Genomic DNA, 71,919 nt, shown 5'->3' with positions numbered 1-71,919 from the left:
GTGACGTCACAATGGCGGGGGGGTGGGGGGAGGGGGGTGGGGGGGGGGCGGGGCCGACCCCCTGGTGATCCTTTCGCTTCCGTCCGCTTCCACTTCCGCTTCCAACCCGCAGATTTCGGCCCCGCCCAACAGCGGGAACACGCCGACAGCCAATCGCGGTGCCTAAGGGGCGGGGCTAAGGCGTGGCCACGCCCCCCCACCGAGTCGCTTCCCCCCCACCGCCGCCGCCACCCAAAACAGCTCCCTGTGCTTTTGGTTGTGGCCCCATTGTCCCCAATTGACCCCATTGTCCTCATTGTCCCCATTGTCCCCAATGTCCCCGATGTCCCCATTGTCCCCATTTCACCCCCATTGTCCCCAATTGACCCCATTGTCCCCGATGTCCCCATTGTGCCCATTCACACCCCATTGTCCCCAATTGACACCATTGTCCCCATCGTCCCCATTGTCCCAATTGTCCCCATTCACCCCCATTGTCCCCAATTGACACCATTGTCCCTGTTGTCCCCAATGTCCCTGATGTCCCCATTGTCCCCATTCACCCCCATTGTCCCCATTGTCCCCAATGTCCCCAATGTCCCCATTGTCCCCATTCACCCTCATTGTCCCCATTGTCCCCAATGTCCCCAATGTCCCCATTGTCCCCATTCACCCCCATTGTCCCCAATTGACACCATTGTCCCCAATTGACCCAATTGTCCCCATTGTTCTCACTGACCCCATTGTCCCCATTGATCCCAATTGACCCCATTCACCCCCATTGTCCCCAATTGACCCCATTGTCCCCATTGTCCCCGTTGTCCCCAATGACCACGTTGCCCGCCTATGTCCCCATTGATCCCAATGTCCCCAATGTCCCCACTATCCCCATTGTCCCCAATTGACCACATTGTCCCCATTGTTCTCTCTGACCCCATTGTCCCCATTGCCCCCCATTGTCCCCATTGTCCCCACTGACCCCATTGCCCCTCTATGTCCCCCTTGACCCCATTGACCCCACTGACCCCCATGTCCCCAATGTCCCCATTGACCCCCCTGACCCCACTGACCCCATTGCCCCCCTATGTCCCCATTGATCCCAATGTCCCCAATGTCCCCACTGACCCCATTCATTGTCCCCATTGTCCCCACTGACCCCATTGTCCCCATTGATCCCATTGACCCCAATGTCCCCAATGTTCCCAACGTCCCCATCGACCCCATTGCCCCCCATTGTCCCCATTGTCCCACACTGACCCCATTGCCCCTCTATGTCCCCCTTGACCCCATTGACCCCACTGACCCCATTGCCCCCCTATGTCCCCATTGATCCCAATGTCCCCAATGTCCCCACTGACCCCATTCATTGTCCCCATTGTCCCCACTGACCCCATTGTCCCATTGACCCCATTGACCCCAATGTCCTCAATGTTCCCAACGTCCCCATCGACCCCATTGCCCCCATTGTCCCCATTGTCCCCACTGACCCCATTGTCCCCATTGACCCATTGACCCCAATGTCCCCAATGTTCCCAACGCCCCCGCCCCCCCCATCCACCCCCCCATTCCCCCCATTCCCCCACTTCCCCAATTGCCCACAAGCCCCCATTGCCCCCCAATGCCCCCTATCCCCCCAATCCCCCCACTGCCCCCATTCCCCCATTCCAGCCCCCCCATCCCCCCCCCACTCCCCCCAATATCCCTCATGCTCCCACCCCCCCACACATATCCCACCCCCACCTTCATATCCCACCCCCCCAATGCCCCCAATCCCCCAAAGCCCCCCATCCCCCCCCACTCCCCCAATACCCCTCATTCCCCCCCACACATATCCCACCCCCACCCCCATATCCCACCCCCCCACTGCCTCCAAAGCCCCCCATCCCCCCCCACTCCCCCCACTCCCCCTCATGCTCCCACCCCCCCACTTATATCCCACCCCCACCCCTATATCCCACCCCCCAATGCCCCCAATCCCCCCAAAGCCCCCATTCCCCCCCATTCTCCCCCACTGCCCCAATGCCCCCCACTCCCCCCATCCCCCCAATCCCCCCACTGCCCCCACTCCCCCATTCCCCCCCATTCCCCCAAATGCCCCCCCCCTCACCGCATAGCTCTGCTCTCAGCCCCGATTCGTTGCACCCTCAGCCGAAATCTCCCCTCCTTGGGGGGCTCTTCCTGGATCAAAGCCCCCGCCCGGACCCCCGCCATGGCTGCAGCCACTGCCCCCAGAGCTTCAGGGCTGCTCACACGAACCTGGAGGGGTGGAGGGGGGCACGTTAGGCCACGCCCCTGTCTCTTAGGCCACGCCCCTTCCTCTTAGGCCACGCCTCCTTATCTTAGACCACGCTCGTTTCTGTTAGACCACGCCCCGTTCCCGTAGGCCACGCCCCGTTCTCTTAGGCCACGCCCCGTTCTCTAAGGCCACGCCTGTTTCACATCTCGCTCCCTTAGGCCACGCCTCATTAGCCTAGACCACGCCCCCTCTCTTAGACCACGCCCCTTTCTCTTATACCACGCCCCTTTCTCTTAGAGCACGCCTCTTTTCATATCTTGCACCCTTAGGCCACGCCCCGTCCTCTTAGGCCACGCCTCTTTTATGGTTCCCACCCTTGGGCCACGCCTCCTTCTCTTAGGCCACGCCCCTTTCTCTTAGGCCACGCCTCTTCCATGTATTGCACCCTTAGGTCACGCCCCTTTCTCTTAGACCACGCCCTGTTCCCTTAGGCCACGCCTCTTCATTATCTCGCACCCGTAGGCCACGCCCATTTCTCTTAGACCACGCCCGCTTCTCGCAGCCCCCTGTATTAGGCCACACCCTTCTCTCTAGCCACGCCTTCTTCGCCCCACCCCTCCAATCTCTTAGGCCACGCCCCCTTATACAACACCCCCATCTCAGGCCACGCCCTCCACCATTTGGTCACGCCCCTCCTCTTTGGCCACGCCCCTCAATTAGGCCACGCCCCCTTCCGGGGGCATCCCCTTACGTCGCTCCCCTTCTATTAGGCCACTCCCCTTCTCTATGGCCACACCCCTTTCTTCTTGACCACGCCCCCTCTCATAGACCACGCCCCTTATTTTAGCCCCTCGTTGTTTCTTTGGCCTCTTTCCCTTATGCCACGCCCCCTCCATTATGCCCCGCCCCTTCATTAGGCCACACCCGCTTAAGCCTCACCCTCCATTTTCTTAGGCCACGCCCCTTCCCCACCCGACCTCGCCCTTACGCCACCGCCCCTTCTCTTAGGCCACGCCCCCTTATTCCCCACTTCAATCATCAGGCCACGCCCTCCATCCTTAGGTCACGCCCACTCCTCTAAGGTAATGCCAATACCTCAGGCCACGCCCCCCCTGGGTGAAGCCACTCCCCCTCTCTTAGGCCACGCCTTCTTGAGGCCAACCGCCTTCCCTTGGGGTCAATGGGGACATTGGGGTCAATGGGGTCAATGGGGTCAATGGGGACATTGGGGTCAATGGAGTCAATGGGGCCAATAGGGCTAAAGCAGAAAATGGCGGACACCTCCAGGCCACGCCCCCTTGAGGCCACACCCTCTCCTATTGGTCCCTGCCAGGACACACCCCTCTCCCAGGCCACGTCCATAAAAGGGGCGGGGTCGCATGGGGGGCGTGGCTTGTAGGGGAAGTGGGCGGGGTGTGGGAAAGGGGGGCGGAGCCTCACCGTGTCCACGCCCCCGGGGGCGGGGCTTAGCGTCACCAGCATGGGGAAGGTGGGGGCCGTCAGCTGTGGACCAGTACAGACCAGTACAGACCAGTATGAACAAGTGCAGACCAGTATAGACCAGTACAGACCGATACAGACCAGTATGAACCAGTACAGACCAGTACAGACCAGTATAAACCAGTATAGAGCAGTCCTAGTATATCCCAGTACATCCCAGTATATCCCAGTGCCCTCCCAGTATATCCCAGTCCAACCCAGTGCCCTCCCAGTATATCCCAGTGCCTCCCAGTGCCCTCCCAGTATCTCCCAGTCCCTTCCCAGTCCCTTACAGAGCCTCCCAGTATATCCCGGTCCATCCCAGAATATCCCAGTCAATCCCAGTATATCCCAGTGCCCTCCCAGTATATCTCAGTCCATCCCAGTGCCTTCCCAGTCCCCTCCCAGTATATCCCAGTATATCCCAATACATCCCAGTCCCCCCCAGTCTCCTCCCAGTATATCCCAGTTCATCTCAGTCCATCCCAGTTCCCCCAGTGCCCTCCCAGTTCCCTTCCAGTATATCCCAGTCCCTCCCAGTGCCCTCCCAGTATATCCCAGTCCCCCTCCATGTCCTCCCAGTGCCCTTCCAGTATATCCCAGTGCTTCCCAGTATATCCCAGTCCCTCCCAGTCCCCCCGAGTCCCCTCCCAGTATATCCCAATCCCTCCCAGTCCCCCCCAGTGCCCTCCCAGTCAATCCCAGTCCCTCCAGTGCTCTCCCAGTCCCTCCCAGTGCCCTCCCAGTATATCCCAGTATATCCCAGTACAAACCAGTGCCCGTGGCCGGTGGCAGAAGCGCACTGGTGCCATGGGGAACCCTCAGATCCCAGTTCCTTCTCAGCTGCACCGCCTGCGCCAACTGGGAGGGGGGAGATGGCTCCCAGTATAAACCAGTATAACCCAGTATAACCCAGTACGGCCCGCTATGGCCCAATCACCCTCCCACTGCCCTCCCAGTACATCCCAGTCCCTCCCAGTCCCACCCAGTACATCCCAGTGCCAACCGTTCCCCTTCAACGACCCCCCCATCCCCTCCCAGTATATCCCAGTATATCCCAGTCCCCTCCAGTCCCATCCAGTCTCCCCCATTCCCTCTCATTCTCTCCCAGTCCATCCAGTATCCTCCCAGTCCCCTCTCAGTCCCTCCCAGTTCCTCCCAGTATATCCCACTCCCCTCTTATCCCCTCCCAGTCCTTCCCAGTATATCCCAGTCCCCTCCCAGTCCCCTCCCATCCCCTCCCAGTCCATCCCAGTCCCTCCCAGTCCCTCCCAGTATATCCCAGTCCCCTCCCAGTCCCCTCCCATCCCCTCCCATCCCCTCCCATTCCCTCCCAGTCCCCTCCCAGTCTCCACCCATCCCCTCCCATCCCCTCCCATTCCCTCCCAGTCCCCTCCCAGTCCCCTCCCATCCCCTCCCAGTATATCCCAGTCCCCTCCCAGTCCCCACCCATTCCCTCCAGTCCCTCCCAGTCCCCTCCCATCCCCTCCCAGTCCCCCCATCCCTCCCATCCCCTCCCATCCCCTCCCATTCCCTCCCAGTCCCCTCCCAGTCCCTCCCAGTATATCCCACTCCCTCCCAGTCCCCACCCACTCCCTCCCATCCCCTCCCAGTCCCTCCCATCCCCTCCCAGTCCCCTCCCAGTATATCCCAGTCCCTCCCTGTCCCCTCCCACTCCCTCCCATTCCCTCCCATTCCCTCCCAGTCCCCTCTCAGTCCCCACCCATCCCCTCCCATCCCCTCCCAGTCCCTCCCAGTATATCCCAGTCCCTCCCTGTCCCCTCCCACTCCCTCCCATTCCCTCCCATTCCCTCCCAGTCCCCTCCCAGTCCCCTCCCAGTATATCCCAGTCCCTCCCAGTCCCCACCCACTCCCTCCCATTCCCTCCCATTCCCTCCCACTCCCTCCCATCCCCTCCCAGTCCCCTCCCACTCCCTCCCAGTCCCCTCCCAGTATATCCCAGTCCCTCCCAGTCCCCCCCAATCACCATGGCGGGTGGATGCGCCGCCCGGACGGCCGCGTGGATGGGTGTCGATGCGGGGACCCCCCCCAAATGGAGCCCCATTAAAAACCTCCGAGCCGCTCCGCCCGGACCCCGCCGGGTTCCTCCCGAAGCAGAACGAAATCGGGACGGAGCCGCCTGTGACGTCACAATGGGCGCCCTTTGTGACGTCACAGCGAGCCCCGCCCCTTCGGTGACGTCACAACGCCCCATTCATTCACCCCATTCATTCCTTCCCCAACCCCATTCGTTGATCCCAAACCCCATTAATCCCCCCCCAAAACCCCATTCGTTGACCCAAACCCCATTCATTTCTTCCATTAACCCATTAATTGACCCCAAACCCATTAATTAACACCAAACCCCATTCATTTCCCCATTAACCCCATTAATTGCCCCATTAACCCCCAAACCCATTAATCCCCCCCAAAACCCCATTCATTGACCCCAAACCCCATTCATTTCCCCATTAACCCATTAATTGACCCCAAACCCCATTAATTTCCCCATTAACCCCATTAATTGCCCCATTAACCCCCAAACCCCATTAATCCCCCCCAAAACCCCATTCATTCACCCCAAACCCATTAATCCCCCCCAAAACCCCATTCGTTGACCCCAAACCCATTCATTTCCCCCATTAACCCCATTAATTGACCCCAAACCCATTAATTAACACCAAACCCCATTAATTTCTCCCATTAACCTCATTAATTGACCCCAAACCCCATTAATTATCCCCAAACCCATTAATTATCCCCAAACCCCATTCATTTCTCCCATTAACCCATTAATTGACCCCAAAACCCCATTCATTTCCCCATTAACCCCATTAATTTCCCATTAACCCCCAAACCCATTAATCCCCCCCAAAACCCATTCGTTGACCCCAAACCCATTCATTTCTCCCATTAACCCCATTAATTGACCCCAAACCCCATTAATTAACACCAAACCCCATTCATTTCTCCCATTAACCTCATTAATTGACCCCAAACCCCATTAATTAACACCAAACCCCATTAATTTCCCCATTAACCCCATTAATTGACCCCAAACCCCATTAATTAACACCAAACCCCATTCATTTCTTCCATTAACCCCATTAATTGACCCCAAACCCCATTAATTAACACCAAACCCCATTCATTTCTTCCATTAACCCATTAATTGACCCCAAACCCCATTAATTAACACCAAACCCCATTAATTTCTCCCATTAACCTCATTAATTGACCCAAACCCCATTAATTAACACCAAACCCCATTCATTTCTCCCATTAACCCCATTAATTGACCCAAACCCATTAACACCAAACCCCATTCATTTCCCCATTAACCCCATTAATTGCCCCATTAACCCCCAAACCCATTAATCCCCCCAAAACCCCATTCATTGACCCCAAACCCCATTCATTTCTCCCATTAACCCCATTAATTGACCCCAAACCCCATTAATTAACACCAAACCCCATTCATTTCTCCCATTAACCCCATTAATTGACCCCAAACCCCATTAATTAACACCAAACCCCATTCATTTCTCCCATTAACCTCATTAATTGACCCAAACCCATTAATTAACACCAAACCCATTAATTTCCCCCATTAACCTCATTAATTGACCACAAACCCCATTAATTTCCCCCATTAATCCCCCAAACCCCATTAATTTCCCCCATTAACCCATTAATTCCCCCATTAACCCCATTAATTGCCCCATTAACCCCCCAAAACCCCATTAATTGACTCCAAACCCCATTAATTTCCCCAACCCATTAATTGCCCCATTAACCCCCCCAAACCCCATTAATTGACCCCAAACCCCATTAATTTCCCTCATTAATCCCCAAACCCATTAATTGACCCAACCCATTAATTTCCTCATAATCCCCAAACCCCATTAATTTCCCCAACCCCATTAATTGCCCACATTAACCCCATTAATTTCCTCATTAATCCCCCAAACCCCATTAATTTCCCCATTACCCCCAAAACCCATTAATCCCAAAACCCCATTAATTTCCCCCCAAACCCATTAATTGCCCCATTAACCCCATTAATTTCCCTCATTAATCCCCCAAACCCCATTAATTTCCCCCAAAACCCCATTAATTGCCACATTAACCCCCAAACCCCATTAATTTCCCCATTAACCATTAATTGCCCCATTACCCCCAACCTAATTTCCCAACCCATTAATTGCCCCATTAACCCCCCCCAAACCCCATTAATTGACCCCAAACCCCATTAATTTCCCTCATTAATCCCCAACCCATTAATTTCCCCCAAACCCCATTAATTTCCCCATTAACCCCATTAATTGACCCCATTAACCCCATTAATTGCCCCCTTAACCCCCCAAAATCCCATTAATTGACCCCAAAACCCATTAATTTCCCTCATTAATCCCCCAAACCCCCTTAATTTCCCCCCAAACCCCATTAATTGCCCCCCCCAAACCCCATTAATTCCCCCCCAAAACCCCATTAATTTCCATCATTAATCCCCCAAACCCCATTAATTTCCCCCATTAACCCCATTAATTGTCCCCATTTACCCCCCAAACCCCATTAATCCCCCCCCCCAAACCCCATTAATTGCCCCATAACCCCCCCGATATAACCCGATTATTGCCCTAACCCCTCCTTCAATCGTCGCAAACCCCATAATCCCCACCCCAAACCCCTAGATCCAAATTATGCGCCCCAAACCCCCCAACACCCCATAAGGGATGGGAGACCATCCGCCCTCAAACCCAAATCTGGCCAATACGTTGACCCCAAAGTGGGACCCCAAAATGGTGGAAATATGGCGCCCCAAACTATGGCCGACCCCAAAATCTATGGGGACGACCCTAGATGGGGAGACCGCCAAATTCAGCCCCCATCCCAAAGACAAATACTTGGGGACCCCAAATCTATGGGGGGACCAAAACGATGGGGGGCCCAAATCTAGCGCCGACCCCAAATCTATGGGCGGCCAAAGGAGGGTGAGGACCCCAAATCGGTGACCCAATTCGACCCCAATAAATCTGGGCCTGGAGCTTGGGACCCAAATCTATGGGGCAGCCCTACAAATTATGGGGCCGACCCCAAAATCTATGGGGCGGCCCATAAGGGATGGGGAGACCCCAAAATCTCAGCCCTCAAATCCCAAATCTGGGGCCAAAATGAGGCGTTGGGCCCCAAAATGTTGGGGACCCCAAAATCTGTGGGGTGAGACTCACATCTATGGGGCAGCCCTACAAATCTATGGGGCCGACCCCAAAATCTATGGGGCGAACCCATAAGGGATGGGGAGACGCCAAAATCTCAGCCCCCAAATCCCAAATCTGGGGCCAAAATGGAGCCTTTGGGACCCCAAAATGTGGGGGACCCCAAAATCTATGGGGTGAGACTCACATCTATGGGGCAGCCCCACAAATCTATGGGGCAAACCCCAAAATCTATGGGGCGAACCCATAAGGGATGGGGAGACCCCAAAATCTCAGCCCCCAAATCCCAAATTTGGGGACAAAGTGGAGCCTTTGGGGACCCCAAAATCTATGGGGTGAGACTCACATCGATGGGGCGGCCCTACAAATCTATGGGGCCGACCCCAAAATCTATGGGGCGGCCCCATAAGGGATGGGGAGACCCCAAAATCTCAGCCCTCAAATCCCAAATCTGGGGCCAAAATGGAGCCTTTGGGGACCCCAAAATGTGGAGGACCCCAAAATCTATGGGGTGAGACTCACATCTATGGGCAGCCCTACAAATCTATGGGACAAACCCCAAAATCTATGGGCGGCCCCATAAGGGATGGGGAGACCCCAAAATCGCAGCCCCCAAATCTCAAATTTGGGGACAAAATGGAGCCTTTGGGGACCCCAAAATCTATGGGGTGAGACTCACATCGATGGGGCGGCCCTACAAATCTATGGGGTGAGACCCCAAAATCTATGAGGCGATCCCATAAGGGATGGGGAGACCCCAAAATCTCAGCCCCCAAATCCCAAATTTGGGGACAAAGTGGAGCCTTTGGGGACCCCAAAATCTATGGGGTGAGACTCACATCGATGGGAGGCCCCACAAATCTATGGGGCCGACCCCAAAATCTATGGGGCAGCCCCATAAGGGATGGGGAGACCCCAAAATCTCAGCCCCCAAATCCTAAATTTGGGGACAAAGTGGAGCCTTTGGGGACCCCAAAATCTATGGGGTGAGACTCACATCTATGGGGCGGCCCCACAAATCTATGGGGTGAGACCCCAAAATCTATGGGGCGGCCCCATAAGGGATGGGGAGACCCCAAAATCACTCGAGTTTGACCCCAAATTTCACCCCCAAATCCCAAATCTGGGGCCAAAATGGAGCCTTTGGGGACCTCAAAATGTGGGGGACCCCAAAATCGATGGGGTGAGACCCCAAAATCTATGGGGCGGCCCTACAAATCTATGGGGTGGCCCCAAATCTTTGGGGCAAACCCCAAAATCTATGGGGCGGCCCCATAAGGGATGGGGAGACCCCAAAATCTCAGCCCCCAAATCCCAAATCTGGGGCCAAAATGGAGCCTTTGGGGACCCCAAAATCTATGGGGTGAGACTCACATCGATGGGGCGGCCCCACAAATCTATGGAGTGAGACCCCAAAATCTATGGGGCGGCCCAAAAGGGATGGGGAGACCCCAAAATCACTCGAGTTTGGCCCCAAATTTCACCCCCAAATCCCAAATCTGGGGCCAAAATGGAGCCTTTGGGGACCCCAAAATCTATGGGGTGAGACTCACATCGATGGGGCGGCCCCACAAATCTATGGAGTGAGACCCCAAAATCTATGGGGCGGCCCAAAAGGGATGGGGAGACCCCAAAATCACTCGAGTTTGGCCCCAAATTTCACCCCCAAATCCCAAATCTGGGGCCAAAATGGAGCCTTTGGGGACCCCAAAATCTATGGGTGAGACTCACATCGATGGGGCGGCCCCACAAATCTATGGAGTGAGACCCCAAAATCTATGGGCGCCCAAAAGGATGGGAGAGACCCCAAAATCACTCGAGTTTGGCCCCAAAATTTCACCCCCAAATCCCAAATTCTGGGGCCAAAATGGAGCCTTTGGGGACCCCAAATTCTGTGGGACCCCAAAATCGATGGGGCGGCCCCACAAATCTATGGGGTGGCCCCAAATCTATGGGGCAGACCCCAAAATCTATGAGGCGATCCCATAAGGGATGGGGAGACCCCAAAATCTCAGCCCCCAAATCCCAAATTTGGGGACAAAGTGGAGCCTTTGGGGACCCCAAAATCTATGGGGTGAGACTCACATCTATGGGGCGGCCCTACAAATCTATGGGGCCGACCCCAAAATCTATGGGGCGGCCCCATAAGGGATGGGGAGACCCCAAAATCTCAGCCCCCAAATCCCAAATTTGGGGACAAAGTGGAGCCTTTGGGGACCCCAAAATCTATGGGGTGAGACTCACAACTATGGGGCGGCCCCACAAATCTATGGGGTGAGACCCCAAAATCTATGGGTCGGCCCCATAAGGGATGGGGAGACCCCAAAATCTCAGCCCCCAAATCCCAAATCTGGGGCCAAAATGGAGCCTTTGGGATCCCAAAATGTGGAGGACCCCAAAATCTATGGGGTGGCCCTACAAATCTATGGGGCAGGCCCACAAAATCTATGGGGCGAGACCCCAAAACCACCCCAAGAAATGTCCCCAAAATGGAGGCGTTTTCCCCCAAAAATGGGGCACGGAGGACCCCAAAACCCCGCATTTTCTGGGGTGGGGACCCCAAATATTTGTGGGGTGACCCCAAATGTTGAGGGGGGTCCCTAAATTTGGGGGGGGGTCCCGAATTCCCACCTGCTCCACACGCAGCTCCACGTCTCCGTGCACTGATTTACCCCGGAACAGCTTCACCCTATGGGGACACAGAGACCCCATAGCGACCCCATAGCGACCCATAGGACCCATAGGACCCCATAGCGACCCCATAGCGACCCCATAGAGACCCCATAGCAACCCCATAGAGATCCCATAGCGACCCCATAGGAACCCCATAGAGACCCCATAGCGACCCCATAGGGATCCCATAGCGACCCCATAGGGACCTCATAGAGACCCCATAGGGACCCATAGGGACCCCATAGAGACCCCATAGAGACCCATAGAGACCCTATAGAGACCCATAGGGACCCCATAGGGACCCCATAGAGACCCCATAGCGACCCCATAGAGACCCCATAGCGACCCCATAGAGACCCCATAGAGACCCATATGGACCCCATAGGGACCCCATAGAGACCCCATAGCGACCCCATAGGGATCCCACAGCGACCCCATAGCGACCCATAGGGACCCCATAGAGACCCCATAGGGACCCCATAGCGACCCCATAGCGACCCATAGGGACCCCATAGAGACCCCATAGGGACCCCATAGGGACCCATAGAGACCCCATAGAGACCCCATAGGGACCCCATAGGGACCCCATAGAGACCCCATAGAGACCCCATAGGGACCCCATAGGGACCCATAGAGACCCCATAGAGACCCCATAGAGACCCATAGGGACCCCATAGAGACCCCATAGGGACCCCATAGGGACCCCATAGAGACCCCATAGAGACCCATAGAGACCCTATAGAGACCCATAGGGACCCCATAGGGACCCCATAGAGACCCCATAGCGACCCCATAGAGACCCCATAGCGACCCCATAGAGACCCCATAGAGACCCATATGGACCCCATAGGGACCCCATAGAGACCCCATAGCGACCCCATAGGGATCCCACAGCGACCCCATAGCGACCCATAGGGACCCCATAGAGACCCCATAGGGACCCCATAGCGACCCCATAGGGACCCATAGGGACCCCATAGAGACCCATAGGGACCCCATAGAGACCCCATAGGGACCCCATAGGGACCCCATAGAGACCCCATAGAGACCCATAGAGACCCTATAGAGACCCATAGGGACCCCATAGGGACCCCATAGAGACCCCATAGCGACCCCATAGAGACCCCATAGCGACCCCATAGAGACCCCATAGAGACCCATAGGGACCCCATAGGGACCCCATAGAGACCCCATAGGGACCCCATAGGGACCCCATAGAGACCCATAGCGACCCCATAGAGACCCCATAGGGACCAACAGTGCCCCACAGCCAGCAGGGAGCGGCCCTGCAGGACCCATAGAGACCCATAGAGACCCCATAGAGACCCCATAGCGACCCCACAGCGACCCCATAGCAACCCCATAGAGACCCCATAGCGACCCCATAGGACCCCATAGGGACCCCACAGCGACCCCATAGCAACCCCATAGAGACCCCATAGGGACCCCATAGGGACCCCATAGAGACCCCATAGGGACCCCATAGGGACCCCATAGGGACCCCATAGAGACCCCATAGGGACCCCATAGGAACCCCATAGAGACCCCATAGCGACCCCATAGCGACCCCATAGCGACCCCATAGTGACCTCATAGAGACCCATAGGGACCCCATAGGAACCCCATAGAGACCCCATAGAGACCCCATAGGAACCCCATAGGAACCCCATAGCGACCCCATAGCGACCCATAGGGACCCCATAGAGACCCCATAGACCCCATAGCGACCCCATAGCGACCCCATAGAGACCCCATAGAGACCCCATAGGACCCATAGGACCCAATAGAGACCCCATAGCAGACCCCATAGGGACCCCATAGGACCCCATAGAGACCCCATAGAGACCCCATAGAGACCCATAGGACCCCATAGGGACCCCATAGGGACCCTACCATAGAGACCCCATAGAGACCCATAGAGACCCATAGGACCCCATAGGACCCCATAGTGGACCCATAGAGACCACCATAAAGACCCCATAAGACCCCATAAGACCCATAGAGACCCCATAGGACCCCATAGGGACCCCATAGAGACCCATAGAGACCCCATAGAGACCCCATAGCGACCCCATAGGACCCCATAGAGACCCCATAGGACCCCATAGAGACCCCATAGGGACCCCCATAGGGACCCCATAGAGACCCATAGCGACCCCATAGAGACCCATAGGGACCCCATAGAGACCCATAGAGACCCCATAGACCCCATAACGACCCCATAGCGACCCCATAGGACCCCATAGAGACCCCATAAAATCCATAGAGACCCCATAGAGACCCCATACGACCCCATAAGACCCATAGGGACCCCACATAGACCCCTAGCAGACCCCATAGCGACCCATAGGGACCCCATAGAGACCCTATAGGACCCACCCCATAGGACCCATAACGACCCCCATAGGACCCCATAAAGACCCACCACGACCCCATAAAAGATCCCATATAGACCCATAGAGACCCATAGGTAGCCCCCCCACCCCATAACCCAGCCCCCCCCCATAGACCCCATAGGTGCCCCCCCACCCCATAACCAACCCCTCCACCCCATAGCGCCCCCCATGCCCCATAGGATCCCTGCCCGTCCCACAGACCCCCCCATAGACCCTATAGGACCCCCCCACCCCATAGACCCTATAGGAGCCCCCCCTCACCCCATAGACCCTATAGGTCACCCCATACACCCTATAGGAGCCCCCCCTCACCCCATAGACCCTATAGGTGCCCCCCCCCACCCCATAGGCCCTATAGGAGCCCCTCCGACCCCATAGACCCTATAGGTGCCCCCCCCCACCCCATAGGCCCTATAGGAGCCCCTCTGACCCCATAGACCCTATAGGTGCCCCCCCCCACCCCATACACCCTATAGGAGCCCCCCTTCACCCCATAGACCCTATAGGTGCCCCCCCCCACCCCATACGCCCTATAGGAGCCCCCCCTCACCCCATAGACCCTATAGGTGCCCCCCCCCACCCCATACACCCTATAGGAGCCCCCCCCCACCCCATAGGCCCTATAGGAGCTCCTCCGACCCCATAGACCCTATAGGTGCCCCCCCCCACCCCATAGACCCTATAGGAGCCCCTCCGACCCCATAGACCCTATAGGTGCCCCCCCCCACCCCATAGGCCCTATAGGAGCCCCTCCGACCCCATAGACCCTATAGGTGCCCCCCCCACCCCATAGACCCTATAGGTGCCCCCCCCCCACCCCATACACCCTATAGGTGCCCCCCCTCACCCCATAGACCCTATAGGTGCCCCCCCCCCACCCCATAGACCCTATAGGAGCCCCTCTGACCCCATAGACCCTATAGGTGCCCCCCCCCACCCCATAGACCCTATAGGTGCCCCCTCCCACCCCATAGACCCTATAGGTGCCCCCCCCACCCCATAGGCCCTATAGGAGCCCCTCCGACCCCATAGAGCCCCCCCCCAATAGAAACCCCATAAACCCCCCCCCCATAGAAAGCCCCACCCCAATAGAAACCCTATAATCCCCCCCATAGGAATCCCCACCCCATAAGACCCCCGCCCCATAGGATCCCCCCATAGGACCCCCCCCAAATAGAAACCCTATAATTCCCCCCCTAGAAACCCCCCCCATAAAGTCCCCCATAAGACCCCCCCCCAAAATACAAACCCTATAAGCCCCCCCCATAGGATCCCCCCCATAACCCCCCCCATAAGACCCCCCCCAAATACAAACCCTATAAACCCCCCCATAGAAACCCCCCCCCATAAGACCCCCCTCCATAACCCCCCCCATAAGACCCCCCCCCAAATAGAAACCCTACAACCCCCCCATAGAAAACTCCCACCCCATAAGACCCCCCCCAAATACAAACCCTATAAACCCCCCCCATCGAACCCCCCCCATAAGACCCCCCCCCAAATACAAACCCTATAAGCCCCCCCCATAGGATTCCCCCCCTATAAGACCCCTCCCCATAAAGCCCCCCCATAAGACCCCCCCCAAATACAAACCTATAAACCCCCCATAGAACCTCCCCCATAAGACCCCCCCCCAAATACAAACCCTATAACCCCCCCATAAGACCCCCCCCAAATACAAACCCTATACCCCCATAGGATTTCCCCCCCCATAAGACCCCCCCCAAATACAAACCCTATAAGCCCCCCCATAGGATTCCCCCCCATAAAGCCCCCCCATAAGACCCCCCCCAAATACAAACCCTATAAGCCCCCCCCATAGGATCCCCCCCCATAAACCCCTCCCCATAAAGCCCCCCCCATAAGACCCCCCCCCAAATAGAAACCCTATAAGCCCCCCCATAGATTTCCCCCCCCATAAGACCCGCCATAAACCCCCCCCATAAGACCCCCCCCAATAGAAACCCTATAAACCCCCCCCTAGAAACCCCCCCAAAACCCCCCCAAAATACAAACCCTATAAACCCCCCCATAGGATCCCCCCCCATAAACCCCCCCCAAAGACCCCCCAATACAACCCTATAAACCCCCCCCATAGAAACCCCCCCCATAGAAACCCCCCATAAGACCCCTCCCCATAAAGCCCCCCCCATAAGACCCCCCCCAAATACAAACCCTATAAAGCCCCCCCTAGGATTCCCCCCCCCATAAGACCCCCCCCCAATACAAACCCTATAAACCCCCCCCATAGGATTTCCCCCCCCATAAGACCCCCCCCATAAACCCCCCCCATAAGACCCCCCCCAATAAGAACCCTATAAGCCCCCCCCATAGGATTCCCCCCCCATAAAGCCCCCCCAAATACAAACCCTATAACTCCCCCCATAGAAAACCCCCCCCATAAGACCCCCCCCATAAAGCCCCCCCATAAGACCCCCCCCCATAGAAACCCCATAAGCCCCCCCCCATATCCCCCATAGCTGCCCCCCCCCCAACCCCATAAAACCCCTATAAGTGCCCCCCCCCCCCCAGCCCTATAAACAACCCCGCCCGCCCCCCCGACCCCCCCCCCCCCCAAAAAAAAAAACCCCACCCCAATCCCTACCAGTCGGTTTGGGGCCGCCCCACAACCAGCAGCAGTGGGGCCGATGGTGGGGGGGTCCGGGGGGGTCCGCTTAAATCCCGCCCCCCCGCCAGGAAATTGCCGTCCGATAGGCAGCGCCGTAGGAACTCCATTGGGGGGCTAATGGGTGGGGGGGGGTTCTATGGGGGGTTATTGGGGGGGTTATTGGGGGGGGTCTTAATGGGGCCGGTCTTATGGGGGGGTTATTGGGGGGGTTTCTATGGGGGGGCGTTATTGGGGGGGGTTATTGGGGGGGGTTTCTATGGGGGGGGTTATTGGGGGGGGTCTTATGGGGGGGGGTCTTATGGGGGGGTTATTGGGGGGGGTTTCTATGGGGGGGGTTATTGGGGGGGTTATGGGGGGGGGTCTTATGGGGGGGTTATTGGGGGGGGTTTCTATGGGGGGGTATTGGGGGGGGTCTTATGGGGGGGGGTTATATGGGGGGGGTTATTGGGGGGGGTTTTATGGGGGGGGTTATTTGGGGGGGTCTTATGGGGGGGGGTCTTATGGGGGGGTCTTATGGGGGGGGTTTATGGGGGGGGTCTTATGGGGGGGGAAATCCTATGGGGGGGTCCTAAGGGGGGTCTTATGGGGGGGGATTTATGGGGGGGTTTCTATGGGGGGGTTTTAGGGTTTTATTGGGGGGGGTCTTATGGGGGGGTCTTATGGGGGGATTCTATGGGGGGGTCTTATGGGGGGGATTTATGGGGGGGATTTATGGGGGGGGATTTATGGGGGGTTTCTATGGGGGGGGTTCTAGGGTTTTATTGGGGGGGGTTATTGGGGGGGTCTTATGGGGGGGGGTCTTATGGGGGGGTTATTGGGGGGGGTTTCTATGGGGGGGGGTTATTGGGGGGAGGTCTTATGGGGGGGGGTCTTATGGGGGGGTCTTATGGGGGGGTCCTAAGGGGGGGTTTTATGGGGGGGGTCTTATGGGGGGGATTTATGGGGGGGGATTTATGGGGGGGGTTCTAGGGTTTTATTGGGGGGGGTCTTATGGGGGGGTCTTATGGGGGGGGTTATTGGGGGGGTCTTATGGGGGGGGATTTATGGGGGGGGTTTCTATGGGGGGGGTTTCTATGGGGGGGTCTTATGGGGGGGTTTATTGGGGGGTCTTATGGGGGGGTTTATTGGGGGGGTCTTATGGGGGGGGATTTATGGGGGGGGTTCTAGGGTTTTATTGGGGGGGGTCTTATGGGGGGGATTTATGGGGGGATTTATGGGGGGGATTTATGGGGGGGTTTCTATGGGGGGGTTCTAGGGTTTTATTGGGGGGGGTCTTATGGGGGGGTCTTATGGGGGGGTTCTATGGGGGGGGTCTTATGGGGGGGGATTTATGGGGGGGTCTTATGGGGGGGGCTTATGGGGGGGTTTCTATGGGGGGGGTCTTATGGGGGGGGTTTATTGGGGGGGTCTTATGGGGGGTTTATTGGGGGGGTCTTATGGGGGGGATTTATGGGGGAGGTTTATTGGGGGGTCTTATGGGGGGGGATTTATGGGGGAGGTTTATTGGGGGGGTCTTATGGGGGGGATCTTATGGGGGGGTTTATTGGGGGGGTCCTATGGGGGGGTCTTATGGGGGAGTTTATTGGGGGGGTCCTATGGGGGGGTCTTATGGGGGGGGTTTATATGGAGGGGGTCTTATGGGGGGGTTTATATGGGGGGGATTTATGGGAGGGTTATGGGGGGGTTTATATGGAGGGGGTCTTATGGGGGGTCTTTTTGGGGGGGATTTATGGGGGGGGTCTTATGGGGGGGTTTATTGGGGGGGTCCTATGGGGGGGGCTTATGGGGGGGATTTATGGGGGGAGATTTATGGGGGGGTCTTATGGGGAGAGTTTATTGGGGGGGGTCCTATGGGGGGGGATTTATGGGGGGGTCTTATGGGGGGGGTTTATATGGAGGGGGTCTTATGGGGAGGGATTTATGGGGGGGATTTATGGGGGGGGTTCTATGGGGGGGGTTTCTATGGGGGGGGATTTATGGGGGGGGATTTATGGGGGAGATTTATGGGGGGGGTTTCTATGGGGGGTTTTATATGGGGGGGGTCTTATGGGGGGGGTTTATATGGGGGGGTCTTATGGGGGGGTCTTTTGGGGGGGATTTATGGGGGGGTCCTATGAGGGGGGTCTTATGGGGGGAGTTTCTATGGGGGGGGTTTATAGGGTTTCTATGGGGGGGGTCCTATGGGGAGGGATTTATGGAGGGGTCTTATGGGGGGGGTTTTATGGGGGGGGTCCTATGGGGGGAGGTTTCTATGGGGGTGGGTTTATAGGGTTTCTATTTGGGGGGGTCCTATGGGGGGGTATTTATAGGGATCCTACTGGGGAGGGTCCTATAGGGGGGTTCCTATGTGGAGGGGGGGTCGTTTGGGGGGGGGAAAAGGTTTGGGGGGGGTCCTATGGGGGGAGGGGGGGTCTTATAGGGATTCTATTGAGGGGGGTCCTATAGGGGGAATCCTATAGGGGGGGTCCTATGGGGGGGGGGGGGGTCTTATGGGGGTCTCCTATTGGGGGGGGGGGTCGTATAGGGGGAATCCTATAGGGGGGGTCCTATGGGGGGAAGGGGGGGGATCTTATGGGGGTCTCTTATGGGGAGGGGGGTCCTATAGGGGGAATCCTATAGGGGGGGTCCTATGGGGGAGAGGGGGGGATCTTATGGGGGTCTCCTATTGGGGGTGGGGGGGGTCCTATAGGGGGAATCCTATAGGGGGATCTTATAGGGGTCCTCTGTAGGGGGGGAGGAGGGGGGGGGAGGCTCTATAGGGTTCTACGGTGCCCTATGGGGGCTCTGGGAAGGGTCTCTATAGGGGTCCCATGGGGAGGAATCCTATAGGGGTCCAAGAAGATCCTATAGGGCCTATGGGGAGGTTCTGTGGGGGACCCTATAGGTTTGATGGGAGTTCTATAGGGTTCCTAAGGCGGGGGGAGGGGGGGGGGAAGGGGGGGAGGGGAAGCTGTAGAGGATTTTATGTGGTTCCTATGGGGGTCTCTATAGGGGCTCCGGGGGTCCTATAGGGGCTGTGGTGTCCCTATAGGGGCTCCGGGGATCCTATAGGGGCTGTGGTGTCCCTATAGGGGCTCCGGGGGTTTTCTATGGGGCGTCCGTGGGGGCCCTATAGGGCTCTGTAGGGGCTGTGGGATCTCGGGGGGTCTGGAGGGGGATGTAGGGAGGGTCCTATAGGGGACAGAAGGGTCCCTATAGGGGACGGAGGTCTGCGGGGATCCTATGGGGCTGCGGGGCTTTATAGGGGATGGGGGGGGAGGGGTTCCTATAGGATCTACGGGGTCCCTGCTGGGGATGAGGGATGCAGGGGGATCCTATGGAGGTCCTATAGGGGTTCCTATAGGGTCGACGGGGTTTTCTATAGGACCCCTGCTATGCGGCCTCACCCTATAGGGGGGCCCTATAGGGGGAATCCCTATAGGGTGAAGGTGGAGGGGGAGGGGGAGAGGGGGGGGAAGAAGGGGTGGGAAACCTATAGGGAGAGGCCCTATAGGGGAGGATTAGGGCTGTGGGGGGGGATCTATAGGGGAATGTCGGCTCTATGGGGAGCCCTATAGGGGAAAGGGATTTCGGGGTCTATAGGGGGAGACGATAGGAGGCCCTTGGAGGGGGAAGGGATGGGGAGGGGAACTATGGGGTCTGTGGGGCGCTATAGGGGGCAAGGATCTATAGGGAGCCCTATAGGGGATGTATAGAATCTATGGGGGGGAGGAGGGGGGGCTATAGGGGGAAAATCTATAGGGGCTCCTATAGGGGAATAAGGATGGGGGGGGGGGGGGGAGGGGGCGGGAAGAGCTGCCGGGCCCTATAGAGGGAGCTGTGGGGCGGCCCTATAGGAGCCCTATAGGGGGAGCTGTGGGGTGGCCCTATAGGAGCCCTATAGGAGCCCGGCTGCAGCCCTCGGGGAAGCCCCGCCCCCTCCCCGGGACGTCACTTCCGGTCCGGCGGCATTACCTACCGCATAACCACGCCCACAAACGGCTCAAACCACGCCCACTACTCGCACAAACCACGCCCGCAAAAGCGGCCAGGCCACGCCTCCTCCCCCCAGGCCCCGCCCACTTCCACTCAGGCCCCGCCCACAAACCGCTGCAGCCAAACAGGCCGAAGGGGGGCGTGGATTCGCGGGTGACGTCACGCGTCGCCCCGCCCTCGGTTCTGCAGTAGGGGTGGGCGGGGCGTAGGTGAGGTGCTTGTGACGTCACGTCCGGTTGTAGCCCCCCCGCCCAGATTTAAAGAGACAGCGCTGCATTGCTGGGGTTTATTGGGGGGGAGAAATTTTGGGGGAAAATCCACAGATTTTGGGGTCCGCCGGCGGTCAGTCCTCTGTGGGGGGGGGAAGGGCAGCCATTGAGATCCCATAGAGACCCATAGAGACCCACAGGAACACGTAGAGACCCATAGAAACCCCATAGAAGCCCCATAGAGCCCCATCGAGCCCCATAGAGACCCCATAGAGATCCCATAGAGACCCATAGAGACCCCATAGAAACCCCATAGAAACCCCATAGAGCCCCATCGAGCCCCATAGAAACCTCATAGAGACCCATAGAGACCCCATAGAAACCTCATAGAGCCCCATAGAGACCCCATAGAAACCCCATAGTGCCACATGGAGCCCCATAGAGACCCCATAGAAACCTCATAGAGACCCATAGAGACCCCATAGAAACCCCATAGTGCCCCATGGAGCCCCATTGAGACCCCATAGAAACCTCATAGAGCCCCATAGAGACCCCATAGAGACCCCATAGGGACCCATAGAGACCCCATAGAACCCCATAGGGACCCATAGAGATCCACAGTGCCCCATAGAGACCCCATAGAGACCCATAGAGACCCCATAGGGACCCCATAGGGACCCATAGAGATCCACAGTGCCCCATAGAGACCCATAGAGCCCCACAGAGACCCCATAGGGACCCCATAGGGACCCCATAGTGACCCATAGAGACCCCATAGAACCCCATAGAGCCCCATCGAGCCCCATAGAGACCCCATAGAAACCCCATAGGGACCCATAGAGATCCACAGTGCCCCATAGAGACCCATAGAGACCCATAGAGACCCCATAGAAACCCCATAGGGACCCATAGAGACCCCATAGAGACCCATAGAGACCCCATAGGGACCCCATAGGGACCCATAGAGACCCCATAGAACCCCATAGAGCCCCATCGAGCCCCATAGAGACCCCATAGAAACCCCATAGGGACCCATAGAGATCCACAGTGCCCCATAGAAACCCATAGAGCCCCATAAAGACCCCACAGAGCCCCATAGAGACCCTATAGTGACTCATAGTGACCCATAGAGACCCCATAGTGACCCACAGTGACCCATAGAGACCCCATAGAGACCCATAGAGACCCATAGAGACCCATAGAGATCCATAGTTCCCCATAGAGACCCACAGAGACCCCATAGAGACCCACAGAGACCCATAGGGATCCCATAGAGACCCCATAGAGTCCCATAGAGACCCCATAGAGACCCATAGAGACCCATAGAGACCCACAGAGACCCCATAGAAACCCACAGAGACCCCACAGAGACCCCATAGGGACCCCATAGTGCCACATGGAGCCCCATAGAGACCCCATAGAAACCCCATAGGGACCCATAGAGACCCCATAGAACCCCATAGAGACCCATTGAGCCCCATAAAGACCCCACAGAGCCCCATAGAGACCCTATAGTGACTCATAGTGACCCATAGAGACCCCATAGTGACCCACAGTGACCCATAGGGACCCCATAGAGACCCCATAGAGCCCATAGTGCCCCATAGAGACCCACAGAGACCCCATAGAAACCCACAGAGACCCATAGAGACCCCATAGAGATCCCATAGAGACCCATAAAGACCCCATAGAGCCCCATAGAGACCCCATAGTGACTCATCGTGACCCATAGATACCCCATAGAGACCCCATAGAGACTCCATAGAGACCCCACAGAGCCCCATAGAGACCCTATAGTGACCCACAGTGACCTCACAGAGACCCCATAACGACCCCATAGAGCCCCATAAAGATCCCACTGTGCCCCATAGAGACCTCATAGAAACCCCACAGCCCTCCCCCCCGCCCCCCCCTCCCCAATGCTCACCCCCATCTGTGGGGCAGCTCCAGGGATGCAGACAGGCCCGGGTCTCCTCCAACACCCTCAGCTGCCCCAAAAGTGGGGTGCAGCGGGGCAACGCCTCCCCCCAAAAAGTGATGTTCACGGGGGTGGTGGAACCCACCGGGGTCATCGTCAGCCTGGGGGGGGTGAGACCCCATAGACCCCATAGATCCCCCAGAGATCCCATATGTCCCATAGATCCCTCATAGACCCCATAGACCCCAGAGATCCCCCATAGATCCCATAGATCCCCCATAGACCCCATAGATCCCATAGATCCCCCATAGACCCCATAGATCCCCCATAGATCCCATATGTCCCATAGATCCCTCATAGACCCCATACACCCCAGAGATCCCCCAGAGATCCCATATGTCCCATAGATCCCTCATATACCCCATAGATCCCATAGATCCCCCAGAGATCCCATAGGTCCCTCATAGACCCCATAGACCCCAGAGATCCCCCAGAGATCCCATAGATCCCATAGATCCCCCATAGACCCCATAGATCCCCCAGAGATCCCATATGTCCCATAGATCCCTCATAGACCCCATAGACCCCAGAGATCCCCCAGAGATCCCATATGTCCCATAGATCCCTCATAGACCCCATAGACCCCAGAGATCCCCCAGAGATCCCATATGTCCCATAGATCCCTCATAGACCCCATAGACCCCAGAGATCCCCCAGAGATCCCATATGTCCCATAGATCCCTCATAGACCCCATAGACCCCAGAGATCCCCCAGAGATCCCATATGTCCCATAGATCCCTCATAGACCCCATAGAACCCAGAGATCCCCCAGAGATCCCCCAGAGATCCCATAGACCCCATAGATCCCCCAGAGATCCCATATGTCCCATAGATCCCTCATAGACCCCATAGACCCCAGAGATCCCCCATAGATCCCATATGTCCCATAGATCCCTCATAAATCCCATAGACCCCATAGATCCCCCAGAGATCCCATAGATCCCTCATAGACCCCTTAGGCCCCATAGATCCCCCAGAGATCCCATATATCCCATAGATCCCTCATAGACCCGATAGACCCCATAGATCCCCCAGAGATCCCATAGATCCCATAGATCCCTCATAGACCCCATAGATCCCATAGATCCCATAACGACCCCAGAGATCCCCCATAGATCCCATATGTCCCATAGATCCCTCATAGACCCATAGATCCCATAGATCCCCCAGAGATCCCATATGTCCCATAGATCCATAGATCCCATAGACCCCATAGACCCCATAGATCCCCTTAGGCCCCATAGATCCCCCAGAGATCCCATATATCCCATAGATCCCTCATAGACCCGATAGACCCCATAGATCCCCCAGAGATCCCATAGATCCCATAGATCCCTCATAGACCCCATAGATCCCATAGATCCCATAACGACCCCAGAGATCCCCCATAGATCCCATATGTCCCATAGATCCCTCATAGACCCATAGATCCCATAGATCCCCCAGAGATCCCATATGTCCCATAGATCCATAGATCCCATAGACCCCATAGACCCCATAGATCCCCCAGAGATCCCATAGATCCCTCATAGACCCCATAGATCCCCATAGATCCCATGTCCCATAGATCCCTCATAGACCCCATTGATCCCCCATAGATCCCATAGATCCCATAGACCCCATTGATCCCATAGACCCCATAGACCCCATAGACCCCATAGATCCCCATAGATCCCATAGACCCCATACACCCCATAGATCCCCCATAGATCCCATAGACCCCATAGATCCCATAGACCCCATTGATCCCCCAGAGATCCCATATGTCCCATAGATCCCTCATAGACCCCATAGACCCCAGAGATCCCCCATAAACCCCATAGGCCCCATAGATCCCTCATAGACCCCATAGACACCATAGGCCCCATAGATCCCTCATAGACCCCATAGATCCCCCATAGACCCCATAGATCACAGAGATCCCCATAGATCCCCAAAGATCCCCCCACAGATCCCATAGATCCCATAGATTCCCCATAGATCCCATAGATTCCCCATAGGCCCCATAGATTCCACATAGACCCCATAGAACCCCCATAGAACCCCATTCAACCCCATAGAGCCCCATAGAACTCCACAGAACCCCACAGAACCCCATTCAACGCCATTCAACCCAGTAGAATTCCATAGAACCCCATAGAAGCCCTATGGAAACCCCATAGAACCCCACGACCCCATAGAACCCCACAGAACCCCATAGAACCCCAAAGAAACCCTATAGAACCCCATTCAAAGCCATTCAACCCAATAGAATCCCATAGAACCCCACAGAATCCCATAGAACCCCATTCAACCCCATAGAACCCCATAGAATCCCCTAAAACCCCATAGAACCCCATAGAACCCCATAGAAACCCTATAGAACCCCATTCAACCCCATTCAACCCAGTAGAATCCCATAGAACCCCATAGAATCCCATAGAACCCCATTCAACCCCATAGAATCCCATAGAACCCCATAGAATTCCATAGAAACCCAATAGCAACCCCATAGAAACCCAATAGCAACCCCATAGAAACCCCATAGAACCCCATAGAAAACCTATAGAACCCCATTCAACCCCATTCAACCCAGTAGAACCCCATAGAACCCCATTCAACCCCACAGAAACCCCATAGAACCCCATTCAACCCCTTTCAACCCCATAGAATCCCATAGAACCCCATAGAAACCCCATTCAACCCCTTTCAACCCCATTCAACCCCATAGAATCCCATAGAAACCCAATAGCAACCCCATAGAACCCTATAGAAACCCTATAGAACCCCATTCAACCCCATAGAAACCCCATAGAACCCCATAGAACGCCATAGAACCCCATAGAAACCCCAAAGAATCCCATTGAAACCCAATAGAACCCCATAGAACCCCATAGAACCTCATAAAAACCCCATAGAACCCCATTCAACCCCATAGAAACCCCATAGAAACCCATTCAACCCCATTCAACCCCATAGAACCCCACAGAACCCCATAGAACCCCATAGAAACCCCATAAAACCCCACAGACCCCCCCGACCCCACAGCCCCACACCTACGGGTATTTAGGATTTATAGGGTGGCACTTCCTGAAGCGGCTCCTTTTGGGGTCGGCCCCACAAGGGGGTTGGCAGAGACCCCACTGACCCCATAGACATCCCATAGAGCCCCATAGAAACCCCATAGAACCCCATAGAAACCCCATAGAACCCCATTCAACCCCTTTCAACCCCATAGAATCCCATAGAATCCCATAGAATCCCATAAAACCCCATTCAACCCTATAGAAGCCCATAGAAAACCCATTGAAACCCCATAGAAACCCCATGGAACCCCATAAAACCCCACAGAACCCCGTAGAACCCCATAGAAACCCTATAGAACCCCATTCAACCCCATAGAAACCCTATAGAACCCCATGGAATCCCATAGAACCCCATTCAACCCCATAGAAACCCCACGACCCCATTCAACCCCATAGAAACCCCATAGAACCCCATTCAACCCCATAGAATCCCATAGAACCCCATAGAAACCCCATAGAACCCCATAGGATCCCATAGAAACCCCATAGAACCCCATAGGATCCCATAAAAAACCCATAAAACGCCACAGAACCCCACAGACCCCCCGACCCCACAGCCCCACACCTACGGGTATTTAGGATTTATAGGGTGGCACTTCCTGAAGCGGCTCCTTTTGGGGTCGGCCCCACAAGGGGGTTGGCAGGGACCCCACTGACCCCATAGACATCCCATAGAGCCCCATAGAAACCCCATAGAACCCCATAGAATGCCTTAAAACCCCATAGAACCCCATAGCATCCCATTGAAACCCCATAGAACCCCATTCAACCCCATAGAATCCCATAGAAACCCCATAGAACCCCATAGAATCCCATAGAAAACCTATAAGACCCCATTCAACCCAGTATAACCCCATAGAAACCCCATTCAACCCTACAGAAACCCCATAGAACCCCATTCAACCCCATTCAACCCCATAGAATCCATAGAACCCCATAGAATCCCATAGAATCCCATAGAAAGTCAATAGAAACCTCATAGAACCTCATAAAACCCCACAGTAACCCATAGAACCCCATAGAAACCCTAAAGAACCCCATAGAACCCCCACGACCCCATAGAACCTCATAGAACCCCATTCAACCCCATAGAACCCCATTGAAACCCAATAGAACCCCATAGAACCCCATAGAACCCCATAGAATCCCATTGAAACCCAATAGAACCCCATAGAACCCCATTCAACCCCACAGAACCCCATAGGATCCCATAGAAACCCCATAAAAAGCCCCACCTACGGGTATTTAGGATTTATAGGGTGGCACTTCCTGAAGCGGCTCCTTATGGGTCGGCCCCACAAGGGGTTGGCAGAGACCCCACTGACCCCATAGACATCCCATAGAACCCCATAGAAACCCCATAGAACCCCATAGAAACCCCATAGAACCCCATTCAACCCCTATGAACCCATAGAATCCCATAGAATCCCATAGAATCCCATAGAACCCCATTCAACCCTATAGAAGCCCATAGAAAACCCATTGAAACCCCATAGAAACCCCATGGAACCCCATAAAACCCCACAGAACCCCGTAGAACCCCATAGAAACCCTATAGAACCCCATTCAACCTCATAGAAAGCCTATAGAAGCCCATGGGTTCCCATAGAACCCCATTCAACCCCATAGAATCCCCACGACCCCATTCAACCCCATAGAAACCCCATAGAACCCCATTCAACCCCATAGAATCCCATAGAACCCCATAGAAACCCCATAGAACCCCATAGGATCCCATAGAAACCCCATAGAACCCCATAGATCCCATAAAAAACCCATAAAACCCCACAGAACCCCACAGACCCCCCGACCCCACAGCCCCACACCTACGGGTATTTAGGATTTATAGGGTGGCACTTCCTGAAGCGGCTCCTATTGGGTAGGCCCCACAAGGGGGTTGGCAGGGACCCCACTGACCCCATAGACATCCCATAGAGCCCCATGAAAACCCCATAGAACCCCATAGAATGCCTTAAAACCCCATAGAACCCCATAGCATCCCATTGAAACCCCATAGAACCCCATTCAACCCCATAGAATCCCATAGAAACCCCATAGAACCCCATAGAATCCCATAGAAAACCTATAGAACCTAAAAACCCCATAGAAACCCCATTCAACCCCATAGAAACCCCATAGAACCCATTAAACCCCATTCAACCCCATAGAATCCCATAGAACCCCATAGAATCCCATAGAATCCCATAGAAAGTCAATAGAAACCCCATATAACCGCATCAAACCCCACAGAACCCCATAGAACCTCATAGAATCCCTAAAGAACCCCATAGAACCCCCAAGACCCCATAGAACCTCATAGAACCCAATTCAACCCCATAGAATCCCATAGAACCCCATAGAACCCCATTCAACCCCATAGAATCCCATTGAAACCCAATAGAACCCCATAGAACCCCATAGAAACCCCATAGAACCCCATAGAAACCCATAGAAACCCCATAAAACCCCACAGACCCCCCGACCCCACAGCCCCACACCTACGGGTATTTAGGATTTATAGGGTGGCACTTCCTGAAGCGGCTCCTTTTGGGGTCGGCCCCACAAGGGGGTTGGCAGAGACCCCACTGACTCCATTCAGTCCAGGATCCGGAAACTGGGATTTAGGGAACGGAGTCACCCCATAAAGTTGTGGGGTCGGAGGTTTTATGGGGTGGGGGGGTTCTATGGGGTTTTATGGGGTTCTATGGGGTTTTTATAGCGATTCTATGGGGTCTTATAGGGTTCCATGGGGTTCTATGGGGTTCTATGGGGTTGTGGGGTTTTATGGGGTTTTATGGGGTTCTATGGGGTTCTATGGGGTTTTATGGGATTTTATGGGGTCTTATAGGGTTCCATGGGGTTCTATGCGGTTTTATGGGGTTGTGGGGTTTTATGGAGTTTCTATGGGGTTTTATAGCGATTCTATGGGGTCTTATAGGGTTCCATGGGGTTCTATGGGGTTCTATGGGGTTGTGGGGTTTTATGGGGTTTTATTGGGTTCTATGGGGTTCTATGGGGTTTTATGGGATTTTATGGGGTTTTATGGGATTTTATGGGGTCTTATAGGGTTCCATGGGTTCTACGCGGTTTTATGGGGTTGTGGGGTTTTATGGAGTTTCTATGGGGTTTTATGGGGTTCTATGGGGTTCTATGGGGTCTTACAGGGTTCTATGGGTTCTATGGGGTTCTATGGGGTTGTGGGGTTCTATGGGGTTTTATGGGGTTTTATGGGATTTTATGGGTCTTATAGGGTTCCATGGGGTTCTATGGGGTTTTATGGGGTTGTGGGGTTTTATGGGGTTCTATGGGGTTTTATAGTGATTCTATGGGGTCTTATAGGGTTCCATGGGGTTCTATGGGGTTTTATGGGGTTTTATGGGGTTTTATGGGGTTTTATGGGTTCTATGGGGTTTTATGGGGTTTTATGGGATTTTATGGGGTCTTATAGGGTTCCATGGGGTTCTATGGGGTTTTATGGGGTTGTGGGGTTTTATGGAGTTTCTATGGGGTTTTATAGCGATTCTATGGGGTCTTATAGGGTTCCATGGGGTTCTACGGGGTTCTATGGGGTTGTGGGGTTTTATGGGGTTTTATTGGGTTCTATGGGGTTTTATGGGGTTTTATGGGGTTTTATGGGATTTTATGGGGTCTTATAGGGTTCCATGGGGTTCTATGGGGTTTTATGGGGTTGTGGGGTTTTATGGAGTTTCTATGGGGTTTTATGGGGTTCTATGGGGTTCTATGGGGTCTTACAGGGTTCTATGGGTTCTATGGGGTTCTATGGGGTTGTGGGGTTTTATGGGGTTTTATGGGGTTCTATGGGGTTCTATGGGTCTTACAGCGTTCTATGGGTTCTATGGGGTTCTATGGGGTTGTGGGGTTTTGTGGGGTTTTATGGGGTTCTATGGGGTTCTATGGGGTTCTATGGGGTCTTATAGGGTTCCATGGGGTTCTATGGGGTTGTGGGGTTTTATGGGGTTCTATGGGATCCTAGGGGGTTCTTCGGGTTCTATGGGGTTGTGGGCTTTTATTGGGTTTCTATGGGGTTCTATGGGGTTCTATGGTATCTATGGGGTTTCTATGGGATTCTATAGGGTGTCTGTGAGTTTGTGGGTTTGTATGGGGTTTCTATGTGGTTCTATGGGGTTTCTATGGGGTTGTGGGGGTGTTCTATGGGGTTGTGGGTTTGTATGGGGTTTCTATGGGGTTCTATGGGGTGTTTATGGGTTCCATGGCGTGTCTGTGGGGTTATGGGGTTGTATGGGGTTTCTATGGGGTTCTATGGGTTTCTATAGGGTTTCTATGGGATTCTATGGGGTTCTATGGGGTTTTATGGGGTTTCTATGGGATTCTATGGGTTCTATGGGGTTCTATAGGGTTTCTATGGGATTCTATGGGGTTCTATGGGTTCTATGGGGTTGTGGGGTTCTATGGGGTTTCTCTGGGGTGCCTATGGGGCTGTGGAGGATTTCTATGGGGCTTGGGGGGTTCTATGGGGCACTTATGGGGCAACTATGGGCCATCTGTAGGGCACTTATGGGGCAGCTATGGGGCCATTATGGGGCATCTGTGGGGCACTTATGGGGCAGCTATGGGGCACTTATGGGGCTGCTATGGGGCGTCTATAGGGCATCTATAGGGCACTTATGGGGCACTTATGGGCCATTATGGGGCATTTATGGGGCTGCTATGGGCACTTATGGGGCTGCTATGGGGCGTCTATAGGGCATCTATAGGGCTCTTATGGGGCACTTATGGGGCAGCCATGGGTCACTCGCAGGGCACTTGTGGGGCACTCACGCAGGCAGTGCTTGATGTTGTAGCAGGCCCGCAGCTGGATGGTTCCGTGCCCCACACTTATGGGGCAGGGGCCGCCTCCACTCTCCCGCCCCACACATTCCCTGGTCCTTTTCTGCTGCCCCACAGCTTCCTTACATCTCAGGTCGCCCCACTGCTTCCTTTCGCAGGGGGTCCAGGAGCTCCAGGGACCCCAATGGGACACAGCTGGGGGGGGATGTGGGACCCACACTTATGGGGCTGAGGGTCATGTGACCCCTATCCAGACCCACGCTTATGGGGCTGAGGGTCACGTGACCCCAATCCAGACCCACACAATTATGGTGCTGGAGTCATGTGACCCCGATCCAGACCCACGCTTATGGGGCTGGGGTCACATGACCCCAATCCAGACCCACGCTTATGGGCTGAGGGTCACGTGACCCCAATCCAGACCCACGCTTATGGGGCTGAGGTCACGTGACCCCAATCCAGACCCACGCTTATGGGGCTGAGGGTCACGTGACCCCAATCCAGATCCACGCTTATGGGGCTGAGGGTCACGTGACCCCAATCCAGACCCACACAATTATGGTGCTGGAGTCATGTGACCCCAATCCAGACCCACGCTTATGGGGCTGAGGTCATGTGACCCCAATCCAGACCCACGCTTATGGGGCTGAGGATCACGTGACCCCAATCCAGACCCACACAATTATGGTGCTGGAGTCATGTGACCCCAATCCAGACCCACGCTTATGGGGCTGGGGTCACGTGACCCCAATCCAGACCCATGCTTATGGGGCTGAGGGTCACGTGACCCCAATCCAGACCCATGCTTATGGGGCTGAGGGTCACGTGACCCCAATCCAGACCCACACAATTATGGTGCTGGAGTCATGTGACCCCGATCCAGACCCACGCTTATGGGCTGAGGGTCACGTGACCCCAATCCAGACCCACGCTTATGGGGCTGAGGATCACGTGACCCCAATCCAGACCCATGCTTATGGGGCTGAGGGTCATGTGATCCCAATCCCGCCCCACACTTATGGTGCTGGAGTCATGTGACCCCAATCCAGACCCACGCTTATGGGGCTGAGGATCACGTGACCCCAATCCAGACCCACGCTTAATGGGGCTGAGGATCACGTGACCCCAATCCAGATCCACGCTTATGGGCTGAGATCACGTGACCCCAATCCAGACCCATGCTTATGGGGCTGAGGGTCACGTGACCCCAATCCAGACCCATGCTTATGGGGCTGAGGGTCACGTGACCCCAATCCAGACCCACGCTTATGGGCTGAGGGTCACGTGACCCCAATTCAGACCCACACAATTACGGTGCTGGAGTCATGTGACACCGATCCAGACCCACGCTTATGGGGCTGAGGTCACGTGACCCCAATCCAGACCCACGCTTATGGGGCTGAGAGTCACGTGACCCCTCCTAGACCCACACTTGGGGTCTCAATCCAAGCCCCGCCTCCTCCAAGCCCCGCCCCCTTCAAACCACAATCCAAGCCCCGCCTACTTAAAGCCCCGTCTCGTAATTCCAAAACCAATCAGAACCCCGTCCCTTCTAAGCCACGCCTCCTCGCACATCCCTACCAATCAGAGTCGTGTTTCTTCTAATCCCCCGCCCCTCCCACCCGGCTCCACCAATGGAATCCCGCAAAGCAGCGCCTGCTTTAAACCCCGCCCCCTCCCTCATCCCCACCAATCAGTGCCCCGCCTCCAAGCCCCCGGCTCCACCAATCAAATCCCCCGCCTCCCCTCCCCACCCCTCACCTGGACACGCCCCCTTCGGGCCGCACACCGTCGTCCGCGTGGCGTTGCCATGACAACCGCGGCCGCCATGTTGGGGGGGCGGAGCATCGCAGGAACGCCGCAGCTTCACGGCGCCGATCCCGCAGCTCACCGAGCAGGGGGAGACCTCCGACCAGCGCCCCCAAGCGCCGTCCACTGCATGGATTCGGGGGGGAGGGAGGGGGGGAGGAGGAAAGGGGAGGGGGGCCGGGGGGCGAATAAAAAATAAATTAAAAAAAAAATTAAAGAAAAGTAATAAAAATCAGCCAAAAAAAAACCCCACTTCCGGTCCGATTCCCCCGCCCTCTCAAGGCCACTTCCGGTTGAAGATCTCGACGTCGAGAGGTCACTTCCGGTTGGCCTGCCGCCCCCCCCCCCCCCACACAGCGCTTCCCCCCCCCCCGCCTTGCCGTGTACTTCCGGTTGGGGTCTGCCCCGCCCCCCGCGTGGAGTCTACTTCCGGTTTTTCTCACCTGCAAAGGTTCTACTTCCGGTTTACCTCTTCCGACCCGCCCCACCCCCCCCCCCTTCTCCCAACAACCCCACCTCCGCGCAACGCCCGCTTCCGGTTGTTCCGGCCACCACTTCCGCTTTCGTTCCGATCTCAAATCCTTTCCCCCCCGGAAACGCCTTCCGGTCACTTTAATTCCCCCCCCGCTCCAATGGTTCCGCCCTCATTTGACTCCACCCTCTATAAGCCCCTCCCCCTTTAGACCACACCCACGTAAGCCCCTCCCCTTTTAGCCCCACCCCTCGCTTCCCATTGGCTCTCACCGGACAAGGCGGCAGCCCGGGGCACTCCCCCCTTTCCATCCCCTCCCCCACACACGGTTTCCCCGGTGGATCCAAAGAAGGGGGGGTTATCGCACTTCCGGTTCCGGCTGCGGGTTGAACTCGACCCCGCCCCCCGACACGTGGCCCCGCACGGGCCCCATTGGCTCCACGAACCCAGGCCCCGCCCACTGCCACGAAAAAGGGGAGGGGTCAGAATCAGGCCACGCCCCCTCCCTCATTTCCTCCTTCCTCTCCTCCAATCCCGACCCTCTCCCCAGCCTCTCCTCCCACCGCAGCCCCTCCCCCCGCCGTCCTCCCCCCTCCCCCCCCATTGCAGACCCTCTCCCCGTTGCTCCTCCCCCACTTGAAACCCCCTCCCCCCCCTCCCCGATGTCCTCCCAACTCCAACCCTCTCCCCGCTGCTCCCTCCCCCACCGCAGCCCCTCCCCCCAACGTCCTCCCACCCTCTCCCCACCCTCCTCCCACTGCAGACCCTCTCCCCATCCTCTCCCCCCCACCACGGACCCTCTCCCCGCCCCCCTCCTCCCCACAGACCCTTCCCCAACCCTCTCCCTCTCCCTCCTTCCTCCTCCCCTCACCCCTCTCTTCTCCTCCCCCCCACAGACCCTCTCCCCACCCCCCTCCTCCCACAAGACCCTTCCCCAACCCTCTCCCTCTCCCTCCTTCCTCTTCCCCTCACCCCTCTCCCCTCCCTCCCCCCCACAGACCCTCTCCCCGCCCCCCTCCTCCCCACAGACCCTTCCCCAACCCTATCCCTCTCCCTCCTTCCTCCTCCCCTCACCCCTCTCCCCTCCCTCCCCCCCACAGACCCCTCTCCCCGCCCCCCTCCTCCCCACAGACCCTTCCCCAACCCTCCCTCTCCCCCTTCCTCCTCCCCTCACCCCTCTCCCCCCCCCCCCCCACAGACCCTCTCCCGCCCCCCTCCTCCCACAACCCTTCCCAACCTCCCCTCTCCCTCCTTCCTCCTCCCTACCCCTCCCCTCCCCCCCCACAGACCCTCCCCGCCCCCCTCCTCCCCACAGACTCTTTCCCAACCCTCTCCTCACCCCCTCCTCCCTCCCCCCCTCAAACCTCTCCCCCTCTCCCCCACCCCTCCTCCTTCCTGCCCCCACATAGACCCTCTCCTCTCCCTCTTCTCACAACCCTCCCCAACCCTCCCTCCTCCTCCTCCCCTCAGACCCTTCCCCAACCCTCCCCATCGTCCCCCTCCTCCCCCACCCTCTCCCCTCCCTTCCTCTCCCCCTCTCCCACCCTCCCCCCCACAGACCCTTCCCCAACCTCTCCCTCGCCGTCCCCCATCCTCCCCGCCCCTCCCCTCTCCCTCCCTCCCCCCACAACCCTTCGCCAACCTCTCCTCGCCATCCCCTCCCCCTCCCCCCCCTCCCCTCCCCTCCCGTTCCCTCCTCCCCACAGACCTTCCCCAACCCTCTCCCTCATCGTCCCCCTCTCCCCCACCCCTCTCCCCTCCTCCTCCCCACAGACCCTTCCCAACCTTCTCCCTCGCATCCCCCCTTCCCCCTCCCTCCACACCCTTCCCAACCCTCCCCACCTCCCTCTCTCCACCCCCTCCTTCCCCCCCCCCCTCCCTCCCCCCCCAGACCCTTCCCCAACCCTCTCCCCCACCCCCTCCCCCCCACCCTCTCCCTCCCTCCCCTCCCCCTCTCCCCCCCCCCCCCAAGACCCTTCCACCCCTCCCTCGCCATCCCCCCTCTCCCCTCCCCTCTCCCCTCCCTCTCCCTCCCCCCTCTCCCCCTCCCTCCCTCCCCCCCCACAGACCTCCCAACCTCCCCTCCCCCCTCCTCCCCCTCCCTCCCTCCCCCCCCAACCCTCCCCACCCCTCCCATCCCCCTCCCCCCCCCCTCTCCTCCCCTCCCCCTTCCCTCCTCCCCCCCCCCTCCCCCCCTCCCTCCCCCCCCCCCCCTCTCCCCCACACTCACCCCCCCCTCCCCCCCCCTCCCCCCCCCTCTCCCTCTCCCCCCCCTCACCCTCTCCCCTCCCTACCCCCCACCCCTCCCTCCTCCGCCCCCCATCACCCCTCTCCCTCTCCCTCCCTCCCCCCACAGACCCTTCCCCAACCCTCTCCCTCGCATCCCCCCTCCCCCCCCTCACCCTCCCCCACTCCCTCCCCCCCTCCCCCCCCCCCCCCCCCTCTTCCTCCCCTCCCCCACCCCCCAGACCCTCCCCAACCCTCTCCCTCTCATCCCCCCTCCTCCCCCTCCCCTCTCCCCTCCCTCCCCCCACAGACCCTCCCCAACCCTCTCCCTCGCCATCCCCCCCCCCCTCCACCCTCTCCCCTCCCTCCCCTCCCCCTCCCTCCCCCCCACAGACCCTTCCCCACCCTCTCCCTCCCCCCTCCTCCCCCCCCCCCTCCCTCCCCTCCTCCCCCTCCCACCTCTCCCCTCATCCCATCCCCCCACAGACCCTCTCCCTCAACCCTCTCCCCTCCTCATCCCCACCCCCTCCCTCCTCCCCCCCCCCTCCCTCCCCCACCCCCTCCCTCCCCACCCTCCCCCCCCCCCATACCAGACTCCTCCCCACCGTCCTCCTCCATCCCCCCCCCCCACCCTCCCCCCCCACTATTCCCCCTCCCCTCATCCCCACTCCCCCTCCCCCCCCACCCCCCTCCCCTCTCTATCCTCTCCCCCCCCCCACAGACCCTCCCAACCTCTCCCTCCTCATCCCCCCTCCCTAGCCCTACTCCCTCTCCCCTCCCTCCCCCCCCCTACCCCAACCTATCCCACCTCTCCCCCCCACCCCCCCATACCAGGACATATAGGGCTGCCCCCACTGCAGTGACGCTCCTAAAACCTCGGAACCCCACCCCAGAGCCCCCCGCCATGAGGGGGGGGATTATAGCACTCCCATAGACGCCATTGGATCCAGACCCCACACGTCACCAAGCAGCTGCCCCACGGACCCCAGGAGGACCAGGAGCCCGATTCTGTGGGGGGAAACCACAGAACGCCCATAGCACCCCATAGAGACCCCATAGAACCCCGTAGAGCCCAAAGACCCCACAGAACCCATAAAGACCCATAGAAACCCTATGAGCCCATAGGACCCCATTAGAAACCCATAGAACCCCATAGAAAACCCATAGACCCCATAGAACACCACAGAACCCCATAGAACCCCATAGACCCCATAGAACCCCATAGACCCCATAGAACCCCATAGAATCCCATAGAACCCATTGAGACCCATAGACCCCATAAAACCCCTTAGACCCCATAAGACCCCAAGAAACCCATAGACCCCATAAAACCCCAGGAAACCCCATAGGACCCCATAGATCCCATAGACCCCATAGAACCCATAAAACCCCATAGAAACCCATAGACCCCATAGAACCCATAGACCCCCATACACCCCACATGACCTCCCACTGACCCCACTGACCCCTAGAACCCCGTACCGGCACAGTCATGAAACGCCTCAGACCCCATAGAGCCCCCCCATCGCTCCTTAGGCTCCCGCCCCCCATTCGACCCCTCAGCACACCAGCAGCGCACCATAGCTCCACGGAACCCCATTGACCCGCCCGAGGCATAGAAAGCCAACGACCCCGTAGACCTGGTCCAGCGGAAAGAACGCCAAAAAGGCCGTAGAGCCCCATAGAACCCCGGAGAGCCCCAAAGAACCCCATAGAACCCATAAAGACCCATAGAAACCCTACTGGCCCCATAGACCCCATAGAAATCCCATAGACCCCATAGAAAACCCATAGACCCCATAGACCCCATAGAAACCCCATAGAAACCCCATAGACCCCATAGAACCCCATAGACCCCATAGACCCCATAGAAACCCCATAGAAACCCCATAGACCCCATAGACCCCATAGAAACCCCATAGACCCCATAGACCCCAGAGAAACCCCATAGACCCCATAGACCCCAGAGAAACCCCATAGGGACCCCCATAGATCCCATAGGCCCCATAAGATCCCATAGAAACCCCATAGAAACCCCATAGAAACCCCATAGAACCCTGTAGACCCCCATAACCCCACATGACCCCTCCCCACGTGACCCCGTGACCCCGTGACCCCGTACCGGGGCAGCAGGTCATGTGACACGCCCTCAGCTCCCACTCCCTCTTGGCTCCGCCCCCATCGCTCTTTGGCTCCGCCCCTCAGTTCCGTCCCCTCCCCGCAGGTCACCGAGCAGCGGCTCCATGGCGTCCACGGCCCCATTTGAGGGGTCAGAGGTCAAAGTCAACGAGGGTCACCGGGGGGGTTGATGCATGGGGGGGCACCCCGGGGTCACAGCTGGGAAAGGGTCCCCTCCCAAATTTGGAGGGGGCGTGGCTTTGCTAAAAAGGGGCGTCGGGCTGGCTCTGTGGGGTCGGTATGGGTCTGGGGATCTATGGGTCTCTATGGGGTCCTATGGGTTCTATGGGTGCTCTGTGGGGCTCTGTGGGGTCTCTATGGGGTCTGTTGGGATCTATGGGTCTCTATGGGGGCTCTGTGGGGTCTGTATGGGGTCTGTTGGGATCTATGGGTCTCTATGGGGTCTCTATGGGGTCTCTATGGGGTCTGTGGGGCTCTGTGGGGCTCTGTGGGGTCTCTATGGGGTCTGTTGGGATCTATGGGTCTATGGGGTCTCTATGGGGCTCTATGGGGCTCTATGGGGTCTCTATGGGGTCCATGGGGCTCTGTGGGATCTGTGGTGCTCTATGGGGTCTGTTGGGATCTATGGAGCTTTATGGGGTCTCTATGGGTCTCTATGGCCCTATGGTCTATGGGGCTCTGGGGCTCTATGGGTCCTCTATGAACTCTATGGCTCTATGGGTCTCTATGGGCTCTATGGGTCTCTATGGGTCTCTATGGGTCTCTATGGGCTCTATGGGCTCTATGGGTCTCTATGGGTCCTATGGGTCTCTATGGGCTATGCTCTATGGCTCTATGGGTCTCTATGGGTCTCTATGGGTCTCTATGGGTCTCTATGGGTCTCTATGGATCTATGGGTCTCTATGGGTCTCTATGGGTCTCTATGGGTCCCTATGGTCCTATGGTCTCTATGGGTCTCTATGGGTCTCTATGGGTCCCTATGGGTCTCTATGGTCCTATGGGTCTCTATGGGTCCCTATGGGTCCCTATGGGTCTCTATGGGTCTCTATGGGTCCTATGGGTCCCTATGGGTCTCTATGGGTCTCTATGGGTCCCTATGGGTCTCTATGGGTCTCTATGGGTCCCTATGGGTCTCTATGGGTTTCTATGGGTCTCTATGGGTCTCTATGGGTCTCTATGGGTCTCTATGGGTCTCTATGGGTCTCTATGGCTCTATGGGTCTCTATGGGTCTCTATGGGTCTCTATGGGTCTCTATGGTCTCTATGGGTCTCTATGGGTCCCTATGTGTCTCCATGTGACTGAGTGAAGCCATGCGGGCGACGCAGCGCAGCGCTTTGGGGTCCTTTATTGGCAAACAGCCCCCCCTCACCCCCACCCACCCACCCCACCCCACACCCCCACCTCCAACCCCTCCACACCCCCACCCTCGCCCACCCCCACCCTCGCCCCCCACCCCCCACCCCTCCTCACCCCCCACCCTCTCCCACCCCCACCCCACTCTCCCAGTCAGCCCCCAGCCCCCCACCCCCACCCCCACTCTCATCCCAGCCCCCACCTCTCCCCACCCCCCCCCACCCCCCACCTCCTCCCCACCCCACCCTCTTCCCACCCCCACCCTCCACCCCTACCCCCCACCCCCACCCCACCCCGCATCCCCTTCCCACCCCCTCCCCACCCCCACCCCCCCCCCACCCCTCCCACCCCCCCCCCCACCCCCACCCCCACCCCCCCCCACCCCCACCCCACCCCCACCCCTCCAGCCCCCCCGCCCCCCACCCCCCGACCCCCGTCCCCCTGCTCAGAGGCGGCGGATCTTCATCTCGCTGCGGCGCAGGGAGTAGTTGAAGCCCTTCCACTGGGCCCAGTTGAGGCCGTTGGCGTAGGAGAGGTGAGCGCCCCCAGGTAGAAGCCGTTCAGGTTGGAGAAGTGGCAGCTCTTGAACCACCAGGCGCCCGACGACAGGGCGGCGCAGTTCTGCACGTAGAGGTCCTGGTCGCGGTCGAAGGTGGAGAACTTCTGGCCGTGGTGGTAACTCAGAGAGTCGCCTACGGGGCAGCGGACACACGGGAGCGTGGAACGGGCCGGAACCGCGGGGGACCACATTGGGACACATGGGGACACGTGGGGATAAGTTGGGACACGTAGGGACACATAGGGACACGTAGGGACACGTAGGGATAAGTTGGGACACATAGGGATAAATTGGGACACATAGGGACACATAGGGACACATTGGGACACGTAGGGACACATAGGGACATGTAGGGACACATAGGGACACATAGGGACACTAGGGACATGTAGGACACATAGGGACACATAGGGACACATTGGGATAAGTTGGGACACATAGGGACACATAAGGATACATAGGGACACGTAGGGACACATAGGGACACATAGGGACACATAGGGACACATAGGGACATGTAGGGACACGTAGGGACACATAGGGACACATAGGGACATGTAGGGACTCATAGGGACACATAGGGACACATAGGGACACATAGGGACACATAGGGACTCATAGGGACCAGTAGGGACACATAGGGACACGTAGGGACACATAGGGACACATAGGGACACATGGGGATAAGTTGGGACACATAGGGACACATAAGGATACATAGGGACACGTAGGGACACATAGGGGCACATTGGGACACATAGGGACACATTGGGATGCATTGGGACACATAGGGATAAGTTGGGACACATAGGGACACATAGGACACATAGGGATAAGTATGGACACATAGGGACACATAGGGACACATAGGGACACAAGTGTAGGACACGTAGGGACAATACTGTAGGGCGTAGGACACCATAGGGACACATAGGGACATGTAGGGACGCATAGGGACACATAGGGACACATAGGGACACATAGGGACACATAGGGACACATAGGGACACATAGGGACACATAGGGACACATAGGGACGCATAGGGACACATAGGGACACATAGGGACACGTAGGGACACATGGGAAATTGGGACACATAGGGACACATAAGGAACATAGGGACACGTAGGGACACATAGGGGCACATTGGGACACATAGGGACACATTGGATGCATGGACACATAGGGATATAGGGACACATAGGGACACATAGGGACACATAGGGACACATGGGGACACATAGGGACACATAGGGACACATAGGGACACATGGGGACACATAGGGACACATAGGGACACATAGGGACACATAGGGACACATGGGACACATAGGGACACATAGGACACATAGGGACACATAGGGACACATAGGGACACATTGGGACACATAGGGACACATAGGGACACATAGGGATGCATTGGGACACATAGGGACACATAGGGACACATAGGGACACATAGGGACACATAGGGATGCATTGGGACACATTGGGACACATAGGGACACGTAGGGACACGTAGGGACGACATTGGGACACATAGGGATAAGTTGGGACACATAGGGACACATAGGGACACATAGGGACATGTAGGGACACATAGGATGCATTGGGACTAACAGTTGGGACACATAGGGACACTAGGGACACATAGGGACACATAGGGACACATAGACAATAGGGACACATAGGGACATTAGGGACACATAGGGACACATAGGGACACTAGGGACACGTAGGGACACATTAGGGACACATAGGGATAAGTTGGGAAAATACATAGGGACACATAGGGACACATAGGGACATGCATAGGGACACATAGGGACACGTAGGGATAGTTGGGACACATAGGGACACGTAGGGACACATAGGGACACATAGGGATAAGTTGGGACACATAGGGACACATAGGGATAATGGACATAGGGACACATAGGGACACATTGGGACACGTAGGGACACGTAGGGACACATAGGGACACATAGGGACACATAGGGATAAGTTGGGACACATAGGGAACCGTAGGGATGCATTGGGACACATAGGGACACATAGGACACATTGGGACACATAGGGACACGTTGGGACACATAGGGACCTATTGGGACACATAGGGAACCGTAGGATGCATTGGGACACTAGGGACACATAGGGACACATAGGGACACATAGGGACACATAGGGACACATTGGGACACATAGGGACACATAGGGACACATTGGGACACATAGGGACACTAGGGACACATAGGGACACATAGGGACACATTGGGACACATAGGGACACATAGGGACACATTGGGACACATTGGGACACATAGGGACACATAGGGACACATAGGGACACATAGGGACCCCAAAGACCCCCACAGAGCCCCATAGGGACCCCACAGAGCCCCCCATAGATCCCCATAGAGCCCCATAGAGCCCCACAGAGCCCCCTAGATCCCCATAGAACTCCCTAGATCCCCATAGACCCCCACAGAGCCCCATAGGGACCCCGCAGAGCCCCCTACATCCCCCTAGATCCCCATAGACCCCCGCAGAGCCCCATAGGGACCCCGCAGAGCCCCCTACATCCCCCTAGATCCCCATAGATCCCCACAGAACCCCCTAGATCCCCATAGACCCCCACAGAGCCCCATAGGGACCCCGCAGAGCCCCCTAGATCCCCATAGATCCCCATAGACCCCCATAGATCCCCATAGACCCCCACAGAGCCACCCCATAGATCCCCCTAGATCCCCCTACATCCCCCTACATCCCCCTAGATCCCATAGACCCCCGCAGAGCCCCCCCATAGATCCCCCTAGATCCCCATAGATCCCCCTACATCCCCCTAGATCCCCATAGACCCCCACAGAGCCCCCATAGATCCCCCTAGATCCCCATAGATCCCCCTACATCCCCCTAGATCCCCATAGAACCCCCGCAGAGCCCCATAGGGACCCCGCAGAGCCCCCTAGATCCCCATAGATCCCCATAGACCCCCATAGATCCCCATAGACCCCCACAGAGCCCCCCCATAGATCCCCCTAGATCCCCATAGATCCCCCTACATCCCCCTAGATCCCCATAGACCCCCGCAGAGCCCCCCATAGATCCCCCTAGATCCCCATAGATCCCCCTAGATCCCCCTAGATCCCCATAGACCCCCGCAGAGCCCCCCCACGGACCCCCATCGACCCCCCCGTGCCCCACACCGGCGCCGCCGTCCACGAATCCCCCCACATGCAGGCTGTATCCGTCCTCCTCGGCGCTGATGGCGTTGGGGGAGAGGGCGAAGGTGCCGTAGGTGGCGGAGGCCGTGTTGTTCTCAAAGTCCTCCAGCTCCACGCGCAGCTCGTAGCGACCCTGCAGGGTCAGCACGTGGATGGTCTGCAGGCCTGGGGGGGAATGGGGCGGCATGGGGTCACAGCGTGGGGACACAATGGGGTCACAGCATGGGACACACATGGGGACACAATGGGACACAATGGGTCAGCACGTGGATGGTCTGCAGGCCTGGGGGGGAATGGGGCGGCATGGGGTCACAGCGTGGGGACACAATGGGGTGCAATGGGGACACAATGGGGACACAGCGTGGGGACACAATGGGGACACAATGGGTCACAGCATGGGGACACACATGGGGACACAATGGGACACAATGGGGTCAGCACGTGGACTGCAGGCACCCATGGGGGGAATGGGGCGCATGGGGTCACCCAGTGTGGGGACACACATGGGGACACAATGGGTCACAGTATGGGGACACAATGGGTCACTCATGGGACACAATGGGGTCAGCACGTGGATGGTCTGCAGGCCTGGGGGGGGAATGGGGCGGCATGGGGTCACAGTGTGGGGACAACCATGGGGACACAATGGGGTCACAGTATGGGGACACAATGGGTGGGGCACAATGGGATGCAATGGGGTCAGCACGTGGACTGCAGGCCTGGGGGGGAATGGGGCGGCCATGGGGTCACACGTGGGGACACAATGGGTCACAGCGTGGGACACAATGGGGTCACAGGTGGGGACACAATGGGGTCACAATGGGACCAATGGATGCATGGGGTCAGCACGTGGATGGTCTGCAGGCCTGGGGGGGAATGGGGCGGCATGGGGTCACAGCGTGGGGACACAATGGGGACACAATGGGGTCACAGATGGGGACACAATGGGGTCACAGCTGGGGACACAATGGGATGCAATGGAGACACAATGGGGACACAATGGGGTCACAATGGGATGCAATGGGGACACAATGGGACACAATGGGGACACAATGGGGACACAATGGGGACACAATGGGGGGCACATGGGGACACAATGGGGCACAATGGGACACAATGGGGACACAATGGGGACACAATGGGGTGCAATGGGGACACAATGGGGACACAATGGGGATGCAATGGGACACAATGGGGACACAATGGGGACACAATGGGGACACAATGGGGTGCAATGGGGACACAATGGGGACACAATGGGGACACAATGGGATGCAATGGGACACAGCGTGGGGACACAATGGGGACACAATGGGATGCAATGGGGACACAATGGGACGCAATGGGGTCAGCACGTGGATGGTCTGCAGGCCTGGGGGGGAATGGGGCGGCATGGGGTCACAGCGTGGGGACACAATGGGGACACAATGGGGACACAGTGTCGGGACACAATGGTGGGCAATGGGGACACAATGGGGTCGCACATGGGGTCAGCACGTGGACTGCAGGACCTGGGGGGAAATGGGGCGGCATGGGGTCACACGTGGGGACACAATGGGGTCACAGCGTGGGGACACAATGGGGTCACAGCGTGGGGACACAATGGGGACACAATGGGGACACAATGGGATGCAATGGGGTCAGCACGTGGATGGTCTGCAGGCCTGGGGGGGAATGGGGCGGCATGGGGCCCCAGCGTGGGGACACAATGGGGACACAATGGGGACACAGCGTGGGGACACAGCATGGGGACACAATGGGGAACAATGGGGACAAGCATGGGGACACCCATGGGAGCAGCATGGGGACACAATGGGACACAGCATGGGGACACACATGGGGACACACATGGGGACACACATGGGGACACAATGGGGACACAATGGGGACACAGCATGGGGACACAATGGGGACACAATGGGGACACAATGGGGACACAATGGGACACAATGGGGTCAGCACATGGATGCTCTGCAGGCCTGGGGGGGAATGGGGGGCATGGGGTCACAGCGTGGGGACACAGCGTGGGGACACGCATGGGGTGCAATGGGGACACAGCGTGGGGGCCATGGGGGGTCACTATGGGACACAATGGGTCAGCACGTGGATGGTCTGCAGGCCTGGGGGGGGAATGGGGCGGCATGGGGTCACAGCGTGGGGACACAATGGGGACACAATGGGACACAATGGGGACATGGGTGCCATGGGTGCCAATGGGTGCTATGGGACTCAATGGGATCCAATGGGGCCGATGGGGGCCAATGGGATCAATGGGGGCCAATGGGGGTCAATGGGGGTCAATGGGGATCAATGGGGGCCAATGGGGGTCAATGGGGGTCAATGGGGGCCAATGTGATCCAATGGGGGTCAATGGGGATCAATGGGATCCAATGGGGATCAATGGGTGCTATGGGACTCAATGGGGATCAATGGGGGCCAATGGGATCAATGGGTGCTATGGGACTCAATGGGGATCAATGGGGATCAATGGGGATCAATGGGTGCTATGGGACTCAATGGGATCCAATGGGGGCCGACGGGATCCAATGGGGATCAATGGGGGCCAATGGGGATCAATTTGGGTCAATGGGATCCAATGGGGATCAATGGGGGCTAATGGGACTCAATGGGAGTCCAATGGGGATCAATGGGGGCCAATGGGAGCCAGTGGGATCCAATGGGGATCAATGGAGGCCAATGGGGATCAATGGGGGCCAGTGGGATCCAATGGGGATCAATGGGATCCAATGGGGATCAATGGGGATCAATGGGATCCAATGGGGATCAATGGGTGCTATGGGACTCAGTGGGATCCAATGGGGATCAATGGGGACCAATGAGGACCAATGGGGATCAATGGGGATCAATGGGGGCCAATGGGGATCAATGGGGGATATGGGACTCAATGGGATCCAATGGGTGCCAATGGGTGCTGAAGGGTTCTATGGGTGCCAATAGGTGCTGATGGGTGCCAATGGGCGCCGATGGGTTCTATGGGTGCCAATGGGTGCCAGTGGGTGCTGATGGGTGCCAATGGGTGCTGATGGGTTCTATGGGTGCCAATGGGTGCCAATGGGTGCTGATGGGTTCTATGGGTGCCAATGGCTGCCACTGGGTGCTGATGGGTTCTATGGGTGCCAATGGGTGCCGATGGGTGCCAATGGGTGCTGATGGGTGCCAATGGGTGCTGATGGGTTCTATGGGTGCCAATGGGTGCTGATGGGTGCCAATGGGTGCTGATGGGTTCTATGGGTGCCAATGGGTGCTGATGGGTGCCAATGGGTGCTGATGGGTTCTATGGGTGCCAATGGGTGCTGATGGGTTCTATGGGTGCCAATGGGTGCCAATGGGTGCTGATGGGTTCTATGGGTGCCAATGGCTGCCACTGGGTGCTGATGGGTTCTATGGGTGCCAATGGGTGCCGATGGGTGCCAATGGGTGCTGATGGGTGCCAATGGGTGCTGATGGGTTCTATGGGTGCCAATGGGTGCTGATGGGTGCCAATGGGTGCTGATGGGTTCTATGGGTGCCAATGGGTGCTGATGGGTGCCAATGGGTGCTGATGGGTTCTATGGGTGCCAATGGGTGCTGATGGGTTCTATGGATGCCAATGGGTGCCAATGGGTTCTATGGGTGCCAATGGGTGCCAATGGGTGCTGATGGGTTCTATGGATGCCAATGGGTGCCAATGGGTGCCAATGGGTGCTGATGGGTTCTATGGGTGCCAATGGCTGCCACTGGGTGCTGATGGGTGCCAATGGGTGCTGATGGGTTCTATGGGTGCCAATGGGTGCCGATGGGTGCTGATGGGTTCTATGGGTGCCAATGGGTGCCAATGGGTTCTCTGAGTTCCACGCGTGCCAGTGCATCTCAATGGGAGCCGCTGGGATCCCACGGGCGGCCAACGGGTTCTATGGGTGCCAGTGCATCTCAACGGGTGCCGCTGGGTTCCCATGGGTGCCGCCGGGCGTCACGTGACCTCACCTAGCCAATACTCGCCGTCGGCTCGCCCGAAACCGTAGCGATAATCGTTCCAACCCCGGAAGAAACTGACGGAGCCATTGAAGCGCTTCTGAAACACCTTGGGGTGGGGGGGGATGGAGTTGGGACGCGCTTCTACACGCGTGTGCGCGCCCACACGCACTCACACGCACGCACACGTATGTTCCGTACCGTCCACACGTGTCCATCCGTGCTCATGTCGCAGTAGACGGGGACGGGGAGCCCCGGACCCGCAGGGTAAACCAGGTAAACCCCGTCAGCCTGAGCCCCCCCGCATAAACGTCCTGGCAGTCGCGGGGGGTCACGGCCTCACAAGGCAGGGCTGGAACAGCTGGGGGGAGCCGGGGGGTCAGCAGGGGCTGGGGGGGCCGTGGGGGCAGGGGGGGGTGGGGGGCGGGGGGTGGATGGGGGGCAGGGGGGTAGGTGGGGGGGGGTGGGGGGGCAGGGGGGGTGGGTGGAGGGGGCAGGGGGGCAGGGGGGTGGGTGGGGGGGGGGGTGGATGGGGTGGATGGGGGCAGTGGGGTGGGTGGGGGCGGGGGGGTGGGTGGGGGGCAGGGGGTGGATGGGGGGCAGGGGGTGGATGGGGTGGATGGGAGCAGTGGGGTGGAGGTGGGCAGGGAGGTGGATGGGGGGCAGGGGGATGGATGGGGGGCAGGGGGGTCCATGGGGTCCATGGGGTCAATGGGGGCAGGGGGGTGGATGGGGGGCTGGGGGTGAATGGGGTGGATGGGGGCAGTGGGGTGGTGGGGGGGCGAGGGGTGAATGGGGTGGATGGGGGCAGGGGGGTGGGTGGGGGGCAGGGGGTGGTGGGGGGGGGCAGGGGGGTGGATGGCGGGAAGGGGGGTGCAGGGGGGCAGGGGGGTGGATGGGGGGCAGGAGGGTGGACGGGGGGCAGTGGGGTTGATTGGGGGCGGGGAGGTGGATGGGGGGCAGGGGGGTGGATGGGGTCCTTGGGGGCAGGGGGGTGGATGGGAGCAGTGGGGCGGAGGGGGGCAGGGGGTGGATGGGGGGCAGAGGGTAGATGGGGTGGATGGGAGCAGTGGGGTGGATGGGGGCAGGGGGGTGGATGGGGGGCAGGGGAGTGGATGGGGGGCAGGGGAGTGGATGGGGGGCAGGGGGTGGATGGGGGTCCATGGGGGCAGTGGGGCAGTGGGGTGGATGGGGGCAGGGGGGTCCATGGGGGGCAGGGGGGTCCATGGGGTCCATGGGGTCCATGGGGGCAGGGGGGTGGAGGGGGGGCAGGGGGTGAATGGGGGGCAGGGGGGTGGATGGGGTGGATGGGGGCAGTGGGGCAGGGGGGTGGATGGGGGGAAGGGGGTCCATGGGGTCCATGGGGTCAATGGGAGCAGTGGGGTGGATGGGGGGCAGGGGGGTGGATGGGGTGGATGGGGGCAGTGGGGCAGTGGGGCAGGGGGTGGATGGGGGGAAGGGGGTCCATGGGGCTGGATGGGGTCAATGGGGTGGATGGGGTCAATGGGGTGGATGGGGTCAATGGGGTGAATGGAGTCGATGGGGTGAATGGGGGCAGTGGGGGCTGTGAGGGCACAATTCCCCCCCCCGACCCCAAATCCCTCCCATGACCCCAATTCCTCCCCCCCCGACCCCAAACCCCCCCCGACCCCAAACCCCCCCACGACCCCAACCCCCCCCCGACCCCAACCCCCCCCCGACCCCAAATCCCGCCCCCCCCCCGATCCCAACCCCCCTCCGACCCCAAATCCCCCCCCCCCCCGACCCCAAACCCCCCCCGACCCCAAAATCCCCCCCCCCCCGACCCCCTCACCCGCAGAGGCGATGGGCTGCGCCCCCCCCCTGGGCAGCCCCAAAGCACCGCCACCACCACCAGAACCTGCATGGGGAAACGGCGCGGTGGGGGCGCTGTGGGGGCGCTGTGGGGTGGGGGCGCTATGGGGTGGGGGCGCTATGGGGTGGGGGCGCTATGGGGTCGTTATGGGGTGGGGGCGCTATGGGGGCGCTATGGGGTGGGGGCGATATGGGGTGGGGCGCTATGGGGGCGCTATGGGGTGGGGCGCTATGGGGTGGGGTCGCTATGGGGGCGCTATGGGGGCGCTATGGGGGCGCTATGGGGGCGCTATGGGGTCGTTATGGGGGCGCTATGGGGTGGGGGCGCTATGGGGTCGTTATGGAGGCGCTATGGGGTCGCTATGGGGGCGCTATGGGATGGGGGCGCTGTGGGGGCGCTGTGGGGTGGGGGCGCTATGGGGTGGGGGCGCTATGGGGTGGGGGCGCTGTGGGGTGGGGGCGCTATGGGGGCGCTATGGGGTCGTTATGGGGGCGCTATGGGGTGGGGGCGCTATGGGGTGGGGGCGCTATGGGGTCGTTATGGGGGCGCTATGGGGTGGGGGCGCTATGGGGTGGGGTCGCTATGGGGGCGCTATGGGGGCGCTATGGGGTGGGGGGCCCTATGGGGGCGCTATGGGGTCGCTATGGGGGCGCTATGGGGTCGCTATGGGGTGGGGGCGCTATGGGATCGCTATGGGGTGGGGGCGCTATGGGGTCCCTATGGGGTCGCTTATAGGGCCGCTATGGGGCGGGGGTCCCTATAGGGGCGCTATGGGGCGGGGGTTGGGTCCCTATAGGGCCGCTATGGGTGGGGTCCCTGTAGGGTGAGGTCGCTTATAGGGCCGCTATGGGGCGGGGGTCGGGTCCCTATAGGGCCGCTATGGGGCGGGGTCCCTGTAGGGTGGGGTCGCTTATAGGGCCGCTATGGGGCGGGGCTCCCTATAGGGCCGCTATGGGGCGGGGGTCGGGTCCCTATAGGGCCGCTATGGGGTGGGGTCCCTGTAGGGTCGGGTCCCTATAGGGCCGCTATGGGGCGGGGGTCCCTGTAGGGTGGGGTCGCTTATAGGGCCGCTATGGGGCGGGGCTCCCTATAGGGCCGCTATGGGGCGGGGGTCGGGTCCCTATAGGGCCGCTATGGGTGGGGTCCCTGTAGGGTGGGGTCGCTTATAGGGGCGCTATGGGGCGGGGGTCGGGTCCCTATAGGGCCGCTATGGGGCGGGGGTCCCTATAGGGTGGGGTCGCTTATAGGGCCGCTATGGGGCGGGGATCCCTATAGGGTGGGGTCGCTTATAGGGCCGCTATGGGGCTGGGGTCGGGTCCCTATAGGGGCGCTATGGGGCGGGGGTCCCTGTAGGGTGGGGTCGCTTATAGGGCCGCTATGGGGCGGGGATCCCTATAGGGTGGGGTCGCTTATAGGGCCGCTATGGGGCGGGGATCCCTATAGGGTGGGGTCGCTTATAGGGCCGCTATGGGGCGGGGGTCCCTGTAGGGTGGGGTCCCTATAGGGCCGCTATGGGGCGGGGGTCCCTATAGGGGCGCTATGGGGCGGGGGTCCCTATAGGGCCGCTATGGGGCGGGGGTCCCTGTAGGGTGGGGTCGCTTATAGGGCCGCTATGGGGCGGGGGTCCCTGTAGGGTGGGGTCGCTTATAGGGGCGCTATGGGGCGGGGGTCCCTATAGGGCCGCTATGGGGCGGGGGTCCCTATTGGGCCGCTATGGGGCGGGGGTCCCTGTAGGGTGGGGTCGCTTATAGGGCCGCTATGGGGGGGGGTCCCTGTAGGGGCGCTATGGGGCGGCCTATGGGGTGGGGTCGCTTATAGGGCCGCTATGGGGCGGGGGTCCCTGTAGGGTGGGGTCGCTTATAGGGGCGCTATGGGGCGGGGGGTCGGGTCCCTATAGGGCCGCTATGGGGCGGGGGTCCCTATAGGGTGGGGTCGCTTATAGGGCCGCTATGGGCGGGGGTCGGGTCCCTATAGGGCCGCTATGGGGGGGGGTCCTTATAGGGGCGCTATGGGGCGGGGTCCCTATAGGGTGGGGTCGCTTGTTGGGCCGCTATGGGGCTGGCGTCCCTATAGGGCCGCTATGGGGCGGCGGTCCCTATAGGGCCGCTGTGGGGTGGGGACGTGGCAGTACCTCCATGGCCGCTCGCTCCCCTCCGCCCCACACGCGGCCCCCAGCCCCCCCGTGGGTGTGGGGTGAGGGGGGGGGGTTATGGGGCCCTTTTAGGGGATGGGGGCGGGGGGGGGCCGTTAACCCACGCGCTGCCGGGACGGATGCGTTAATTTATGCTAATGGCGGCAATCAGCGCCGTCGGGGCGCCGCTGTGGGGCGGGGGTCCCTGTAGGGTGGGGTCGCTTATAGGGCCGCTATGGGGCAGCGTTCCCTATAGGGCCGCTATGGGGCAGCGTTCCCTATAGGGCCGCTATGGGGCGGGGGTCCCTGTAGGGTGGGGTCGCTTATAGGGCCGCTATGGGGCGGGGTTCCCTATAGGGCCGCTATGGGGTGGGGGGTCGGGTCCCTATAGGGCCGCTATGGGGCTGGGGTCGGGTCCCTGTAGGGGCGCTGTGGGGCGGGGGTCGGGTCCCTATAGGGGCGCTATGGGGCGGGGGTCCCTGTAGGGTGGGGTCGCTTATAGGGCCGCTATGGGGCAGCGTTCCCTATAGGGCCGCTATGGGGCGGGGGTCCCTATAGGGCCGCTATGGGGCAGGGTTCCCTATAGGGCCGCTATGGGGCAGCGTTCCCTATAGGGCCGCTATGGGGCAGGGTTCCCTATAGGGCCGCTATGGGGCGGGGGTCCCTGTAGGGTGGGGTCGCTTATAGGGTCGCTATGGGGCGGGGTTCCCTATAGGGCCGCTATGGGGCAGGGTTCCCTATAGGGCCGCTATGGGGCGGGGGTCCCTATAGGGCCGCTATGGGGCAGGGTTCCCTATAGGGCCGCTATGGGGCAGCGTTCCCTATAGGGCCGCTATGGGGCAGGGTTCCCTATAGGGCCGCTATGGGGCGGGGTCCCTGTAGGGTGGGGTCGCTTATAGGGTCGCTATGGGGCGGGGTTCCCTATAGGGCCGCTATGGGGTGGGGGTCGGGTCCCTATAGGGCCGCTATGGGGCTGGGGTCGGGTCCCTGTAGGGGCGCTGTGGGGCGGGGGTCGGGTCCCTATAGGGGCGCTATGGGGCGGGGTCCCTGTAGGGTCGGGTCCCTATAGGGCCGCTATGGGGCGGAGGTCCCTATAGGGTGGGGTCCCTGTAGGGTGGGGTCCCTATAGGGCCGCTATGGGGCGGGGGTCCCTATAGGGTGGGGTCGCTTATAGGGGCGCTGTGGGGCGGGGGTCCCTGTAGGGTGGGGTCGCTTATAGGGCCGCTATGGGGCGGGGTCTGTGGGTCTCTATGGGATCCCATGGGGTTTATGGGGTCTCTGTGGGGTCTCTGTGAGGCTCTATGGGGTCCTGTGGGGTTTATGGGGTCTCTATGGGGTCTCTGAGAGGTTTGTGGGGTCTCTGTGGGGTCTGTGGGGTCCTGTAGGGTTTATGGGGTCTCTGTGGGGTCTCTATGGGGTCCTGTGGGGTTTATGGGGTCTCTGTGGGGTCTCTATGGGGTCCTGTGGGGTTTATGGGGTCTCTGTGGGGTCTGTGGGTCTCTGTGGGGTCCTGTGGGGTTTATGGGGTCTCTGTGGGGTCTGTGAGGTTTATGGGGTTTATGGGGTCTCTGTGGGGTCTGTGGGGTCCTGTGGGGTCCTGTGGGGTTTATGGGGTCTCTATGGGGTCCTGTGGGGTTTATGGGGTCTCTATGGAGTCCTGTGGGGTCTCTATGGGATCCTGTGGGGTTTATGGGGTCTCTATGGAGTCCTGTGGGGTCTCTGTGGGGTCTCTGTGGGGTCTCTGTGGGGTCTCTGTGGGGTCTGTGGGGTCCTGTGGGGTTTATGGGGTCTCTGTGGGGTCTGTGGGGTCTCTGTGGGATCTATGGGGTCTCTGTGGGATCTATGGGGTCTCTGTGGGGTCTGTGGGGTCCTGTGGGGTTTATGGGGTCTCTATGGGGTCCTGTGGGGTTTATGGGGTCTCTATGGGGTCCTGTAGGGTTTATGGGGTCTTTGGGTCTCTATGGGGTCCTGTGGGGTTTATGGGGTCTCTGTGGGGTCCTGTGGGGTTTATGGGGTCTCTATGGGGTCCTGTGGGGTTTATGGGGTCTCTGTGGGGTCCTGTGGGGTTTATGGGGTCTCTATGGGGTCCTGTGGGGTTTATGGGGTCTTTGGGTCTCTATGGGGTCCTGTAGGGTTTATGGGGTCTCTGTGGGGTCTCTATGGGGTCCTGTGGGGTTTATGGGGTCTTTGGGTCTCTATGGGGTCCTGTAGGGTTTATGGGGTCTCTGTGGGGTCTCTATGGGGTCCTGTGGGGTTTATGGGGTCTCTATGGGGTCTGTGGGGTTTGTGGGGTCTCTGTGGGGTCTGTGGGGTTTATGGGGTCTCTGTGGGGTCCTGTGGGGTCCTGTGGGGTTTACGGGGTCTCTATGGGGTCCTGTGGGGTTTATGGGGTCTCTGTGGGGTTTACGGGGTCCTGTGGGGTTTATGGGGTCTCTGTGGGGTTTATGGGGTCCTGTAGGGTTTATGGGGTCTTTGGGTTCTATGGGGTCCTGTAGGGTTTATGGGGTCTTTGGGTCTCTATGGGGTCCTGTAGGGTTTATGGGGTCTCTGTGGGGTTTGTGGGGTCCTGTGGGGTTTATGGGGTCTCTTTGGGGTCTCTGTGGGGTTTATGGGGTCTCTGTGGGGTTTATGGGGTCCCGTGGGGTTTATGGGGTCTCTGTGGGGTTTATGGGGTCCTGTGGGGTTTATGGGGTCTCTATGGGGTCCTGTGGGGTCCTGTGGAGTTTATGGGGTCTCTATGGAGTCCTGTGGGGTCTCTATGGGATCCTGTGGGGTTTATGGGGTCTCTATGGAGTCCTGTGGGGTCTGTGGGGTCTCTATGGGGTCCTGTGGGGTTTATGGGGTCTCTGTGGGGTTTATGGGGTCCCGCGGGGTTTTATGGGGTCTCTATGGGGTCTGTGGGGTCCTGTGGGGTCCTGTGGGGTTTATGGGGTCTCTATGGAGTCCTGTGGGGTCTGTGGGGTCTCTATGGGATCCTGTGGGGTTTATGGGGTCTCTATGGAGTCCTGTGGGGTCTCTATGGGATCCTGTGGGGTTTATGGGGTCTCTATGGAGTCCTGTGGGGTCTGTGGGATCTCTATGGGGTCCTGTGGGGTTTATGGGGTCTCTGTGGGGTCTGTGGGGTCTCTATGGGGTTCCGTGGGGTTTGTGGGGTCTCTGTTGGGTCTCTGTGAGGCTCTATGGGGTCCTGTGGGGTTTATGGGGTCTTGGGTTCTCTATGGGGTCCTGTAGGGTTTATGGGGTCTCTGTGGGGTCTGTGGGGTCCTGTGGGGTTTATGGGGTCTCTGTGGGATCCCATGGGGTTTATGGGGTCCTGTGGGGTTTATGGGGTCTCTATGGGGTCCTGTGGGGTTTATGGGGTCTTTGGGTCTCTATGGGGTCCTGTAGGGTTTATGGGGTCTCTGTGGGGTCTGTGGGGTCTGTGGGGTCTGTGGGGTTTATGGGGTCTCTGTAGGATCCCATGGGGTTTATGGGGTCTCTGTGGGATCCTGTGGGGTTTGTGGGGTCTCTGTGGGGCTCTATGGGGTCCCGTGGCGCTTATGGGGTCTCTATGGGGTCTGTGGGGTTTATGGGGTCCTGTGGGGTCTGTGGGGTCTCTATGGGGTCCCGTGGGGTTTGTGGGGTCTCTGTTGGGTCTCTGTGAGGCTCTATGGGGTCCTGTGGGGTTTATGGGGTCTCTATGGGGTCTGTGGGTCTCTATGGGGTCCTGTAGGGTTTATGGGGTCTCTGTGGGGTCTGTGGGGTCCTGTAGGGTTTATGGGGTCTCTATGGGGTCTGTGGGGTCTCTGTGGGGTCTGTGGGGTCCTGTGGGATCTATGGGGTCTCTGTGGGGTCTGTGGGGTCTCTGTGGGGTTTATGGGGTCCTGTGGGATTTATGGGGTCCTGTGGGGTTTATGGGGTCTCTATGGGGTCTCTGAGAGGTTTGTGGGGTCTCTGTGGGGTCTGTGGGTCTCTATGGGGTCCCGTGGGGTTTATGGGGTCTCTGTGGGGTCTGTGGGTCTCTATGGGGTCCTGTGGGATTTATGGGGTCTCTATGGGATCCTGTGGGGTTTATGGGGTCTCTATGGGATCCCGTGGGGTTTATGGGGTCTCTGTGGGGTCTCTTTGGGGCTCTATGGGACCCTGTGGGGTTTATGGGGTCTCTGTGGGGTCTCTGTAGGGTCTGTGGGTCTCTATGGGGTCCCGTGGGGTTTATGGGGTCTCTGTTGGGTCTGTGGGGCTCTATGGGATCCCATGGGGTTTATGGGGTCTCTGTGGGGTCTCTATGGGGTCTGTGGGGTTTGTGGGGTCCTGTGGGGTTTATGGGGTCACTGTGGGGTCTCTATGGGGTCTCTGTGGGGTCTGTGGGTCTCTATGGGGTCCTGTGGGGTTTATGGGGTCTCTATGGGGTCTCTGTAGGGTCTGTGGGGCTCTATGCTGTCCGTATGGTCTCACTGGGGTCCTATAGGGATCTATGGGGTTTCTATAGGGCTCTTTGGGACCCATGGGGTCTATGGGACTCCATATGGGGTCTATGGGACTCTGTGGGGCTCCATGGGGACTTTGGGGTGGCTGTGGGTCTCTATGGGGTCTGTGTGGGGTCTCGGTGCAGCTCTGTGGGGTCCCTATGGGGTCCCTATGGGGCCCTGTGTTCTCCATGGGGCTCAATGGGGCTCCGAGAGTCTATGGGGATCTATGGGGTCTCTATGTGACCTATGGGCTCGACGCGTTTCCTATGGGGCTCTGTGCGTTTTGGGGGCGATGTGAGGCGGTTTTGGGGCCGTTTTGAGGCGGTTTTGGGGCCGTTTTGGGGGTCCCGGGCCCCCTCCCAGGCCACGGAGGGCGGGACTTCGTTCAGTGCCGCTCTCCCATTGGTCGCCGGGGGGATCCCGCGCCATCCCATTGGCCATCCGGAGCTGGGAGGAAGGGGAAGTGTCAGCCCGCTTCCATCCCATGATACCCCGAAGGAGCTGCACAAGATGGCGGCGGGCGCGGAGTGCGCCGGGAGCCGCAGTCTTCGGGAACAGAATTAGAACTGAGGGAAGCGGAAGCGTGGACTACAGCTCCCGGCATCCCCTGCGAGAGGCAGAGCGGGAGGCAGCCTAAGATGGCGGTCGCGCGCGGTGCATGCTGGGAACGGTAGTCCCGCGCTCCTCTCGCCGCCGTTCTGAGAGCGGGGGCGGGAACTACAACTTCCATCGCCCCGCCCCTCCCCCCCCTCCCCGCGCGCTGTCGCCGTTGGACCGGAAGTGGAGGCGGAGCCGCGTGGCGTTGCCTCGCGTCGCTTCGGGCGTTCGTGTGTGGCGGCCGCTGTTGCAGCGCGGAGCGGAGATTTCGGTGCGTGGCGGACAGCGGAGCGGAGGCCGATAGGTGAGAAGCGGGAGGGGACCGGGAGGCGGTGGGGACAGCGGGGGAGGGGGGGCGGTGTGGGGAGCGGGAAACGAAACGGAGCGATGGGGGAGCGGGGGGAGGGGTGAAGGCCGCGCGCGGTGTGAGGGGGAGGAACCGGGGGGGTGGGGAGGGGTTTTTGGGGAGAAAAAGGGATTTTGTGGGGAAAGTAAAGGGCGTTTTGGGAGTAAAATGGGGTTTTGGGGGGGCAAAGTGGGGGTTGTTCGGGGCGAAGGTCCGTGGGGGGGCGGGGAGTTTGTGAGGGAAAAAGGGGGAACTTGTAAAGAAAAGTGGGGTGTTGAGGGAGGAAGTGGGAATTTGTGAGGAAAAAGTGGGGATTTGCGAAGGGAAAATGGGGAATTTGAGGGAAAAAGTGGGGAATTTCAGGGAAAAAGTGGGGATTTGTGAGGAAAAGTGGGGGTTTTGAGGGAGAAAGTGAGGATTTGTGAAGGAAAAGTGGGGATTTGCGAAGGGAAAATGGGGAATTTGAGGGAAAAAGTGGGAATTTGTGAGGAAAAGTGGGGGTTTTGAGGGAGAAAGTGAGGATTTGTGAAGGAAAAGTGAGGAATTTGAGGTAAAAAGTGGGGATTTGTGAGGAAAAGTGGGGAACTTGAGGGAGAAAGTGAGGATTTGTGAGGAAAAGTGGGGGTTTTGAGGGAAAAAGTGGGGGTTTTTTGGTAAAAAGTGGGGGTTTTGAGGGAAAAAGTGGGGGTTTTGAGGGAAAAAGTGGGGGATTTGAGGGAAAAAGTGGGGGATTGAGGGAAAAAGTGGGGGATTGAGGGAAAAAGTGGGGGATTGAGGGAAAAAGTGGGGGAATTGAGAGAAAAAGTGGGGGATTTGTGAGGAAAAAGTGGGGTTTGTGAGGAAAAAGTGGGGTTTGTGAGGAAAAGTGGGGAATTTGAGGGAAAAAGTGGGGATTTGTGAGGAAAAGTGGGGAATTTGAGGGAAAAAGTGGGGATTTGTGAGGAAAAGCGGGGGTTTGTGAGGAAAAAGTGGGGATTTGTGAAGAAAAAGTGGGGTTTGTGAGGAAAAGTGGGGAATTTGAGGGAGAAAGTGGGGATTTGTGAGGAAAAGTGAGGAATTTGAGGGAAAAAGTGGGGATTTGTGAGGAAAAGTGGGGGATTTGAGGGAAAAAGTGGGGATTTGTGAGGAAAAGCGGGGGTTTGTGAGGAAAAAGTGGGGATTTGTGAAGAAAAAGTGGGGATTTGTGAGGAAAAGTGGGGAATTTGAGGGAAAAAGTGGGGATTTGTGAGGAAAAGTGAGGAATTTGAGGGAAAAAGTGGGGATTTGTGAGGAAAAGTGAGGATTTTGAGGGAAAAAGTGGGGATTTGTGAGGAAAAGTGAGGAATTTGAGGGGAAAAGTGGGGATTTGTGAGGAAAAGTGGGGGTTTGTGAGGAAAAAGTGGGGATTTGTGAAGAAAAAGTGGGGTTTGTGAGGAAAAAGTGGGGATTTGTGAAGAAAAAGTGGGGAATTTGAGAGAAAAAGTGGGGTTTTGTGAAGGAAAAGTGGGATTTGTGAGGAAAAGTGGGGAATTTGAGGGGAAGAAAAGTGGGGATTTGTGAGGAAAAGTGGGGAATTTGAGGGAAAAAGTGGGGATTTGTGAGGAAAAGTGGGGAATTTGAGGAAAAAAGTGGGATTTGTGAGGAAAAGTGGGGAATTTGAGGGAAAAAGTGGGGATTTGTGAGGAAAAGTGGGGAATTTGAGGGAAAAAGTGGGGATTTGTGAGGAAAAGTGGGGAATTTGAGGGAAAAAGTGGGGATTTGTGAAGGAAAAGTGGGGAATTTGAGGGAAAAGTGGGGATTTGTGAAGGAAAAGTGGGGAATTGTGAAGGAAAAGTGGGGATTTGTGAAGGAAAAGTGGGGAATTTGAGGGAAAAAGTTTTTTTTTTTCTTAAATAGGTTGAAAGATTTTTAGGCGAGTGAAAAACTGGGGGCTTTTCTAAGGGAAAAACTGAGGATTTTTTGGCTTATATGGGAAACACAGCGTTTTTCTGAGAGGAAAAGGGGATTTGGGGAGGGAATTTTTTTCTTTTTTTTTTTTTGAGGGAAAAAAAATTGGGGTTTTGGGGAGATTTTGGACAATTTTTTTTTTTTCCCTGAGGGGAAAAAAATGAGTTTTTGAGTGATTTTTTTTTTTTCTTTTTGAGGGAAAAATCTGAATTTTTTTAAGGGAAAAGATTGGAATCGTTGAGGGAAAAATGTTATGTTGAGTAGTAAAAGCGTCGGTTTTGTTTTTTGAGGGAAAAAGTTCTTTTTTGGGAGGAAAAACGGCGTTTTTGAGAGAGGAATTGGTGGTTTTTTGAGGGTAAAAGTGCTTTTTTGGGGAAAAAAATGTATTTTTGGGGGGGGAAGTGCATTTTTGTGAGGGGGAAATTGGGTTTTAGTGGGGGAAATGGAGGGGAAAGGGATTTTGAGGGGAAAAAAGTGGGATTTGGGGCTCGGGGGGGAAAGTGAGGGTTTGAGGAAAAGCGGGATTGGGATTTTGTGGGGAAATGAGGAACGTTGGGGTGAAAAAGTGGAGTTTTGGGGCAGTTTGTGAGGGGAAAAAGTGGGATTTGGAAGGAAAAAAAGGGGAGTTTGGGACATTTTGAGGGGATAAGTGGGATTTTAGTAAGGAAAAAGTGGGGTTTGGGATTTTGGGGGGGGAAGTGGGAATTTGGGCCGTGTGAGGGGGGAAAAGGGATTTTGGGGGAGGAAAAATGGGGATTTGGGGACAATTTGTGAGGAAAAAAGGTGGAATTTGGGGGCAGATGGGACTTTGGGGCTGTTTGTGAGCTGGAAAATGGGATTTTGAGGGGAAAAGCGAAGTTTGGGTGGAAAATGGAGTTTGGGGCAGTTTTATGAGGGGAAAAGTGGGATTTGGAGAGAAAAAAAGTGGGGTTTTGGTGAAGAAAAGTGGGATTTGAGTATTTTGTGAGGGAAATATGGGGGATGTTGGGTAGAAAAAGTGGAGCTTGAGGCAGTTTGAGGTGGGGAAAAGTGGGATTTTTGAGGGGAAAAAAGTGGGATTTGGGGCAGTTTGTGAGGAAAGATGTGGAATACTGGGGGGAAATGTGGAATTTGGGTGTTTTGTGAAGGAAAATACGGAGCATTGGGGAGAGAAAGTGGGGTTTGGGGGCAGTTTGGGTGGGAAAAGTGGGTTTTAGAGGGGGAAAAGTGAGATTTTGGTGAAGAAAAGTGGGGTTTGGGGAGTCTGAGGAGAAAAAAATGGAACATTGGGGAGAAAAGTGGAGTTCGGGGCAGTTTATGAGGGGGGAAAGTGGGGTTTTGGGGGGGGAAAGTGGGGTTTTGGGGGGGAAAGTGGGGTTTTGGGGAGAAAAAATAGAATTTGGGGAGAGTTTGTGAGCGGAAAATGGGGACATTGGAGGAAAAAGGGATATTTGGGGCAAAATAGGACTTGTGGTTTCACTTCTAAGAGGGAAAAATGGGGTTTTGAGAGGAAAAAGTTGGATTTGGGGAGAGTTTGAGGAAACGAAGGGGAATATTGGGGAAAAAACGGACTTTGGGAGAGGAAAAAGGGTTTTTAATGGATAAGGATGGGATTTGAGGATTTAGTGAGGAAAAATGGGATTTGGGGGAGAAAAAGTGGAGGTTTGGGTCAGTTTGTGAGAAGAAAAGTGGGATTTTGGTGGGGAAAAGTGGGATTGGGGGATTTTGTGAGGAAAAAAGTGCAATGTTGGGGGGAAAGAGTGGAATTTGGGGCAGATTTTGAAGGGAAAAAGGGGATTTTGAGGGAAAGGAGTGGAGTTTTAGTGAAGGAAAAGGGGATTTTTGTCTTCTGAGAGGGAAAAGGGGTGAAAAATGGAATTTTGGGTGGTTTGTGAGGGGGGAAAAGGTGGGATTTGGGTAATTTGTGAGGAAAAAGTGGAGTTTGGGGGATTTTCTGAGGGGGAAAAGTGGGATTTGGGTAATTTGTGAGGAAAAGTGGAGTTTTGGGCATTTTCTGAGGGGAAAAGTGGGATTTTGAGGGGAAACCAAGTGGGATTTGGGTAATTTGTGAGGAAAAGGGGGATTTTGGGGAGAAAAAGTGGAGTTTGGGGCAGTTTGTGAGGGGAGAAAAGTGAGATTTGGGTAATTAGTGAGGTAATAAGTGGAATATTAGGGGATAAGTGGAGATTGGGACAACTTGTGAGGGAAGAAAAGTAGGATTTTGGGGCAGAAAAAGCGGGATTTGGGTAATTTGTGTGGAAATGTGGGAATATTGGTGAGAAAAAGGGGAGTTTTGGGGCATTTTCTGAGGGGAAAAGTGGGATTTTGAGGTGAAACCAAGTGGGATTTGGGTAATTTGTGAGGAAAAGTGGAGTTTTTTGAGGGGGAAAAGTGAGATTTGGGCTTTTTTGAGGTAATAAATGGAATATTAGGGGGATAAGTGGAGATTGGGACAGTTTGTAAGGGAGGAGTTGGGATTTGGGGGTGAGAAAGGGGGATTTTGAGAAAGAAAAGTAGGATTTGGGTATTTAGTGAGGAAATAGGTGGAAAATTGGGGAGAAAAAGTGGAGTTTGGGGGCATTGGCTGAGGGGAAAAGTGGGATTTTGAGGGGAAACCAAGTGGGATTTGGGTAATTTGTGAGGAAAAGGGGGATTTTGGGGAGAAAAATTGGAGTTTGGTGCAGTTTGTGAGGGGAAAAAACTGAGATTTGGGTAATTAGTGAGGTAATAAATGGAATATTAGGAGATAAGTGGAGACTGGGACAACTTGTGAGGGAAGAAAAGTAGGATTTTGGGGCAGAAAAAGCGGAATTTGGGTAATTTGTGTGGAAATGTGGGACTATTGGTGAGAAAAAGGGGAGTTTGGGGCATTTTCTGAGGGGAAAAGTGGGATTTTGAGGGGAAACCAAGTGGGATTTGGGTAGTTTGTGAGGAAAAGTGGGATTTGGGGGAGAAAAAGTGGGATTTGGGCTTTTTTGAGGTAATAAATGGAATATTAGGGGGATAAGTGGAGATTGGGACAGTTTGTAGGGGAGGAGTTGGGATTTTGGGGGTGGGAAAGGGGGATTTTGAGAAAGAAAAGTAGGATTTGGGTATTTAGTGAGGAAATAGGTGGAAAATTGGGGAGAAAAAGTGGAGTTTGGGGAATTGGCTGAGGGGAAAAGTGGGATTTGGGTAATTTGTGAGGAAAAAGTGGAGTTTGGGGCATTTTCTGAGGGGGAAAAGTGGGATTTTGAGGGGAAACCAAGTGGGATTTGGGTAATTTGTGAGGAAAAGGGGGATTTTGGGGAGAAAAATTGGGATTTGGGGCAGTTTGTGAGGGGAAAAAACTGAGATTTGGGTAATTAGTGAGGTAATAAATGGAATATTAGGGGATAAGTGGAGATTGGGACAACTTGTGAGGGAAGAAGTGGGATTTTGGGGCAGAAAAAGCGGGATTTGGGTAATTTGTGTGGAAATGTGGGGATATTGGTGAGAAAAAGGGGAGTTTGGGGCATTTTCTGAGGGGAAAAGTGGGATTTTGAGGGGAAACCAAGTGGGATTGGGGTAATTTGTGAGGAAAAGTGGGATTTTGGGGAGAAAAAGTGGAGTTTGGGCTTTTTGTGAGGAAAAATATAGGATGTTGGGGAAAAAGTGGAGTTTTGGACAGTTTGTGAGTAGCAAAAGGGGGATTTTGGGGAGAAAAACGGGATTTGGGGGCAATTTGTGGTGGATTTGGGGGGGTTTAGAGATTAAATTGGGATTTCCAGTGTGGTTCTGAGGGGAAAGTGGGGAGAAAATGGGGGTTTGAGGGCTGTTTTTGGGGAGAAAATGGGGGTTTGAGGGCTCTTTTGGGGGGGAAATGTATTTTTTGTGCACTTTCTTTAGGCTTTGGTCAGTTTGTGCGAGAAAAAATGCGATTTTGGGGTCAGATTTTGGTGATAGAAGGAGATTTTGGGGGCAGTTTGTGAGGTTTTGTGGGGGAAGTGTGATTTTGGGGGGTTCTGGGGGCCATCATAAGGGCAGTAGGAGAAGTTTTGGGGGGCTGTTTTTGGGGTTTTTGGGTCAGCGGGGGCAGGATTGTGAGTGGGTTGGAGGTGAAATGAGGGGAAGTTGGGTTTGTGGGGAGAATTTGGGGTCGGGATTTATAGGAGGGTTTGAGGTCTTATGGGGGGAGCCCAAACTTTTATTGGGGTTTGGGGGTGTTTTGGGGGTGGGGTATGGGGTTATGTGGGACGGGTCCGGGGTGCGTATGGGGTTACGGGGATCTTATGGGGGGATTGGAGAGACGGGGAGGGGGCTTATGGGGGAGGATGTGGGGCAGTGGGACTTGGGGGTGTTTAGGAAGGTTTTATGGGGCCGTGCGAAAGCTGGGGGGGTTTTTAGGGGAGTTTGTAGGGTTTGTGGGTCAGCGGAGATGGACGGTACGTGGGGGGGCTTAGGGGGTCATTAGGGGGAGCAGGAGGGCTGTGTGTGGGGTCCGGAGGGGGGTTTCCTGGGGATCTGTGGGGTTGTGCTGGGGTTCCATGGGGGGTTCCGTAGGATTTGGGGGTTCCATGGGGGGTTCTATAGGATTTGGGGGTTCCATAGGGGGTTCTATAGGGGGTTCCATAGGATCTATGGGTTCCATGGGGATCTATGGGTTCCATGGGGATCTATGGGTTCCATAGGGGGTTCCATAGGATCTATGGGTTCCATAGGGGGTTCTATAGGGGGTTCTGTAGGATCTATGGGTTCCATGGGGGGTTCTGTAGGATTTGGGGGTTCTATAGGATTTGGGGGTTCTATAGGGGGTTCCATAGGATCTAGGGGTTCCATAGGGGTTTCCATAGGGTGAATGGGTTCCGTAGGATCTGTGGATTCCATAGGGGCTTCCAGAGCAGTTCCGTAGGGGGTTCCATAGGACCTGTGGGTTCCGTAGGGGGTTCCATAGGACCTGTGGGTTCCATAGGGGGTTCCATAGGACCTGTGGGTTCTGTAGGGGGTTCCATAGGACCTATGGGTTCTGTAGGGGTTTCCATAGGGTGAATGGGTTCCGTAGGATCTGTGGATTCCATAGGGGCTTCCAGAGCAGTTCCATAGAACCTATGGGTTCCATAGGGCAGTTCCATAGGATCTGTGGGTTCCGTGGGGATCTATGGGTTCCATAGGGGGTTCCATAGAATCTGTGGGTTCCATAGGGGGTTCCGTAGGATCTGTGGGGTTCTATAGGGGATTCCCGTGGGATCTGTGGTTCCGTAGGGATTTCCCTGGGGATCTATGGGTTCCATAGGGGGGTTTCCCAGTGACCTATGGGGCTCCATCTGGATTCCATATGGGCTTCCTTAGTGATGTGTGGGTTCCATAGGGATTCCATAGGGGGTTCCTTGGTGGATCTCTGGGTCCCATAGGGGTCCCATAGGGGTTTCCCTGAGGATGGATGGCTTCCATAGGGGATTCCCTGAGGATGGATGGGTCCCATAGGAGATTCCCTGAGGATGGATGGCTTCCATAGGGGTCCCATAGGGGATTCCCTGAGGATGGATGGCTTCCATAGGGGTCCCATAGGGGTCCCATAGGAGATTCCCTGAGGATGGATGGGTCCCATAGGGGTCCCATAGGGGATTCCCTGAGGATGGATGTGTCCCATAGGGGTCCCATAGGAGCTTCCCTGAGGATGGATGTGTCCCATAGGGTCCCATAGGGGTCCCATAGGAGATTCCCTGAGGATGGATGTGTCCCATAAGGGTCCCATAGGAGATTCCCTGAGGATGTATGTGTTCCATAGGGTCCCATAGGGGTCCCATAGGAGCTTCCCTGAGGATGGATGTGTCCCATAGGGTCCCATAGGGGTCCCATAGGAGATTCCCTGAGGATGGATGTGTCCCATAGGGTCCCATAGGGGATTCCCTGAGGATGGATGGGTCCCATAGGAGATTCCCTGAGGATGGATGGCTTCCACAGGGGTCCCATAGGGGTTTCCCTGAGGATGGATGTGTCCCATAAGGGTCCCATAGGAGCTTCCCTGAGGATGGATGTGTCCCCTAGGGTCCCATAGGAGATTCCATGAGGATGGATGGGTCCCATAAGGGTCCCATAGGGGATTCCCTAAGGATGGATGTGTCCCATAGGGTCCCATAGGGGTCCCATAGGAGCTTCCCTGAGGATGGATGTGTCCCCTAGGGTCCCATAGGGGTCCCATAGGGGGTTTCCCTGAGGATGGATGGGTCCCATAGGGGTCCCATAGGGGGTTTCCCTGAGGATGGATGGGTCCCATAGGAGCTTCCCTGAGGATGGATGTGTCCCATAGGGTCCCATAGGAGCTTCCCTGAGGATGGATGTGTCCCATAGGGTCCCATAGGAGCTTCCCTGAGGATGGATGTGTCCCATAGGGTCCCATAAGGATCCCATAGGGGTTTCCCTGAGGATGGTTGTGTCCCATAGGGTCCCATAAGGGTCCCATAGGAGATTCCCTGAGGATGGATGGGTCCCATAGGGGTCCCATAGGGGATTCCCTGAGGATGGATGGCTTCCATAGGGGTCCCATAGGGGTCCCATAGGAGATTCCCTGAGGATGGATGTGTCCCATAGGGGTCCCATAGGGGTTTCCCTGAGGATGGTTGTGTCCCATAAGGTCCCATAGGAGATTCCCTGAGGATGGATGTGTCCCATAGGGTCCCATAGGGGTTCCATAGGAGATTCCCTGAGGATGGGTGGGTCCCATAAGGGTCCCATAGGAGATTCCCTGAAGATGGATGGCTTCCATAGGGGTCCCATAGGAGATTCCCTGAGGATGGATGGCTTCCATAGGGGTCCCATAGGGGATTCCCTGAAGATGGATGGCTTCCATAGGGGTCCCATAGGAGCTTCCCTGAGGATGGATGTGTCCTATAGGGGTCCCATAGGAGCTTCCCTGAGGATGGATGTGTCCTATAGGGGTCCCATAGGAGCTTCCCTGAGGATGGATGGGTCCCATAGGGGTCCCATAGGAGCTTCCCTGAGGATGGATAGATCCCGTAGGGGTCCCATAGGAGCTTCCCTGAGGATGGATAGATCCCGTAGGGGTCCCATAGGAGATTCCCTGAGGATGGATGGGTCCCATAGGGTCCCATAGGGGTCCCATAGGAGATTCCCTGAGGATGGATAGGTCCCATAGGGGTCCCATAGGAGCTTCCCCGGGGACGTGCGGGGTCCCGTAGAAGATCTGTACGGCGGGGGGCGTGGGGCCCGGGGGGGCGCTGACGTGGGGGCCCCCCGCAGGGGCGGCAGCGCGGTCGCCATGTACAATGGGATCGGGCTGCCGACGCCGCGGGGCAGCGGCACCAACGGGTACGTGCAGCGCAACCTGTCGGCCCTGCGGCACAAGAGGGAGCGAGCTGAGCCCCGCGCCGACGAAGAGCTGCGCCGTGCCGACGCCGCCGCGCTGCCCAAGCGGCCCAACCGAGACATCCTGGACCACGAACGGAAGCGCAAAGTCGAGCTGAAATGCCTCGAGCTCTCCGAGCTCATGGAGGAGCAGGGGTGAGCCGGGCCTGCCTGACCCGAACCTGAGTCCGAACGCTTCCCTGACCTCGCAGCCGTCCTCCCAACTGCCCCATGGGCTCTGGGGCTGATCCTCACCATTAAAATCCTCCCCCAAACCCAGCCCTGGGGTCTGACACTGCCCCCAAACTCAGCCCTGGGCTCTGGGGATGATCCTCAGACCCGAAACTCACCCACAGAACCCAGCCCTGGGCTCTGGGGCTGATCCTCACCCCTAAAACCCTCCCTCAAACCCAGCCCTGGGCTCTGGGGCTGATCCTCTGCCCCAAAACCAACCCCAAACCCAGCCCCTGGCTGTGACACTGCCCCTAAAATCCAGCCCTGGGCTCTGGGGCTGATCCTCAGCCCCGAAACTCACCCACAGACCCAGCCCTGGGCTCTGGGGCTGCTCCCAAATCCACCTCCTGGGTGTGGGGCTGCCCCTAAAACCCAGCCCTGGGGTCTGGGGCTGATCCTCACCATTAAAATCCTCCCCCAAACCCAGCCCTGGGGTCTGACACTGCCCCCAAACCCAGCCCTGGGCTCTGGGGCTGATCCTCACCCCTAAAACCCTCCCCCAAACCCAGCTTTGGGCTCTGGGGCTGTTCCTCTGCCCCAAAACCAACCACAAACCCAGCCCTGGGATCTGACACTGCCCCTAAAACCCACCCCTGGGCTCTGGGGCTGATCCTCACCCCTAAAACCCTCCCCCAAACCCAGCCCTGGGCTCTGGGGCTGATCCTCACCCCTAAAACCCTCCCCCAAACCCAGCCCTGGGCTCTGGGGCTGATCCTCACCCCCAAAACCCACCCCCAAACCCAGCCCTGGGCTCTGGGGCTGCTCCCAAATCCACCTCCTGGGTGTGGGGCTGCCCCTAAAACCCAGCCCTGGGCTCTGGGGCTGATCCTCACCCCCAAATCCCACCCCCAAACCCAACCTCTGGCTGTGGGGCTGCCCCCCAACCCTACCCCCAAACCCAACCTCTGGCTGTGGGGCTGCCCCCCAACCCTACCCCCAAACCCAGCCCTGGCTGTGGGGCTGCCCCCCAACCCTACCCCCAAACCCAGCCCCTGGCTGTGGGGCTGCCCCCCAACCCTACCCCCAAACCCAGCCCAGGCTGTGGGGCTGCCCCCCAAACCCAGCCCAGGCTGTGGGGCTGCCCCCCAAACCAATGTTTGGGATCTGAGGCTGCTCCTGCCTCCCCAGTCCCAGCCTCTAGGATATGGGGCCGCCCTCCAAACCCAGCGCTGGGCTCTGGGGCTGCTCCTGCCCCCCAAAACCCACCCCATACACCCCGCCCCACAGGAGCTGCCCCCACAGCCCCCCCTACCCCCTGGGGCTGCCCCCACCCCACCGCAGTGGGGCACTGACCCACACCGTTCCCCTTTGCCCTGCAGGTACACTGAGAGTGAGATCCAGGAGAAGGTGGCGACGTTCCGCACCATGCTGCTGGAGAGGGACGTGGTGCTGGGCAAGGAGGGGGACGCGCCCGAGCAGCGCCCCACGTGAGTCACCCCAAACCCACAGCGACCCCACAGCGTCACCCCAAACCCACAGTGACCCCAAGGAGTCATTCCAAACCCACAGCATCCCCCCAAACCCACAGTGATCCCACAGCGTCACCCCAAACCCACAACATCACCCCAAACCCACAGCGACCCCAAGGAGTCATTCCAAACCCACAGCATCCCCCCAAACACACAGTGATCCCACAGCGTCACCCCAAACCCACAGCATCACCCCAAACCCACAGCGTCACCCCCCAGAGTCACCCCAAACCCACAGCATCACCGCAAACCCACAGCGACCCCAAGGAGTCACCCCAAACCCACAGCATCACCCCAAACCCACAGCATCACCCCAAACCCACAGCATCACCCCAAGGAGTCACCCCAAACCCACAGCGTCCCCCCAAACCCACAGCATCACCCCAAGGAGTCACCCCAAACCCACAGCATCACCCCAAACCCACAGCGTCACCCCCCAGAGTCACCCCAAACCTACAGCATCACCTCAAACGCAAAGCATCACCCCACGGAGTCACCCCAAACCCACAGCATCACCCCAAACCCACAGCTTAACCCCACGGAGTCACCCCAAACCCACAGCATCACCTCAAACGCAAAGCATCACCCCACGGAGTCACCCCAAACCTACAGCATCACCTCAAACGCAAAGCATCACCCCACGGAGTCACCCCAAACCCACAGCATCACCTCAAACCCACTGCGACCCCAAGGAGTCACCCCAAATCCACAGCATCCCCCCAAATCCACAGCATCCCCCCAAATCCACAGCATCCCCCCAAACCCACAGCATCACCCCACAGCGTCACCCCAAACCCACAGCATCACCCCAAACCCACAGCGTCACCCCACGGAGTCACCCCAAACCCACTGCGACCCCACAGCGTCACCCCAAACCCACAGCATCACCCCAAACCCACAGCGTCACCCCACGGAGTCACCCCAAACCTACAGCATCACCTCAAACGCAAAGCATCACCCCCCAGAGTCACCCCAAACCCACAGCATCACCCCAAACCCACTGCGACCCCAAGGAGTCACCCCAAACCCACAGCATCACCTCAAACGCAAAGCATCACCCCACGGAGTCACCCCAAACCTACAGCATCACCTCAAACGCAAAGCATCACCCCACGGAGTCACCCCAAACCCACAGCATCACCCCAAACCCACTGTGACCCCAAGGAGTCACCCCAAATCCACAGCATCCCCCCAAATCCACAGCATCCCCCCAAACCCACAGCATCACCCCACAGCATCACCCCAAACCCACAGCGTCACCCCACGGAGTCACCCGAAACCCACTGCGACCCCACAGCGTCACCCCAAACCCACAGCATCACCCCAAACCCACAGCGTCACCCCACGGAGTCACCCCAAACCCACAGCATCACCCCAAACCCACAGCGTCACCCCACGGAGTCACCCCAAACCCACAGCGACCCCACAGGGTCACCCCAAACCCACTGTGACCCCACAGCGTCACCCCAAACCCACAGCGTCACCCCAAACCCACAGCATCACCCCATGGAGTCACCCCAAACCCACAGCGTCACCCCACAGCATCCCCCCAAACCCACAGCATCACCCCACGGAGTCACCCCAAACCCACAGCGTCACCCCACGGAGTCACCCCAAACCCACAGCGTCACCCCAAACCCACAGCATCACCCCAAACCCACAGTGACCCCATCCAGCCCCATGGAATCACCCCCCCAAAGTGTCACCTCCAGACCCCCAGCTGCCCCCCAGCCCCAAAATGTCACCTCCACGACCTCCAGCTGCCCCCCAACCCCAAAATGTCACCTCCAGGAGTCCCAGCTGCCCCCCCACCCCAAAATGTCACCTCCAGGACCCCCAGCTGCCCCCCAACCCCAAAATGTCACCTCCAGGACCCCCAGCTGTCCCCCAGCCCACCCCAAAATGTCACCTCCAAGACCCCCAAACCCCAAAATGTCACCTCCAGGCCCCCCAGCCCCAAAATTCTACCTCCAGGAGCCCCAGCTGCCCTCCAGCCCCAAAATGTCACCTCCAGGACCCCCAGCCCCAAAATCTCACCTCCAAGACCCCCAGCTGCCCCCCCAACCCCAAAATATCACCTCCAGGACCCCCAGCCCCAAAAATCTCACCTCCAGGACCCCCAGCTGCCCCCCACCCCAAAATCTCACCTCCAGGACCCCCAGCTGCCCCCCCAACCCCAAAATCTCACCTCCAGGACCCCCAGCTGCCCCCAACCCCAAAACATCACCTCCAGGACCCCCAGCTGCCCCCCAACCCCAAAATATCACCTCCAGGACCCCCAGCTGCCCCCACGCAACCCCAAAACTCACTTCCAGGACCCCCAGCTGCCCCCCAACCCCAAAATCTCACCTCCAGGACCCCCAGCCCCAAAATCTCACCTCCAGACCCCCAGCTGCCCCCCCAACCCCAAAATGTCACCTCCAGGATCCAAACCATCCCCCTCATCCCCAACCCTTCCCCTGCAGGACCCCCAAACCGCCCCCTCCCCCTCCCCCCCCCCCCCCCGGGGGATCCCCCTCCCCACATTTCGCCCCCCTTGCAGCGTGACGGAGACCCACCAGCTGGCGGAGGCGGCGGAGCAGAAGAACGAGCGGCTGCGCGCTGCCTTTGGGATCAGCGACACTTACGTGGACGGCAGCTCCTTCGACCCCGCGCGCCGCAAGGAAGCCGCCCCACAGAAAACCCCCGAGGCCCCCCCGCCCCCCAGGTGGGTGACCCCCAACCTTAATTATCCCTGCTGCCCCCCAGCTGCCCTCCTGACCCCCCCGTTTCTTTCCCCCCCCCCCCCCCCTCTCAGCGCGGCGGAACCCCGGGCCTCCTCCAGTTCTCCGTCGCCGTCACCCAAGCAGAAGAAGAAGAAGAAGAAGAAAGACCGGGGACGGTGCGGAATGGGGCAGAGGGGGGCAGAATGGGGGCGAAATGGGGCGGGATGGGGTGGAATGGGGGTTTTTAGGGCAGAATGGGGCAGGAAGGGGCAGAATGGGGGCGAAATGGGGCAGGAAGGGGCATTTATGGGCCAAAATGGGGCAGGAAGGGGCATTTAGGGGCAGAATGGGGGAAATGGGGCAGGAAGGGGCATTTAGGGGCAGAATGGGGTGGCAAATGGGGCAGGAAGGGGCATTTAGGGGCAGAATGGGGGCAAAATGGGGCAGGAAGGGGCATTTAGGGGCAGAATGGGGGCAAAATGGGGCAGGAAGGGGCATTTAGGGGCAGAATGGGAAAATGGGGCAGGAAGGGGGAACGGGGGGTTTTTAGGGCAGAATGGGGCATTTAGGGGCAGAATGGAAGGGGCAAAATGGGGCAGAATGGGGGCAAAATGGGGCAGGAAGGGCTGAATGGGGGTTTTAATGGGGCAGAATGGGATGGAACAGGGTGGAACGGGGTGTTTATAGGGCAGTAAGGGGCAGGAAGGGGCATTTAGGGGCAGAATGGGGGAAATGGGGCAGGAAGGGGTGGAAGGGGGTTTGTTTTTAGGGCAAAATGGGGCAGGAAGGGGCATTTAGGGGCAGAATGGGGCAAAATGGGGCAGGAAGGGGCATTTAGGGGCAGAATGGGGGAAAATTGGGGCAGGAAGGAGTGGAACGGGGCGTTTTTAGGGCAGAATGGGGCATTTAGGGGCAGAATGGGGGCAAAATGGGGCAGGAAGGGGCATTTAGGGGCAGAATGGGGCAAAATGGGGCAGGAAGGGGCATTTTGGGGCAGAATGGGGCAAAATGGGGCAGGCAGGGGTGGAACGGGGCGATTTTGGGACAGAATGGGGCAGAAAGGGGCATGAAGGAGTGGAATGGGGTGTCTATAGGGCAAAGGGGGCAGGAAGGGGCATGTAGGGGCAGAATGGGGGCAAACGTGGGGCAAAATGGGGCAGGAAGGGGCATTTAGGGGCAGAATGGGGGAAAATGGGGCAGGAAGGGGTGGAACGGGTGGTTTTTAGGGTGGAATGGGGCATTTAGGGGCGAAAAGGGGGCTAAATGGGGCAGGAAGGGGTGGAATGGGGTGTTTATAGGGCAGAAGGGGGCAGGAAGGGGCATTTTAGGGGCAGAATGGGGCAGGAAGGTGTGGAACGGGGTGTTTATAGGGCATTTTGGGGCAGGAAGGGGCATTTAGGGGCAGAATGGGGGCCAAATGGGGCAGGAAGGGGTGGAGCGTGGCGATTTTGGGGCGAAATGGGGCAGTTTTAGGGCTGGAGACCTGAAATCTTTTTTTGGGGGGGGGTCCTTCAGGTCGGAGAGTCGCTCCGGTGAGCGCAAGAAGGCCAAGAAGAAGAAGCACAGGTGGGTCTGGGGGCAATTTGGGGGGGGGGTTGGGGGTAATTTAGGGGGGGGTGGGCTTGGAGCCGTCTCGGGGGGAGGGGTGGGGGGCAATTCGGGGGTATTTGGGGCTCAGCCCCCCCCTTTGTGTCCCCCCCCCCAGGTCGGAGTCGGAGGCCAAGAAGCGGAAGCACCGGTGAGGGGGGTGGGAGGAAGGAGGCAGTTTGGGATAATTGGGGGGGTGAGGGGGGGGGCACACATTGTAGGGTGGCTTCTGGAGGGTTTTTGGGGCCCTTGAGGGTGTGGTTTTTTTTTGGGGGGGGGGTGTGCAATTCGGGGGCACTTTGCGGTGATTTTGGGGCACTTTGAGGCGATTTTGGGTTCACAAGCATTGCTTTGCCCCCCCCCCCACCCCCCACGTTCCAGGTCTCCGAGCCCCAAAACCAAACACAAATCCAAAGAGAAGAAGCGGAAGAGGTGAGTGCCCCCCCCAGACCACATGGTGCCCCCTAAACACCCCCCCCTCCCCCCAGAGCCACTCAGTGCCTCCCAGATACCCCCCAGCCCCCCCCCAGACCCACACGGTACCCCCTAAACACCGCCCCCCTCCCCCCTCGAGCCACTCAGTGCCCCCCAGCCCCCCCCAGACCCACATGGTGTCCCCCAGCCCCACTCAGTGCCACAAAGACGCCCCCCCCAGCCCCATTGAGTGCCTCCCAGCCCCACTGAGTGCCTCCCAGCCCCCCCAGCCCCACTCAGTGCCACAAAGACGCCACTCCCAGCCCAATGAGTGTCCCCCAGCCCCTCCCAGCCCCACTGAGTGCCTCCCAGCCCCCCCAGACCTACTCAGTGCCACAAAGACGCCCCCCCCAGCCCCACTGAGTGCCTCCCAGCCCCACTGAGTGCCTCCCAGCCCCACTGAGTGCCTCCCCCACTGAGTGCCTCCCAGCCCCCCCCAGACCCACTCAATGCCCCTAGAC

At 57.9% G+C, this 71,919-nt stretch overlaps 2 protein-coding genes and 1 long non-coding RNA gene across 3 annotated transcripts; all 3 read right to left on the bottom strand.

The window, feature by feature from the left end:
- Positions 1–2,090: 2,090 nt before the first annotated feature.
- Positions 2,091–5,873, bottom strand: LOC146542026 (uncharacterized). The gene is made up of 4 exons (XR_014880767.1): positions 5,682–5,873; positions 4,468–4,555; positions 3,656–3,718; positions 2,091–2,235 (listed from the first exon to the last, which is right to left on the bottom strand). It is a non-coding gene; the product is annotated as an uncharacterized LOC146542026 (long non-coding RNA).
- Positions 5,874–20,858: 14,985 nt separating this feature from the next.
- On the bottom strand, positions 20,859–34,728 carry CFP (complement factor properdin). The gene is given in 10 exon segments (XM_085215071.1): positions 20,859–20,937; positions 22,723–22,874; positions 25,814–26,129; positions 28,083–28,114; positions 28,342–28,453; positions 30,640–30,843; positions 32,410–32,602; positions 33,202–33,283; positions 33,285–33,389; positions 34,715–34,728. Coding segments are annotated over 10 exon segments (1,218 nt in total). The 3' UTR covers positions 20,859–20,929.
- Positions 34,729–39,070: 4,342 nt separating this feature from the next.
- Positions 39,071–50,440, bottom strand: LOC104917005 (microfibril-associated glycoprotein 4-like; the record flags this gene model as incomplete). The annotated part of the gene is given in 8 exon segments (XM_085215070.1): positions 39,071–39,194; positions 39,197–39,340; positions 42,416–42,598; positions 46,418–46,514; positions 46,607–46,695; positions 46,698–46,766; positions 48,219–48,284; positions 50,371–50,440. Coding segments are annotated over 8 exon segments (819 nt in total), but the record flags the coding sequence as incomplete, so codon positions are not given.
- Between the last annotated feature and the right edge of the window lie 21,479 nt (positions 50,441–71,919).

Source organism: Meleagris gallopavo, unplaced genomic scaffold (assembly GCF_905368555.1).
Source record: "Meleagris gallopavo unplaced genomic scaffold, MGAL_WU_HG_1.1 scaffold_3, whole genome shotgun sequence".
Lineage (NCBI taxonomy): Eukaryota > Metazoa > Chordata > Aves > Galliformes > Phasianidae > Meleagris > Meleagris gallopavo.
The sequence above is the reverse complement of the archived record's forward strand: the minus strand, read 5'-3'. Positions and strand labels throughout refer to the sequence as shown.